This window comes from Primulina eburnea, chromosome 13, assembly GCF_022965805.1.
Source record: "Primulina eburnea isolate SZY01 chromosome 13, ASM2296580v1, whole genome shotgun sequence".
Lineage (NCBI taxonomy): Eukaryota > Viridiplantae > Streptophyta > Magnoliopsida > Lamiales > Gesneriaceae > Primulina > Primulina eburnea.
Window position 1 is genome coordinate 23,557,173 of NC_133113.1, and position 72,089 is coordinate 23,629,261.

General features: G+C 36.1%; 1 protein-coding gene across 3 annotated transcripts; it reads right to left on the reverse strand.

The window, feature by feature from the left end:
* Nucleotides 1–12,548: 12,548 nt before the first annotated feature.
* LOC140808748 (uncharacterized) lies at nucleotides 12,549–29,852 on the reverse strand. Of its 3 annotated transcripts, none has more exons than XM_073165974.1 (6): nucleotides 28,107–29,852; nucleotides 15,420–15,604; nucleotides 15,150–15,320; nucleotides 14,121–14,573; nucleotides 13,540–14,012; nucleotides 12,549–12,809 (listed from the first exon to the last, which is right to left on the reverse strand). In XM_073165974.1, exons 1-5 carry the CDS (start codon nucleotides 29,590–29,592, stop codon nucleotides 13,569–13,571), a joined length of 2,739 nt encoding a protein of 912 aa, XP_073022075.1. In that variant the 5' UTR covers nucleotides 29,593–29,852; the 3' UTR covers nucleotides 12,549–12,809; nucleotides 13,540–13,568. The 3 variants fall into 3 exon arrangements, with proteins under 3 accessions (XP_073022075.1, XP_073022074.1, XP_073022073.1); XM_073165973.1 differs by lacking the exon at nucleotides 12,549–12,809 and adding an exon at nucleotides 12,848–13,122; XM_073165972.1 differs by lacking the exon at nucleotides 12,549–12,809 and having other exon boundaries at nucleotides 13,256–14,012; nucleotides 28,107–29,851.
* Nucleotides 29,853–72,089: the final 42,237 nt, after the last annotated feature.

A 72,089-nucleotide genomic window follows, 5' to 3' on the forward strand; every position in this document is an offset into this window, starting at 1 on the left:
TGTTGATCATATTAATGGTTGATGATAGGATTTTTGTTAATTGACGAGTTAGGAATTTTATGCACTTTAAACTTATAATGTTAAATTAATTTTTGGATTTTGGAAATGTTGAGTATTTTAAATATGAATTTCGAATTTTATGTTCAAAAAAAAAAATTAATAGGATTTTAAAGTTAAAAAGTAGTGGACGTTTCATTGTCGAACGCTAGTGTACGGTCACCATGAGATCCCCAAAAAATATGAACCGAAGTCATGAGAGTTTCACGTAGTTTACATCAAATATGTCAGTAAAAGTCACAACTTTTCGACGTCCAGGACTCCCCAATAATATGAGTTAGACATTGTTTGCAGATAGCATTCATCATGCAATTTGTTTTGATAGAAGGTAAGTAAATATTAAACTTACTTCTAATTTTTCTTTTCGTGAGCTTGATATAAATTTTGGATCTTATCCAAAATGAGAAATATTAATTTCGAATTTATCACCATTAGTTTTAAAATCTTGTGCCATGTTTATTTGTAGGTTTTTCCAGATTCATGCATCTCTTTTTATTATATTAATAATAACAAATATACTGATTATTTATAACATATCACATGAATTATAAACAATAAAAGATGATCGATAACCAATAGCTAATTAATCAGTACGAGACAAATATATATCCAAATCCAAAACCTAGGTAAATGGAGGGTGCAAATGCAACATTGTAAAATGTCCTAACATACATCTAGAAAATTGATAATGACTCTCGATCATCCTATTATCACATAATATCAAATATTATATTAAATACAAAATATCATATATTAGGGCATCCACATCCGTAGTCATTAATCTATGTTATTAACCTTCCATTTCTTCAAAAAGTATGGGGTCCGGGAGTTACATAATCATTATATTAACACTTTCTTATTATTAATACAGACTCACATTCATTTAATATCAACCTTCATTATTTATGGATCTCACTGTCCACTTATTATTTTTTTATTTTATATTAATTAAATATCTTTCTAATTTTGTTTAAAAATTTACAATAAATATTATTGAAAATAAATAGTATTATTATTTTAAATATAACTTAATTTCAATATTGATTAAAATATTATTGAAAAAAAAAGTTGGCTTTTTTAGAAAGATTTATTTTTCAGAACAAAAAAAATAAATCAATAAATATATAAATATATATAGTCAAAAGAGCCGTTTGGCATTTTTGTCCTTTTTTTAAAAAAAAGATATGTGAATTAATGAGATTAATACTAATAGATTTTCATGCTGACATGGCAGCCAAGATTAATAATCTATATATCCACATTGGTGCATAAATATTAATTGGTGTTAATAATTACCCATTAATGCACCAATGTGGGTGCTCTTATGAACAAATCATGTATGTTGTAAATTTATCATTAATCATCATAATAATAAATAAATTAATAAGTTAAATAAACACATTTATATAATTCAATTAATTCAATAATAATTAAATATCTTGTAAAACACCTTTTTAATATTAATAATTAAAAGTATATTTTAATTATTATTTTATTAGAAAAATTCCATAATTTTTTCAAAATTTGTTTTCAATAATTAATGTGATTAATTTTCATAAAATATCAATTTGATCAAAAAATTTTGAAAGTTCAAAAATTGCCCCAAGCCCAAATAATTCGAGCTTGAAGGGGGCAAGGCTGCCTGAGACATTCTTTGCCTCCATGCATGTCTGCCCGAATATTTCGGGCAATTGGCCCTCTCAGCAGGGCAGCGCTAACATGTGCAGATTTTTTAAAAAGAATTTATTTAAAAAGCGTTCGAAGCATTCGCCACTGCCTGATGTGCAGCGGATACCCACAGGCAGCTGCTGTATGCATGCGCTTCCTGGAACTGTTCTGAGAATTAAGCATAATTTTTTGTTTTGTTTCTGAAAACATATTTCATGGCTTCGATTTTTTGAAAAATTCTTAAGCGGTTAGAAATAATTAACTTAACACAATTTAAATAACAATAATATGATATAGAATAAATTGGCTTTGTTAACACTGTTGTAGTATCGTTTTCACGTATCCATGATGCAACAGAAGTTCAAAATTTTTGTTTTTTCTTTAAGAATGTTATTGGGCATCACATGATATAAATAAACACTCATAATGTGTTCAGTTTAATTGACATTTGCATATATCACGTCGGTTCCAATTATTATAGTTTTTAAATGGTAATAGCTTCTTGTAAATCCCAAGAACTGATCTTTCTCTTCTTCAATAATCAAATAAGGTCCATGATCAGACATTGGATTCCTCATATCTAAAGAACTAGAGATCTAAATGAAATTTACATTGAGATTGGATCCTTGGATTTTAGATATCTGATGGTGTTACGACAACTTCGGGGCAGCGGCTCGGTAGAAAAGTGGCTGGGCAAAAATTCTCTAAAAATAATGGGGTGGCCAAAAAAATTAGGGAGAGGGAGAAAAATTTGTGGACAAAAATTTGTGTTTAAAAGTTATATTATTTCATATAACCCTTAATGAAATATTTATAACTTTTAATTTATGATCAAATCATGAATCCTATTTGAATCAAGATACTGTATTTCCATTATTTAAATTCTCACATAATATTCTGTTTTCTTGAAATACTATGCAAAGTCAACTCTTGATATGCAAGACATAATATATATATATATATATATATATATATATATATATATATATATATATATATATATATATATATATATATCCACACACACACACACTTTAACCATAATTTAATTTCTTGATTAAATATTAATTATTTAATGAATTCGAGATTCTTCTAGAATATTTCATGAGAATTTTGTACTTATTAGTCATCACTACTAATATTATTATTTAATTAATAGATTCTAAATTTACTGAATAAATTATTGTGAACTCATTATAACCACGAAATAGAAAATCTCGTTTATATAATGAAAAATGAAAATTTTTAAATATAAAATTTTTCACTAATCCATTTTTTACAGCTGTCAATTTTGTGAACCCGTTCGCTTAAACAAGCAATTCAACTCTCCTCACTTAATTAGTTGTTAAGCTAACTTTCACATCTTCCATTACATGGAATCAACTTAATTATAAACTCCTTTATAAACAATATGTTTGATATCCATAAAACCACAGTCGCCAAATTAAACTCCTTGAATTTGGCAATCTCGACGGGAATACATAATCCAATACTTGTGTGACCCTAAATGATATAGAGATACAACTTGCTATGAGTTCACAACTTTAGTGATTTATGAAAACATTTTTTCCTATTCGGGCTTACCCTAATTTGCCTAATTCTTTTCATCAACCCTTATATCAAGAATGTCAGAAATCAAGTCGCATTGAACCCATCGGATCATGGTAAGAACGTCAAGTAGCATGAACCCATGATTTCCTTGGTATCACTGATAGTATCTGCAAGAACCTTAAGTTATGGTTAGTATACAATATGGTCATTTCAACTCATATATCCCCGTCGAATCTGCAAGCATTGGTATATCGAGATTTGAAAATAAAATCGATAATGATGCAATATATCTTTGAGTAATAATAGTGACATCTTATGTGCAACTAGGAAACCCATTTTCCTAAAGTACAAATCTTGCTCTGGCCAGAGACTCCTTGTACCATTAATCCATCAAATCACATATGATATATTCACCAGTAGGTGAGCGGTGAATCACAACTACAATGCATTGGCTCCTACGTATTTCAAAACTACACCAAACCTCGTCACTTGATGGAGTAGGTAAATAGATCAAAGTGCTCTAAGTTGTCTCCGGTCAAAAGACTAATGTGTACAACCATTACCGTGAACTATTCTACTCGATAAGTGATAACTACTTGGAAAGTCTGAGGGAAGATTGTTCAGTGCATTATCAAATGATCACTCATCTTTATGAATGAATATCTCTATGTCTTTACCAATGAAACATGATGTTTACATCACAGATGTTAGTCTTAAGCTCAAGCGACATTTATCTTTATTATATGCTGCTGAGTTGACCATGAACCTGTTTAGAATATACGGTATGCTTCCTAATGAGTTTCATTTACGTTGAGAGGCAGATTTCATGGTAACCTATAGTATTTTCAAGGACTTTATCTGATTATTGATGTTGTTGCATTGTCCTACACTTGGTTTATCACAGTTTTGCAGTCGGTCATTTTAAAATCCAAAAAATTATTGAAAATATACATTTTTATCCCGAATTCCTTAGTCTTGTACTTCTTTTCCAAAGAGTTCCATAATTCATTGGTAGTCATCATAGTATTGTAGACATTATACAGTTTTTCATCGAGGTATTCAGTACATATATAATTCCTACCCAGTAAATCACAGTGGTTTCAAGCATCAACAATGATCCTTCATTATGTGTCTATGTCGCCATAAGTAATGACAGAAGATTCCTAAATTAGAAATCTGGACATTTGAGTGTGGTTGAATAGAATAACATTGTCTGTTTCCAACATTTGAAGTTAGCACTAGTGAACTTGGACGGTTTTTCACCATGAGCGGGAGCAGTGGCCATTGAAGTGAATGACACTGTCAACATTTCCAGAACATAGAAATATAATAAAATAACTTCACCTTGAAAATGTTATTTCCGTGGTTCTGAATTCTGGAAAAACAACAGTAGTCGAGGCAAGAATCGAATTCTTTCTACACAAGACAAAATTTCTCCGAAGTGCTTATGGTTTAAAGGCAATCATCCCTAAGATAAAATGACTTTGATCAAAAGACTTTGGTACAAAGAATATCTTGCTATACGCGAACATATATGGTAAGAACTTTCAAGACCGAAAGAAACATAGATAGCAAGATGAATGCAGAAGAATCAAAATCAGAGAAGAAAGAATGCAAAAATTTGGGTGTTTATTTAAATTACTACAGGTTGCAATGAAGGTACACAACCTTCTAAGAAACCTATAGCCAAAGGACATGGTTCTTCCTTTGGGTGTCTCTTGGTCCAAAATACGATGATTAATATCAAGAGACACAATTTGGAATCCAATGAACCATTAAAAATCCGCATAGGCCTCCAAACAATGATTTCTTTACGGCCGCCTCAGCGCCTAGCATGTGAAAACTGGAAACTCTGAAGTCGAGAATTTCAAAACTGGAATGGAGACCAGGGCCATGCCAATCCTACAAAATCAAGCACTATCCATAAGAGAAAGCGTCATACAATGAAAAAAAACAAGGCAAAGCCAAGAAGTTCAAAGGAGCTTTCTACAACCGTGTAAAAAAAAACCACATGGCCAAAGATTTTGTCATCTAAAAAAGGAAAATAAGAAGGGGAAACAAAGGAAGCCGATATAGTTGAGGACAAGTCTGTACTGATAGACATTTCGAAGCTCAATCTATCTGTGGTTGTATTTGAAGCCAACATGGCGGATAATTCAAGTGAATGGTAGATATATACAAGACCTACTCGTCACACCTGTGCTGAAAAGTAGATGATTTCATCCTATACTCTCAATAGTGAAATTAAAATGTTCATGGGAAATTCTGCAACTTGCAATATCGTAGGAATTGGAAAAGTGGTTATCAAATGATTTTTGGGAAAGAACTGGTGCTTTCTGCAAGTTCTAGGCATACGTAAGAATTTGGTATCTGGCTCCCTATTAAGGATAGATTTAGACTAGTGTTTGAATCAGACAAGTTTGTAGGCAGAGGGTGGTACTAAGAGAATGAGATCTTTATGCATTCATCTTGTTATCTCTGTTTTTTTGTCTTGAAAGTACTTACGGTATTTTGTCGCCGATATCAAAAGATTAATTGTGTTGCAATCTTTTGATCAGAGCTTTTTTTTATATCTTAGGGATGATTGTCTTTAAATCATAAGCACTTTGATAAGGGACAATTTCGTCTTGTGGAAAACGAATCCAATTCTTGCCTCGAGTGCTACTACTGTTCTGAATTCAGAACCTTAAAACCGTTTAAACAACACAATATACACAAATTAACCGAGTAAATGCATAGTTAAACCGAAAAAGTATTTATATAAATATATATGTACATATACTAACTAAATTCGTTGTCATGATGTGGTTTTTATTTAATATCAAATACACTCTTATTTTGTTATTTATTAGATACTTAAAAGACGATATTATTTCGAATTCATTAACCCAAAATTATAACTTTTATTCAAGTTTAAATTATGTACATATAAATTATGTATATATAAATTTGACAATAATTTCAATACTTTTTTTGAAATATGGGATGATTGAGATTCAACCAACTGGGATATATAATATAATATGATGCAAATAGATTTATCAAATGCAATGGATCTTACGTGGGTAATAATATATGATTTGACCGATGTCTTGTTTGCATTTTTTGGTCTCTCCATAAAATTTATCGATTAGAAAAGATGCTTGGGATCGAGACACTAACACCATGTGTAGGAGGAATTGAAACACAGCTTGCTAGGTCGGATGATCCGACATCCGTTCAGATCTTTTCGACAAACATACCTCACACAATTATTCAGTTGTAGAGCATCATTTATTAGATTAAGTATCAAACGAGCTAACTTGTAGCTTGTGTTTTATTGACATTTATGTAAAAACAATCTTCATTTTAATAATATTTTATGGTTTTATCTAATTATGATATTTGCTTTATCTGTATATCAATGTAAGCTGCATAAATAAAGTCCTTGAATATACTAAAGGTACCATGATGTATGCTTCTCAACGTAAGATAATGAAACTCATTAGCAAACATATTGTATATTCTAAACAAGTCCCTACTAGATTCAGCCACCTAAAATATGAATAAAGGTCGCTTGAGTTTGAGACTAATATATGTGATGTAAACTTCATATTTCATTAGTAAGAGCACGAAGATGTTCATTCATACATATGAGTGATCATTTGATGATGCACTGAACAACTCTTCCTTCAGACTTTCAAGTGGTTATCACTTATCGAGTGGAATAGTCCGCGATTATGGTAATACATCATTAGTGCTTTGACACGGGACAACATGGAGACTCTATGTACTAGCATACACTTTGATCCATTTACTGACTCTGTTGAGGGTCATCAGGTGACAAGGTTGGGTGTAGTTTTGAAATATGTAGGAGTGAATGTATTGTAGTCAGAGATTCACCACTCGCCTACATGTGAAGATATTATATGCGATCTGATTAGTTAATAGTACAAGGAGTCTCTGGCCAGAAGCAAGACATGTTCTTTAGGGAATTGTGTTTTCCTAATTTCATATATGATGTCACAGTTGTACTAATGTGGCTACTTGTGAACTTGTGGAGAAGTTGGGTTTCTCTACATTAAAGCATTCTCGACTATATAGATTGCAACTTTTGAATGATTGTGTGAAAGTGAAAATGAATAAGCAAGTTTTTGTTTCTTTTTGTATTGAAAAGTATGTGGACGAGGTGTTGTGTGATGTGGTACCGATGAATGCTTGTCATATTCTATTGGAAAATCTTTGACAATACGATAGAAAAGTGTTACATGATGGTTTTCAAACTAGGTAATCCTTTACTCTAAAGAAGACACATATAGTACTTCTTCCATTGTCCTCAAAACAAGTGTTGGAGGACTAATTAAAACAAAAAATTAGCCAAAAAAATGAGTGAACAAAAGAGTGATATGATCATAGAGAGAATAAATAGGGGAATTAAAAAGAGATGAAAGAGACCAAAAAAAGTACTTTTATTGCTCAAAAGAGTGAGCTGAAACAAATCTTGCGCACATATGATCTATTCGTGTTAATTATATATAAGGAGGTTCTCCTAAACATAAGTGATATAGTCATATCACTTCCGAACATTGTCGTGTCTCTTTTGCAGGATTTTGATGTATTTCTAGAGGAGCTAGTGCAAGAACTACAACAGTTGAGACGAATTCAACACCAAAATGATTTGGTCATTGGGAGTGCCTTGTAAAACCGACCATCATACAGAAGCAACCCAGAAGAAAATAAAGAACTTCAACAGCAGGTAATTGAACTTTTAAATAGAGGATTTATCCATGAATCCGTATCTCCATGTGTTATACCTTGTTTTATTAGTTCATAAGAAAGATGGTTTCTGGCGTATGTGTTGAATGTAGAGAAATTAATAACATTACCATATAATATAAGCATCACATATCTAGGCTAGATGATATATTAGATGAACTACATGGGTCGTGCATCTTCAACAAGATTGATCTTAAAAGTGGCTTGGCCCTCTGGCGGTAAGATCCTACTGCCCGAGCGCGCTGCCTGCGAGGATATTATCTTGTTGCCTAGTTTAGAGTCCAAATAAGTTGGTAACAATATTTTTCATATCTTTTAGATTCTGTAATAATATTTTGCACGAATTTTTGAAGACAATTTAGATTATTCAATGATAGAATATATTGTTCTTGAGTTTTCTCTCAAACAATTAAAGCTTTTGCTTTGTTCAAAATCAAACTTATCAAAGTTTATACTTTCTGGCGTTTGCTAAGCTTGTCATAGTTTAGAGGTGAATATCACATGATACTTGATTCAAAAGATTGGGACAACACAACATGAATCCTTTTAACGTTATTGAATTGAGGACGCGGTTTGATTAATCGTGTTTTCTTTTCGTTCGTACGAGGATTCATATCATGGCAATTATCATATTAGGATAAGAGAAGACGATGAGTAAAAAACTTATTTTAAATCTAAGTTTAGTTTATATGAGTGGTTTGTCATGTCTTTTGAATTAACTAATGCTCCTAGCATTTTTTATGAGATTAATGAACCATATTTTCATGCAAATGTAGGAAAATTTGTTGTATATTTAGATAGTATCCTAGTGTATAGAAAGAACCTGGAAGAGGTTATTGAGCATTTGAAACTTGTGTTAATCACGTTTAGAGCAGAAAGTTTGTACGATCATCTAAAGAAGTGTGTATTTTGTACAAACAAACATGTTTTCTTTGGTTTTATTGTGAGTTCTCAAGGTATAAAAATAGAATAAGAAAATATGAGTGTTGTTCGATATTGACCACCACCTACTACAATTTGTGAAGTTCGAAGTTTCATGGTCTTGAAAGCTTCTATAGGAGGTTTGGAATGAATTTAGCACGTTGGTAGCGCCCATGACAGTAGTGATCTATAATAACATCTCATTCCGTTGGGGCAAGTAAAAAGAGAAGTCCAAAAATTAATTAATGATCATTTGCTTATTTTTCTTAATTTTACTAGTAACTTTTGAAATTGAATATGATGCATGAGATGTAGGTATTGGAGAAATCTTTATGGAAGGAGGACGATTTTTGGCATACTTTAGCGAGAAACTTAATGGACCAACGATGAACTACCCGACTTGCAACAAGGAGTTATACACATTGGTGAGGTCTCTTGAGAATTGACTAGCTGTTGCGTGATTTTTTGATTGCTCGCAAGCGCACGACGTCAAGTTATAGTAAAATGTATTTTTGAGCACAAGTGTCGATCCCACGAGGAGTGTGTATAAAAATGTATATCAGTTCTTTTAATTAAAATAGTCAAGACTTTATCTATAAAAATCAATAACCGGATTGGTTTGTTTGAACGAACTAATTGATTACATGTAATTAATCTAATCACCGAGTTGAAGAATAACAATGAGAGAAAATATCTAGAGAAATGATTTCACCAAGTTTCCACGACAATTATTCCCAGTTAAAATTATATTCCTGAATTCCTATCATTTAATGGCCAAGAACACTTAATTAATTTATTCCCCCTTTCCCAAGTGACGAATAAATGTATCAATCAAACTTCGATTCAATTATTCCTAATAAAAATCTACGTTTAATTGATAAATGCAAACAATGTTTTTACCTAAGCCTCGCTAAAGTTATACGCCTTCCGAATGATATAAACAATCAACGATGTGTCTCTAATGATCTATAATCCTAGTCCCTCTCCCGAGTTGTAGAATAAATCAGACAACATACAATTTATGGTCAGTAAATTGCAGTGAAATAAACACAGAGAAACACAATTAAATATGAAATGGAATTCAATCATATAAAATAACCACGTCAAATCATCGTGTCCACAAAGCTACATCATTCTCTAGAATGGGAAATTAGTTCATCCCGAAATCCAAGCGAAAACAAAACATGTTCAACGTTTTAGACATAGAAACACAGTAAAATAAATAAGCGGAAGAAAAAGATCACAAATCTGAAGTGTCGTCTTCGTCTCCAGATCCGTTGTTCTTCGTAATTGTGACTGTTCTTCGCACTCTGAATCTTCGTCTCGTGTATGCGCTCCGATCTCTCATCTCTTTCTCCAATGACAGCTAACCTCTCGTATCTTTCTTTCCCAAGACGGCCAACTCCTTTCCTGACCTAGGATGCGGTTTATATAGATTTTCTGGACGCTTCGCGCGCGATTGCGCGTGAACGCGCGCGCGGTTGCGCGCATCATTCTAGTCACTAGTGCTTTTCTTCGCGCGCGCGGCTGCGCGTGATATGGCGTAGTCGCGCGTGCCTCTCGGGTTTTCTGTTGCTTCTGTGTGTCCGCGGTTGCGCGTGAAGTGGCGCGCGCGCAGAGTCAGTGAGCTGCATGTGTGCGCGGCTGCGCGTGATGTGGCGCGGCCGCACGCGCGCCTCTTTCAATCATCTTGCATATCATTGCGCGCGGATGCGCGCGAGGTTCTGTCCGATAGTGTGTTGGTTGTGCACTTGTTTTCTTGGCTCACTTGGCTTCATGTCCGCTTTTTCTCCATTCCTGAAAAGACAATCAAAACAAACCAAAAATGCATAATTCTGTTCGAAACAAGCATAATTTAAAATGGAATTTAATATAAATTAAGTGCAAATCTTGCACTTATCAACAGAACTATCTTAGACCGAAGAAATTTATCCACACAGATCATGAATCTTTGAAGTATCTTAAGGGGCATGAAAAGCTTAATAAAAAGTAAAATATCATAACATACACCTGGAAAATTTATCAGAGCTCTCGATCGTTCTTTTACCATATAATACAAATATATTAAAACCATAATATCAAATATTATCATAAAATCATGTTTCTTTTAAATTATCATCAACCGCCATAATTAAAAATAAATGAATAAATTTAATAAATGTGTTTACTCAATTATCTAATTAATTTATTATAATTAAAATTTCTTGTAAAACATCTTATATCATAAATAATTAAGAATCTAATTTTAATCATTTATTTAATAAAAAACTATAATTTTATCAAAAATTTATTTCAATGATAAATTAAAACATATTTTCATAAAATATCAATTTTTTTATTTTTTTAAAAAAATTAAGAAAACTAAATTGATATTGCATAATATATATTTCATATATATATAATTAAATAATCATCATTTAATTACTTAATTAATTAATTCTAGACTCTTCTAAAATATTTCATAAAAATCTTATATTTCGTAGTCACTACTACTAATTTATTATTTAATTAGTAAATTCTAAATTTACTAAATAAATAATTGTGAACTAATTATAAACATCAATCGACGATCAGACAACATCGATATATCATTGGTACATATCTTTTTCATATAATGAAAAATGAAAATTTCGAAGGAAATTTTTTCACTTATCCATTTTAGGTTGTTTTCGATTTTTTAAAACACTTCACTAAAACTGACAGTTCCACCATCCTCACTTAATTAGCAGTTAAGATAACTTGCACAACTTCTAATATATGAAATCAATTTATAAACTCATTTAGAAGCAATATGTTTTATCTCTATAAAAAATACATTCGTCAATTTCAGCTCTTTGAACTTGAATATCTCAAGAGAAACTCAAAATTTGATGTATGTGTGACTCTCAATAATTCAGAGATACAACTAACCATGAGTGGAGAATTTCTTGTGGTTTAGAACAAGATTTGTTCATATTCGGGCTTACCTTAATTAGCTTCATTCTTTTCATGTGATTCAGATACAACTAGCCGTTAGTTGGTACACTTTCTAATTATTTTCATCATTTTATGTTGAGATAGAGCTCGTGCTATTTTTTATATATTCAAGAACTTTATTTATGCAACGTGCAAGAATATACAAATAAAGTAAATGTCATAATTGGATAAAACAATAAAATATTATTAAAATAAATATTGCTTGTACACAAAAGTCAACAAAATCCAAGCTACAAGCTGACTCGCTGGACATGTACTCTAACAGTCGATTCCAAGAAAACAAAACAGACTGAGACTCTCGTCCTCTTTTTTGGAGACAATGAATAACTTCAGACATGACAATCAACCATGACAGATCTGACACTTCAGTTTGGATACAAATGAGATCTGTTGAAAGAATGGACAACATAAATGAAATACAGGAGCTGTGGATTTTAGAGATGGTAAACTAATGGAAAATGAATGCTACAGGCTCAGTGATTTAGAGAGGGTGACAGAAAGACTGCATATTTTAATGCCAAGGCTACAGAGAGGAGAAAGAGGAACGAAATGAAAGGTCTCATGAATTCTCCCCAGGAACAAGGTCGTCGAACCAGAATTCCCTCCATCTTGGGTTCTGAGAAATTAACTCAGCCCAGGAAATTCCCATTTACAAGTGGAAAGTAACTTCTCTTGGCCGAGACAAGCTACCAATACTTTGAAAAACAGGGGATTCCAACTATTCATTGCTATTTCAAGTGTTTGATCCATGTAAATAGATTGAAGTTACCATGCACTGAACTAGCTAGAGTACACCGATAACTTATTCCATAAATCGAGCTGATGCTTTCCCTCAACACTTATTTTGCATTTTCAGATTGTGACGAAGACTGTTACTTGACCTGAAGAAGCAGCCTCTATCATGACATGTCACATAGTTTGAGCATCGCAGTTTGTTTCAAGATTTAGCAAAATTCCTTTTACTAGGGGCATATCCAGTTTATACCAGGCTCGCATACATATTAAACTTGGTGGAAGGAGTTTTCAATGGAAGAGTGAATCTGACCAAACTGGGACATCAAATAAGGCCTCCAACAAAATTGTTCTTTCTTCAACTATCCGTAATCTCGCTTATGTTCAAACAGATTGGAATATGATGGAAGTTCTGGCTTGTAGTAAAGTTGGAAGTTTAGCAACTTGGCATAAATTATAGAACTACAAAAGTAAAATAACAGATGTCATTATTAAACTCTGCTAACCAAAATTTAGATACATGGAATCTGAAAAGAAAGCCAGATTCATGGAAAAAATGCACATCGGTTTCCTTTAAATTTTATCAACGCCCTGCTTGTTTCGAATCCAGGTATGTTGTATTCTTGGAAAATGAGGTGCACCACCATTAAGTAGATTAATTCAGTCGTACAACGCCTATCTATTACAAAAGATTCACAAAACAATAGGCGAAGAAAAAGATTAAGGAGAATGACAAATGCAGATTATACACTCAGCTCGATAGTGAGAAGTACTATTGAATTAAAGAGCAAACTTCGCTACAAAGCCCAGACTGATTCCCATATGGAAAACTGTTATCTAGCAGATGGTTAACCATATAAAGCAGCAATAATTTCATACCGAAAAGATTGAAGAGGAAGGCTGAACATCTATGCGCCTCGCCTCATCCTTTTTATTCTCTCCAAAGCACCAAGATGGGCATCATTTTCTTTGCTTTCAGTAATAGTTGAATCAGGAGCTTCCACGTCTTCCTCAGATTCTTCCCTTTTCCGCACCAGACCTCCAAATACGGCTGTTGGAACATCTTTTTGGGCTATCTCAACCTTATCATCTTCAGAATCACTTTCTTCTGGAAGCTCTATATCCTCCCTATTTGATAGGGACTCACCTTCATTTTGCATCCCAGCGCTGACAAATCCTAATCGTCTACCACTATCTTTCACTTTGGTATCATTGAGAGTAGGGACTAACTGCCTTTCAAGGGCAGCCATTTCATCATCATCGACACCAGCTTTCTTAAGTACATCCTTTGCCTCATCAAGGGTCTGCATCTGATCCTTTTGCATCAAATACTCTGGAAGGATAAAGTGTGTCTGGAATGGGAACTAGGAGAATTAGGGAAAATGTTTGGAGGCACAGAGAAACCAAAAAAAAAAACTGAACAATAATAGCCATGTGACCAAAACAAGCAAAAATTCTACCTGGCTATAGCTTGCAGAAACACTTCTTTTAACTCGGAGCATCTCTCGGAAAGTATCTTCATTCCCAAGCTGCACTTCAAATTCGTGCCATTTATTCCAGAAGTCGGGGTCAGACCTAGGGTCGGCAAACTGTGAAGCGTGTTTATATAATGCACGACTGCGGTCAATTTCTCCAAGGCTTTTCTCAAGCTCTGCATACTTCAAACACATAACCTTGACATCTTTGTCTGGGAGGCCAGATTCTATTGCTTGCTCATAAATCTCTCTCGTTTTTGGTATGCCAAATATTTCAGCAGCACGGGCAATGTATATTTCATACATGCCCATTTTCTCATTAGCAGGGACAGCTTTTGTTGCCTGACTGTATACTCTCATTGCTCTTTTAGCCAGACCAAAATCTTCTTCTAGCTTTGCATATTGAAGATACAGAGGTTTCACTGCTTCTGCAGGTGCCTGGTTATATCAATATATTTAGCAAGCATGATTTTATAAAGAAATATGCCAAACAATAATCCACAAGCAATGGAACACAAACGGTAAGGTTTCTTTGAAGTTAAAAGTTTTCCTGAAAAGGAGTAAACAGACACAACCATATTTAGACGATTTAATTAGGAATAAGATCTAGCGTGGCTAGATAGACTAATCACCAAAGATAAGGATTTCAACCAAAAAATAGCCGCTGACAAACTCATCAATGAATGTTGTTCCAGCACCCTCAAAATTTTATGATTTTTAACATACTACCTAGTAGAGACACTGCACTCAGCACAAAACCGAATTCCAGATCATTCAAATATATCTTTACATGATACATCAGTTCTTTAATAAAATAAAATGGGTTCTAATGCACATTTCAAAAAAATAAAAGAACACCAAATAACCACGAAACTTCAATTTGAATCCTCTGGCTCACGTTTTCATTAATTATAGAAGTTCAGTCGACAGAAATGCAAAACACACTCACCACCAATGGTCCAATACACATTAATTAAATTATCATAGTCGAAGAATATAATTAAATGGACTTACCATTTCAACAGCATGCTCAAATAACTCTCGAGCTCGTTCTAGTTTTGATTTCCCATATCTCTTGACGAACTTTGAAAGGTAAGTGACCCAGATATCTTTCACATGGGGGTATTTGAATATCTTCACACCTCTCTCATAAACCTTAAAAGCATCTTCAAAGTACTTGTTATCCTGGGAAAATCTCATGTGAAAATAAATTTGTCAGACAACCATAAATTTGAAGGGAAAAGTAGAGAAAAAAGAAAGACCACAAGAGAATTCCCAACTTACTTCTAAGAGCATTGAATAGTTTATAATAATTTGGGGTGTGGCTATTCTCAAATCCAATATTCTTTCGTAAACTGCACGAGTGGACTCCAGGCTGCCCAAGCTTTCCTCTAAATCCACATAGAATGTCCAAAGTTTAAGAGACCTGTGAAGTATAATTTGCACCGGCTTGTTGCCATCAGCAGCCACTGCATAAACGAGAGAACAAATATTCAAGATCGCTATTCGTGGAACAAGTAGGCAACATAGATGGCTCATGGCAGTGCTAATGCGAAAAAGAACATTCTGCATATTTCACTATTCCATTTTTTCGGTAAGAATTGAAATTCGTTAATAAAAATAGAATTTACAACTGAGAGATAGGTCATCCTTCAACCAATCAAAGAAAAAAACAGATTAATAATGAAATTTGGATACCTAGTCTCATTCAAACTATATAAAAACTGAGTGATTTAGGATAGCATAGGCCGCATCTGATAAAAATTACCAAGTAGAGTGTTGGAAACTAAATTCTGGAGTTTGACAAAACATAAAATCAACTAATACATGAAAGCATATTCGGCAGCTGAACATTCAACTAAAATCAGTTGACACAAATTGATCAGTTGAGAACTGATCAGTTAAAACATTCAGCCGAAAACATTAAAGCTTCTCAACTGATGATACCTCGGGAAAGATCATTCAACAGACAAAAAGACATATCAGACAGCAACTGAATATGGAAAGCCGCACTGCATAGAAAAACGTATTTCGGCTATTGAGATTAATACGCCGTCTTACAATAAATGATGAAGCGGCAATCAAGAACTCTGTCCAAGAAATGATAAGGAGGCAATCAACGGATACGAGAATTCAAAATTACCGTTGAAAGATAAGTCTATAAATATGACTAAAGAGCAGTTGACAAAACAGACGATTGACCAATCTCAAACTTGCCATTACTCTGTTAAAAATCTCTGCTCACACCTATCAGATCTATTCGTAGCAATCAAAGGCTACATATTGAGCAATCTAGCACTGTGAAATATTGATAACTCGATAAGTGCTAAGTTCAGTTACTTACAGAGATCATTGTATTATACTAAGAGTTTCAGTTCAGGCAATAGATAAGTCCTAACTGAAGTGGGTCTGTACAAGCGTTGTACTCGATCAAAGTCTTTTAGTGAATATCCTATCCTTGTGATAGAAGGGGTGACGTAGGAGTTATTCAATTCTCCGAACATCCAGAAACATATTGTGTTGTCTTTACTTCAGCTTTTTACTTCCAGTTAGATATTCTATCTTTCAATCAGTTTATTTTCCGCAACTGCTTATTCAGTTTAACTGATTGATAATTGACAGACGGGATACTCAGTTCAGTTTGTAACAAAACTGAACTACCTTTTTCGAAAAACATTTAAATTTCTAGGAGTGTTTATTCAACCCCCCTTCTAAACACTCCTTAGTCAATAACCGATCCTAACAAGTGGTATCAGAGCGAGGCATATCCTGTCAAAGATTATCTATCTTCAATCTAATCACTATGTCTTCATTCAATAAGATTCCAATGTTCTCCAGGGAAGATTTTGATGATTGGAAAATCATAATGCAGGCTCATCTAGCTGCACAAGACGATGACATGTGGTACGTCATAACTGACGGACCCATGAAAATTTTGAAAGCAAACACAGCTGTTGCTATTACTGAAGGGGCACCTCACCGAATTGAAAAGCCTCGAGATGAGTGGACTACAGAGGACAAAAGAAAGGCAAATCTAGACAACGTTGCAAAAGACATATTGTATAAGACACTGGACAAAGTAACGTTCAGTAAGATCAAAATGTGCAAAACCGCCAAAGAAATTTGGGAGAAGTTAATTCAACTTTGCGAAGGAAATGATCAAACAAAAGAAAACAAACTTTCAGTTGCTATGCAGAAGTTCGACAACATCAGAATGAAGATGGGAGAAACAATGGATGAGTATGATGAAAGAACAAGCTGTATCATCAACGAACTAAATACACTTGGAAAAGTGCATACAAATAAAGAAGTAGCGTTGAAAGTAATCAGAGGACTTCCCAAAGAATGGGATGTCAAAACTATGGCAATGAGGGAATCCAAATATCTTAACAAAGTTGAACTTCATGATTTATTTGCAGATCTAAAAGCATATGAGTTTGAACTTCAAACTCGAGAAGGAGAACCATCTACTCCAGCAGCAACTACTGCCTTGACTGCTGTTAGAAATGAATCAACTGGTTCAGTTGAGAAAACTGCTGATCAGCTGAGCAATGATGCCATGTCTCTATTCATTAAGAAATTTGGAAGATTCATGAGGAAAAATCAAGGAAATTTTCAGAAAAACTACCAAAGAAACAACTCCAGAGAAGAGACTAATGTATGTTTCAACTGTGGCAAATCCGATCACTTTATTGCCAACTGTCCAAAGCCTAAAAAGGATAATCAAATCTCAACTGAAAGAAAAAGATGTATGAACACAAAAGAAGGTCTAAAGACGAAAAGAAGCCTTACAAGAAGAGACATGAAGTACTTCTAGCTGAAGACAGCAAAGCCAAATGGGCAGAAACTGACAGCGAAGAGTCAGATCCAGAAAGCTCTTGCAGTTCAAGTGAGGATGAGGAAGAAGTAACATGTCTAATGGCAGATAACCTAGAAGATCAATCAAGCTGCGAGCAGGTATTTGATTTTAGCTCTATTGATTTTACACGAGAAGAACTCATCTCAACTCTTCATGACATGGTCAATGAGTATCAAAAGCTTGCTTTATCATTTGAAAAACTCAGAGCAAAGCAAAATTATCCCAAAGACAATAAAACAAAAACTGATGAATCAGTTGAAATGTTGAGTCTGAAAAGGGAGATTGCTGAACTCACTGATGAAAGAAGCAGGAATCAATCAATGATTCAAAAATTGTCGCTTGAAAATACAAAGCTCAATGAGCTCATTCAAGTTTGGAACAAATCATCTAAAACTTTAACTAATATACAGAACTCTCAGAAATCAGTTGATGATAAAACTGGTTTAGGATTCTGTGGTAAAGATGATTTGTCTTCCCAAGATACTCAACCAAAACTGAATATGAACAAAAGGAAATATATTCACTTTGTAAAATCAGTTATGGTACAAAATCAAGAAGAGTCGAGCAAACCGACAGAACAACCATCTCAGAATATGAATAAAGGCATGAGATGTGGAATTGGATATACTCCAAAGGGTAAGACTGACTCATGGAATCAGCAACCGAAAACTCTCAGCAGGAAATATTCATATGGCTACTCAAACTACTACAATAGTAAGCCAGTTCAGAAAAGATATCGGCTGAACAATCAGTTGAAAAAGAACAAAACACATGTCACATCATCCACACACTATACACCAAGCACACACAGACAGGGAAGGACTATATGGAATACAGCAACAGGACAGTCAGTTAAACTGATTCAAGTCTGGATTCCAAGAGGACTAATCAACTATGGACCCAAATAGAAAAGGGTACCAGAATCTTATTTTGTGTTTAAATGCAGGCAACAGGAACAAGTATTGGATCAATATGGTATCTGGACAGTGGATGTTCACGACACATGACAGGAGATTCAAACTTATTGTCACAACTGGTCAAATACAATGGTCCAAACATCAGTTTTGGGGATAATTCCAAAGGTAAAACTGTGGGTAAGGGTAAGCTTATCCATGGTAACTTCACCATTAATGATATTTTATTAGTCGAGAATCTTAAGTATAATCTGATAAGCATTAGTCAGTTATGCGATAATGGATTCTCAGTTCAGTTTGACAAACACCCTTGTTCAGTCAAAAACACAACTGAAGAGATTATTCTAACTGGCAAAAGGTGTGGAAACACTTACAAAGTTAGTTGGAATGATCAACCTTATACACCAGTATGCTTTATTGCGTCTAAATCATCTCAAAACTGGTTGTGGCATAAACGGTTAAATCATTTAAATTTTAAATCTATTGCTTATCTGAGTAAGCATGAACTTATAACTGGTTTGCCCAAAATAAATTTTTCAAAAGAAAAACTTTGTTCAGCATGTCAGTATGGAAAACAAGTTCGATCCTCTTTCAAAAACAAAGGCTGTAAATCTTCATCCCAATGCTTAGAATTATTGCACATGGATCTCTTTGGTCCAATACCAATCATGAGCTTAGGGGGAATGAAATACACCTTAGTGGTCGTAGATGACTTTTCAAGATTTACTTGGGTTATATTTCTCAAATCCAAAGACCATACTGCTGCACAACTGATTAAACTTTTCAAAAGACTTTTAAATGAAAAATCAGTTGGGATTGATCGAATCACATCTGATCGAGGAACTGAATTCATCAATCAAACACTTTCAAACTTTTTAGAAAATACTGGAATCAAGCATGAGTTCTCAGCAGCAAGGACACCTCAGCAAAACGGTGTAGCTGAGAGAAGGAATCGGACTCTTAAGGAAGCTGCTAGAACGATGCTTGCTGATTCAGGTATTTCTCAAAGATTTTGGGCAGAAGCAGTAAACACTGCATGCTACCCTCAGAACAGATCAATGATTAATAAAAATCACAAGAAAACACCATATGAGATCTGGCATGGAAGAAAAAGCATAATCACTTACTTCAAAATATTTGGTTGTAGATGCTTTATTCATAACAATGGTAAAAATTATCTAAAAGCATTCGATGTCAAATCTCCAGAAGGAATATTCCTTGGATATTCATCAGTTAGCATAGCTTACAGAGTATTTAATAAGAAAACTTTGAATGTTGAAGAATCTGCACACGTTGATTTTGATGAAACTGCACTAATCGATAAGCCAACTGATCAAGTTGAGCTAGCTGATCGTTTTACAGATATCAGTCTGGAAGATGATGACTCAGACGAAGATCGTAATAATCAGAATATCTTTCATACACCTGAACCTGAGATATTGGATCAACCAGCTGAATTGGAAGCAAATCTTGACAATCAGTTGATGGAGCAAACTAATGGAAATCAATTATCAACTGAATCAGTTACAACTGAAACTGAAAACATTCAGTTACCCAACGAAGAATTTGCTGACTGTGAAGCAACAAATGCTGAATTTAGATGGAAGAAATCACACCCTCCAGAACTGGTAATAGGTAACCCATCTGATCCAGTAAGAACCAGAAATCAGGTGCTCAATCTATTTATTCATTCAACTTTTGTATCTCAATTAGAACCAAAGAAAACTGACGAAGCTCTTGCTGACCCTAATTGGATTAATGCAATGCAAAAAGAGCTAAATCAGTTTGTTCATAACAATGTCTGGAACTTAGTTCCAAGACCAGTTTCTAAAACTGTTATAGGTACAAAGTGGGTATACAGGAACAAACTGAACGAAGACGGTTCAGTTGTACGCAACAAAGCAAGGCTCGTAGCACAAGGCTATAGACAAGAAGAAGGGATAGATTATGATGAGACATTTGCACCAGTTGCAAGACTGGAGACAATCAGAATATTTCTTGCTTATGCATCTTTCAAGAACTTTAAAGTCTATCAAATGGATGTGAAAAGTGCATTCCTAAATGGCAAATTGCAGGAAGAAATCTACGTTGAACAACCTCCAGGTTTTATCAATCATAATTTCCCTGATCATGTTTATTATTTGAACAAGGCATTGTATGGTCTCAAACAAGCTCCACGAGCTTGGTATGAAACCCTATCAAAATTCCTAACTAATCATGATTTTACTGTTGGATCAATTGATAAGACTTTGTTTAAATTCTCGAAAAACGATCATATCTTACTTGTTCAAATCTACGTTGATGATATTATATTTGGGTCAACTAAGCCCAAATTATGCAAGAAATTTGCTAAGTTGATGCAGGAAAAGTTCGAGATGAGCATGATGGGTGAGCTGACATTCTTTCTTGGTTTACAAGTGAAGCAACTGGATTCAGGAACATTTATTAGTCAAACAAAATATACCAAGGAATTGCTGAAGAAATTTGGCATGGAATCTTGTTCAACAGCAAGTACTCCAATGAGCTCATCAGTTAAATTAGATACTGATCAAGGGGGAATATCAGTTGAGACGACACTTTACAGAGGTTTAATAGGTTCTTTATTGTACCTAACTGCTAGTCGTCCTGATATTATGTTTGCTGTTTGTATATGTGCAAGATTTCAAGCTAACCCTAAGCAATCACATTTTTCCGCGGCCAAACGTATCTTGAGATATCTTAAGGGCACGGAAAATGTGGGTTCATGGTACTCTAAAGACTCATCTTTCAATTTAGTTGGCTATTCAGATGCAGATTATGCAGGATGCAGGCTTGATCGAAAAAGCACAAGTGGATCATGTCAGTTTCTAGGAGACAGACTGATCTCTTGGTTCAGTAAAAAGCAAACATCCATAGCAACTTCCACAACTGAAGCAGAATATCTTGCTGCTGGAAGCTGCTGTGCACAACTGCTTTGGATTCAGCAACAACTGAAAGATTATGGTGTCAATGCAAAGGAGTCACCGATATTCTGTGACAACACAAGTACAATCGCTATAACATATAACCCAGTTCTTCACTCCAGAACCAAGCACATAGATGTCAGACATCACTTCATCAGGGATCATGCACTGAAGAAGAACATCAGATTGGAGTATGTCTCAACGGAACAACAAGCAGCAGACATCTTCACAAAACCACTACCAGAGGCTAAGTTTTCTTATTTTCGAAACATTCTTGGTTTAATTGATTTATCTTAAATGTTATTAGAAATATAACTTCTTCAATAGAATTAAAAACAGAAAATAAGAACACAATAAATTAAGAATAATATTTCATTAAGAATACCAACGTTCCCAATTTACAGAAGAAATCATAGATCCAACTGTATCTAGCCATGCTCTAACCCAATCATTCAACTCATAGATCCGAACTCTGGCAAATGCTCTAGACTTCGAAATTTTATCAACAACATGCCATTCCTTCCACAGCAGTGCCTCTAAAAGACATTTATCCTCCACCAACTCTCTAACATGGCTAACCTCAAAACGAGCAAGATATTTCAGTGCTCTCCTTTCCTGAGCACGAGTAGGAATGACACCACTGTCACTCATATTCTTCAACTCTTGAATTTTTTCCCAGGTTGTCAGTACCTTTTGAAAGACATATTTCTCCATTTTTCTTTTAATTTCAGCTAAACGAGGGGCTGACTGATCAGTCACATGAACATGAGTGCTACTGCCTGTATCAGAATCAGACATATTGAAAGTTTTACTGATAATATATCCCATTGTGATCACTATTTATAGGAAAATGAAGAAACCGAAGAGTTTTAAGTCATTAAATATGTCTTTCCTATTTACCAAGGATTTTTAATTATGAGTTAATTATTAATAACTCATATTAGTTTGAATATTATAACCAACTTATTAAAATTAATCCTTTATCAGTTTATTTGTTTATCACAACTGATATCAGTTAGCGTTTAAGTGTTTATATCTCATCGCAGATCATTGTGAACAAAAACAAAATAAAATGACACATTAATCAAAATAAATATTTCATTCATCCATAAATATTTGATAGGATTACATGATCATAAGTTTCCTTCACACTAGCTATCCACATGTTCATCCAAGCAGTTAGTGCTGGGGAAGAAGTTTTGCAGAAACTATGTGAAGATGCGATGCTGTTAAGAGTCTCCAACTCCTTACGCAACATCAATTCATAAAGGTGGCCCTCTTGAAGGCATCCACCTCTGCAGAAATTTTTAAGTGCTCACGCACTTCTCTCAACTGGGCCATCCGCCTAAAGGTGGTGACCTTTCCTGAGTTGTACAGGAGCTCCAGCTCCAGTAATTCTTCCCAGTAGGGAAGACTAGCATAGAAGACCTTGTCTTCTATCGCAGCTTTTTGTGCCTCAAGTGAAACTGGAACGACGCTTGAACTACTTGCTCCTGCCATTTCTTCTTAAAACTTTTCTGCTGATACTTGTGACTAACTTTTCAGTCTTATTTATAGGCAAGGACAAGGAAAACGAAAGGACGCTTCTCTCTGTGACGATTGATATGCCAAGCACTATACTCGTCTTTAATCATTACTGTCTATTGCCGTTATTTTTCTTTAATGCATTTATTTAGGGGGAATGATGGTCTAAGAGATTAACTGAGAAGACAGTTGTTAGTGAATTCCTAACTGAAAGGACTCAGTTTTTCCTAACTGATCGTTCAGTTGAAAATTCTACTAATCTTCTCATCAAAGTTAATAAATTAAACCTATTATATTCCAAATCAAATGACGTGACTATCTGCTAAATCATGATGAATTTAAGTTTACAACGTGTACACATTTTAACCGCTCAAAATTGCACACACATGGCATGCGTACATTATTTTTTGAAAAACACAAATTATTTACGGACTGACACGTATCCAAAATTTGAATAGTCACGAACATATGTACAATTGCCCGCTTCATTTCAGTTCTACTTTTTGATTATTCACAAACTGCCGAAAGTAAGAACAAATATCTTCTCTAAATTTCTCTTTCAGCAAATCACCCAGTACGAAATGACGACTCAGATTCCCGCTTACATGCTTAATGCTATGACAATCAATTTTGGATCCGTTTTATCTTTCGGAGATGATGAGGTCAAAAAGGTGTTTCAAAAACTCGAAAATGCTGGTCTGAGAACATTTCTGGGACAATCATCGCAGGATATATATCCAAAAGAACTTCAAGATTTCTATTCCTCTGGCAAAGTTGACTCAGAAGGTATCATAAACTCTACTGTTAATGATCAGTTGCTGACTATATCTGAAGATTCTTTTGGGGAATTATTTTCTTTACCTTGTGACGGATTAGCACAACTTTCGGATGTCAAAGCATCTGATATTGATGAAATGCAAATCCTTTTATCTGCTGATGGACGGAAAATTAAAGTTTCCGATCCTAAGAAGGAACTGAAACATGAAATTCAGTTGCTTGCTGATATAATTGCTAAAGGACTCTTAGCAAAAGCAGGATCATTTGCTGCACTTACATTGGAAAAGTTTCAAGCGATTACTACTATTATGACTGATCAAAAATTCAACTGGAAACGACTCATCTTCAACATACTGAAGAATATGTTTTTGTCGTCAAAACAATCCAAGGGTTTTGCCGTACAAATCAGTTATCTTTTGAAAGTAAAAGGTTTAGTGGATGCTGATTCTGAAAGATTATCGAAATTCAAGGTGTTCAATGCAAAGAACACTATGCCACCAAAAATCAACCTGGACATTTCTTCTGCCAAATTCGTCAAGATTAAGAAGGAGATTGGAATTGATCAGGCGACTACCAAATCAGTCAAGAAAACCAAAACGTTAGCTCAACTGAAGGCTGCCAAAAGGAAGTTGATTTTGAGTCCATCAGAGTCAGAAAAGACATCATCACCTCAAATTGCGAAAAAGCCAAGAACTCAAAGGGTTAAAACTACTTCTGAGGTATCCATTTCTACTGACAAAATGATTTCCTTTACTGATCAGCAGCCTATAGAAGCAGTTCCTCTACAGATTATCCCACAAGCTGATTCAGTAAGTACCATAAAGAAATCAGTTAGGACCCAGGTTTCTGTTACTCAAATACCTCGACCAATTGGTGTAGCACCTGCCAGACCCAAAGGAATAAAATTTGTAGAACAAATTGAATCAACTCAAACTGGACTGGAAATTCCTCATATCATGAGTACTGATAAAGGGAAAGGGAAATTGATTGAAGAACCCAGACCCTCCAACCCGATTCAGACTCATATTGATCTTGTATGGGGAAAGGTGAATAGTTTTGCTGCTGCAAAAACTAAGTCCTATGATGCTTGGGTAGGCTATCGTACTGAGGTTTTTGCCAAGCAACTGAAGGAAAAGTCCGAGCTCCGAAAATTCATCAAGCTGGAGGCCTTTGTTCTTCGAACTGTCAAAGCTGCCTCTATTGCTCAAGCCTTAGAGAGGAAAAGTTATTTCTTTGATCAGATGAGAGCGAAGAAGTTGGCTCAATTTGTCGCTAAGCTTAAAAACAATTACTTGCCAACTGGTCCTACTGCATATGCTGATCAAGCTGTAATTACTCAGCTTGACACTAACCTTATAGGGCTACTTTCTCGGATCAAATTTTGGGAATTGGATCAAGAACTAGTAGTCTACCAAGAAGATTCAGATGATGATGTGGAACTAGTTGAAGAAGCACCCTCTAACACTACAGAACCATCATCAGCTTTAGTTCTTGTTCCAACTGAAGAGCCAATTTCTGATAAGCTTTCTTCACCACCTATTGAACAACAACTATATACTGAAGCTGAGTTGACTTTCGCTCATATTGATGAAATAATTCAAGCCGTGGTAGAAGAATCCAACCTTAGTGAACCAGTTCATGATAAAGTAGATCATTCTGTTGATCAAACCCATCCAGAGGTCACTATTCCTTCAGAGGAAATTATTCCACCAGATCAATCTGTTGATCAGGTTATACCAACAGAAATGCCAGATGACTCAATCGATCATTCCCTAGAGATATCAGTTCAGGTTGTGTCACCATCAACTGAACAAAATCCTTCCTCAAAATCTCAGGATCAAGCAGAAATCCCTGCTGATGATACTTCAGTTCGAAATGTTACTGAAATAGTTTCAACTGATCAAGCCTTGATCGTTTCTGAACTTGATAAGGGTAATGCAAGCACTTCTCGCCAATCCAATCCTCCATCTTCAGCAGATTTTGATCTCATTTTTGAAGAAGTCCAACATATGCAGGACAGCATGAATCAAATCATTACTGCCATTTCCAAAATTCAAAATACACAACTTTCGCACAGTCTGAAATTGGAAGAAAATCAGGAATCCTTGAAAAGACGGAAGGATATTCAATCTACTGTTACTGCTCTCTCTTTTGCAGTTGGTGATATTCAGAAAAATAGAGGTATCATGTCCAGTCTGACTGCCACTCAAGAATTGATTAACCAACGCGTCAACAATGTGGAATCGCTTGTATCTCGGAAAATTGAACTACTGCAAGTCACAATGACTACTGCTATTGAAAATATGTCATCATCTGTCACGGTCCTCTCTTCTCACGTTCGCAAGCTATCTGACAAGATGGATGTATTTGACAAAAAAAGGGAAAGCAGCTGAAGAAACTGATATCATTTGACCAGTTATTTTATGATTCAGTTATGATAAAGAATTAAAAGAAGAATTAATCAAGCTATTATTTTCAACTGATACCAGTTTCTCAGACTTCTACAAGAAATCCAAATATTCTATGATTCAGTTGCGAGCTGAGTTAAATCTCTTGGTTTTGTCAAACACCATAAAGGGGGAAATTGTTGGAAACTAAATTCTGGAGTTTGACAAAACATAAAATCAACTAATACATGAAAGCATATTCGGCAGCTGAACATTCAACTAAAATCAGTTGACACAAACTGATCAGTTGAGAACTGATCAGTTAAAACATTCAGCCGAAAACATTAAAGCTTCTCAACTGATGATACCTCGGGAAAGATCATTCAACAGACAAAAAGACATATCAGACAGCAACTGAATGTGGAAAGCCGCACTGCATAGAAAAACGTATTTCGGCTATTGAGATTAATACGCCGTCTTACAATAAATGATGAAGCGGCAATCAAGAACTCGGTCCAAGAAATGATAAGGAGGCAATCAACGGATACGAGAATTCAAAATTACCGTTGAAAGATAAGTCTATAAATATGACTAAAGAGCAGTTGACAAAACAGACGATTGACCAATCTCAAACTTGCCATTACTCTGTTAAAAATCTCTGCTCACACCTATCAGATCTATTCGTAGCAATCAAAGGCTACATATTGAGCAATCTAGCACTGTGAAATATTGATAACTCGATAAGTGCTAAGTTCAGTTACTTACAGAGATCATTGTATTATACTAAGAGTTTCAGTTCAGGCAATAGATAAGTCCTAACTGAAGTGGGTCTGTACAATCGTTGTACTCGATCAAAGTCTTTTAGTGAATATCCTATCCTTGTGATAGAAGGGGTGACGTAGGAGTTATTCAATTCTCCGAACATCCAGAAACATATTGTGTTGTCTTTACTTCAGCTTTTTACTTCCAGTTAGATATTCTATCTTTCAATCAGTTTATTTTCCGCAACTGCTTATTCAGTTTAACTGATTGATAATTGACAGACGGGATACTCAGTTCAGTTTGTAACAAAACTGAACTACCTTTTTCGAAAAACATTTAATTTTCTAGGAGTGTTTATTCGAACCCCCCTTCTAAACACTCCTTAGTCAATAACCGATCCTAACATAGAGGCTTTTTGAGGTCTTTGTCTAGGTATTACAAATTGCAACCCCATATTTGGTGCTCCCTTACGGTTCAGATACACCGCCTCACGTTCTTAACACAACTGCACATTTTCAGCAGCTTCATAATTTTCTCAATACTTCATCCCTTCTAAATGTAAAATTAAAGTTCACAGGGATGGTACTAGTTCATTGTGATTATTCTCTCAAATTTGGCTACAAGTTGTTGTGGCAAGGTAATTTCCTCGTGCCATTGAAAAAATATCAAATGAGTGCAATTAACTAAAAGAACCTATTGCAACTTCCCTTGGAAGTTTGAAAATATATAACAGCTAGTTCTGTAACTTCACAGCTCCAACAGAGATTAACCATATTAAAAGAGCAAACAAGAAAAAAGAAAATTACCTCTTCTCTTGACCTCAACTGATGGCTCTGCGGTAGCTCGACGCATCAAATCTAGTGCGCCCTTAAAATTTTTGTGCCTAAGCTCCATCTCCGCCCATTCACACCAAACACTGGCCAGATGGTCCACAGCCTTAAAATTGACCTGCACTGCCTTGTCAAAAATAACCCGGGCATTAGTAACATCTCGGTGGCTCTCATATAACTTAGCAAATGCAACCCACAAAGTATGTGGCTTCCCAACAGCCTTCATTGGATCTACTGTCCTAACTGCCTCCGTGTAAGTAAGAATTTGCTTCGTGGGGTTCCCTTCAAAGAGCTTAACTCTCCGGTGCCACTGCTCTACATTATGAGGATTCTGTCTCAAGAGCACACTGTTAGCTAACTCTGGTCTCCTATCCATCAGATACTCCAACCTTGCCAACCTCAAATCCACATCCTTATCATCTTTCAACCAAAATGTGTCAATTCTCTTCTTCAACTTCTCAAAATCCAACCTGTCATCCTCCTCTTCATCTTCCTTCTCTTCATTTTCATTCTCCTTGTCATCCTCATCATCACTAAGATCCATATTTTCCATCTTAATGGACAACATACTCTCTTCAAACTGAGAATATGCATCAAATATAACGCTAAAGTCTCTCACTGTAATCACTGTAGTCATCCCTTCCTCAAAAATATCCCTGGCCTTCTCCAGTAAACCCCTCCTAATATAATAATCCGACAATGATGTCCAAAGTCTTCCAACCTCATCTGTAAACTTCTTAATTCCACCCCTAATTATTGCATCCACATTCAACCCTGATACTTCACTAGCATGTTGTGTCAACAGATCGCACAATTCCAGCCACAACCTGTGCTTTGTCTTCCCCTTTAAAGAGTAAAACCGATCATCATTTAAAACCCCTGCCAACCTCTCTGAGGCTTCCTGCCACAACTCTGAATTAACCAAAAACTCAATAAAATCCTCAATATGACTTGGATCATACTTCAAGTACCTCCTGTACACTCTCAGAGAAGTTTCAACAGGGACACCCTTCTGCGAAACAAAGACTAAATAATATTCCCAAATCCTATCATGTTGCGTAACTGGGAGAGCGCACAAAGCTCTATCAAAGGTGTGCCGTGTCTTGGTAATCAACTTCTGCCGAGTTAATGACTGCAAATACATCATCCAAATGCGGGGCATCTTATGCATTGTAGCCAGAGCTCGCTCGAACGTGTTGTTCAAGGTTTGATACTGTGCGTGATTGATAGGCAGATTCCTAACCAGCTCAAGGCGTTCCCGGAGGTACGCGTGCCAAAGCTTGTAGCTTCCTGGCAATGCCTTGAGAGCACGCTCATAAATAATGGCACGCTTTCGGAAAGGTGCTTCTCCGCGGGCAATTAAATACCGCCACCACAGCTTGACGTTATTAGGGTTGCGGAGCACTTCTTCTTCATACAGGTAGTCCTCTTCACTTGGATACAACTCCTGTGATATCACCATGGCACTTGAGGGGGATCGGAAAGAAGCACGAAATTCCGATTGTTCAGAAAGGTAGCCGAAGGAACAAAACCGGTACCCTATGACTCCGACTTCGAACAATCTTTTGGTTCGACGGGGTAAAGCTCAAGCTAGAACACAGGACTAGCGCTTGACCTGCGGAACTGTCGCATTAGGGTTAGGATTTGGGAATCTGAGACATTGGTGGGTCAGTTGGGGGAGGGATTCTCAATCAGAATTTGGAACAAGTATTTGAAACGTGAAATATTATACCAGGTAGAATTTTAGGGGCGGCATTCGTTCTAGATTTTTAATGATTTTAACAGAGTGATCAGTTATTTAAATTAGATTTTTATATATTCTATAAAAATTTAATGTATTCAACGTAAATTTTCGTAGAATATAAAAAATATGAAGTGATATTCAAACTTGACTTTTAAAAACTCAACAAAATACTATAGGTATTCAAAATGTTAATAGACTTTTAGTGGGGTGTATTCCATTAAGAGTTTTGCTGACTTTTAATGATTTTTTTAAATAATAAACTTTTATGAATTTGATATATTTTTATTAACTTTTACAGAGTCTCACGGATTTATAAACAGATTTATGTGGATTCATGTAGATTTTTTTGCAAAATTTTTATGGACTTTTGTGAAATCTTTTTTATAGAATTTTATAAATTTTCTACTTAATTATAACATATTATTTTTTATTAATTTTTTCGAACCAATAATTAATTGATATATATAACATATTTAGTTTGAAATAGTTTTTCGATATTTATATTAATAAATAAATTTATTTATTTAAAGTTAAATTATTTAATCTTTATATGTGCATATATGTGGGTTTGTATGTATGTTTGTAAATATTTTAAAATACATAATTGATTAATCTGTAACCTTGTTTTTGAATTGATAATATAAATGTGAAAAGAATATTATTTAGCATTTTGTTGATATAATTTTGTATAAAATATCATAGCTTACATATTAATTGAAAATGCAAAAATAATTTAAAAAATCATGGTTGTTGCGAGGTTATTCAATTATTAAGAATTAAACGATATTTTTTTGGACCATCTTTTATTATTATTGAATATTAATACATTAATTTGTATAAATCATAAATTAAAAATCACAAAACCAATTCTAGAATTCAAAATTTCCCATGATATTAAAATTAAAAATTATTAAATTAACAATCAGCCAAAAAATGAATAGTTTAAAAAGAAAAAAATGAAATATATATAGAGATATGCTTCGAAAATTTGAGAGAGTGATAGAGATAGATAAGAGGAGAGAAGATAAGAATAGAGGTGATGTGAAGCGACAGATAAAAAAATAAATAACTTGTGTATGATTTCGATGTTTTAAAAATCCATCAAAATTATAGTTATACCTTAGGCTTTAATATTTCTATGTTGATGAATTCCATGGAGTTATTATAATTCTATTGAAAATTTTAATGCCTATAAATTTTTATAGAGTTTTTAAAAGTCAAGTAATATGAAAGTCGATATCGAATACTACTTGACTTTTTAAAACTCTATGAAAGTATGTTTTGAATAGGTATAGACTTCTATAGAATATGTAAAAATCTTAATTGAATACATCTAAACTTTTAAAATGTACAAAAGTTATTAAAAGTCAATAAATCTCATACATTGAATACACCCCCCTTACTGACTCCATTGAACCAAATACAATTTTTTTTACGTCAATTCTTGGTTCTTTTTCGAGATGTACGTTATCATCTTCAAAAATTCACAGGTCAAGGTCTTCATCCTGAAGATGATAAAGAGTTGTTCAATCTTCGTCGTGTTTTTTTAGGAAGACTATTGAGTGGACATTTAGTATATTTAAATCACGGTTCAAAATATTCAAGGTGGCTCTTCCATTTTCATATATGACCAAAACAGAGCTCGTATTGGCTTGTGCTGGATTACACAATTTTCTTCGAAAGAAGTGTCGATTTGGTGAATTTTAAATTGAACTAGATAATGAAGCTCAATTGTCTTCACCGACACAAGTTTATGTAGGTGACAACTATGATCAGTTATTTGATACTCATGAACAACAACGAGCAAATGCTAATGTATGGAGGGATATCATAATCAATGGAATATGGAGCGATATTGATCAAATTATCAATATTAATTATATTTTTTTTATAAAATACTACTCATTATTTTGATTGTTTCTTCAATAAAAATTTTATTATGAACTTATAAAAAATTGTTCATTAATATGTTGAATTGACATAAAGAATTGAAATTTTGATTTCAATCAATTGGATAATTCATTTGTCATTTTTAACAAATTAAATTGATTTAACTTTTAAGTAAGTAAAATTTGTTTACATTCATAAATAAAAAAATAATTTAAAATTGAAAAGGTCATCTATGTCCAATAATTATATAAAAGAAATTCATAAAAAAATCAATCACAATTATAAATTACAAAATTCACATAATTGTATGAAAAAGTCTACAAAAATCTTCAAAAAAGTTTATAAGAGTCTATGAATTTTGTTTTATAATTTTATGAGATTCTATGAAAGTCAATAAAAATCATCAACTTCACAAAAGTCCATAATTTAAAAAAATCTTTAAAAATATAGAATAAATACACCTCTTTTAAGTTTCTCCAATATATCAATATATATATATATATATATATATATATATATATATATATATATATATATATATATATATATATATAAGATTGTATTTTGATGGATTTAAAATCTATGGATTTCGATTATTATTTAATTATTAAGAATGATACAATAAATTAAATCTTAAATTCGTACTTTAATTATTTTCACATTAGTTACAGAAAGTATAATGAATTTCAAATACCTTGTTATCATGTAAACTTAAAATTCATTATAATTAACATGAAATATTATATAAATATAAAATAGATGAATTTGAAGTTTATAATTTTACTTCTCTAAAACAACAAAAATATATTTAGAACAAATGGATTTGAAATTTATCCATTTGAATACAACCTAAATATTTTTAAATATATGAATCTGAAATACATAGATTCAAATGCAACATTAGTGTTTTTGAAATTATGGATTTACGATGGTTAACTTATCAAAACTGTTGTCAGTTGTCATAGCTAATAAATAATAGATGATAAGAAAAATATTAACCATCATCATAGTAATAATTACAAGTATTAATTATTAATTATAATAATAAAAAATTAATTATTATTATAAATTTAATAATGATAGTAATAGTTGTTGGAATAATTTTGTTACCTTAAATTTTGGTAAATATATGTATTTTAATATTTCTAGCCGCTGGACAAGTAAGACCTCTCAGCATAGTATCACGAGCTCAAGCTATAGACAGGAGATCATCGCTTGTATATTGTAATGCCCAAGAAGTATAGAATTGATAAACCAAGATTATTAATCGTTATTAACATGAGACTCGGAAGATATGGAAATGCATGACATGCAATGAGGAAAGAAAAGACATGAGAAAATAGGGTTTGCAAGACCGCACCCGCGCTCAGAACAGGAGTGCACCCGCGGTCATGCAATGATGGATTTTTGCAAGAAAGGCCGAAGCCACACCGCACCCGCGGTTGAGTGGCAGTAAGTTGGTGTTTTCGGAAATGGCAAGACCGCATCCCGCGGTGCTAGTCAGAGCGCACCCGCGGTGCCGACACCGCACCCGCGGTATTGGAAGGACCGCACCCGCGGTCTGAGCTTTCGAGAAATGCCAGGATAGGCATTGCACGACCGCACCCGCGGTCATGCGTGTTGCTTAACAAATGCTGGCACGTCTCCTGCTGTTGCATGTAGTATATATAGGTGGAGCTTGTTCTTTTCTTCCTCAGAACAACATAAATTCGAGAAAAGTTTAGGGGAAAAGGGTGAAAATCCTTACGCCTTTTGTGGAAGATCCGTGTATCAGAATTTGAATCCGAACGCAGATTCGTGCTCCTCCCTTCGATAGCTACGTAAGGACGTAAGTTTTGTTACGTTCTCAGATGTTTTGATAATATGATGTTGCTAGAATTGCATGTGATTCCGATATGGTGTTTCTACTACCATAGACAATGTAGAATTGAAGACAGATTAAAGAACAGACTGTTTCTGTATTTGTTATATTTTTCAGAGTTGATTTGACTGAGATTTCATATCAGAATTGTATTGTTATTGAGATTATGACTAGTATTGTTATTGATTATGATGTTTAGACTGATGGGGTATCGAGACTGTGTTGTTATGCCGTTTAAACATCAGTTGATTTAGATTGATCAGATTCAGATATGATGTCGATTAGATTGGGATATTATTGATATGACTCAGATTGTATCTTGTTCAGACATTGATCAGATTGTATACTGAATTGAGTATTGATCAGAACAGATTGTATATTGAGTTATTCACTGATACAATGTATTCGATATCGTCATTTCAGATTGATATGGGCAGATTTGAATACAGATCATCGTCTTCGTCAGACCGGGACGACAAATGTATAATTCATGTGATATTCGGAAAGAAACAACTCAATTGAGATCACTACTTGAGTTGCCCAATAAATCACATACTATATTCTTGTTTATGTTTTACATGATTATGCTTTGTTTACTGATTGTATTCATGCATTTAAGATAGGACAGTTTGGAGATCAGCCAGACTGCTAGACGTTCGGTGATATCACAGCTTAGGAGAAGATCACCTCTCCTATTGTAGATGTGGATACAGATCAGACCGAAGTCTAGGAATAAGACGTACAATCATCCCGAGTGGTAGGGTAGGTGATAGATCGTCTTATTCACACCGGGATCCCTAGAGTTACAGATCGAGTCAAGTCTAGATATGATTTGATTAGGACTTCATGCTTATATGGATGTGGCTCCTAGATCATGGGGCCCATCGTTATTGCTTCCAGTTGTGCTAGCATGTTTTTATGATTTAGATCGTTAATATGCATGTTTATCTGGTTTGAGTTACATGCTTATTTGATTTATTTCATAGATCATGAAATATATTGGTTTGTACAGGATAACATGTTTTATGAATTAGTTTGTTTATATACATGCTTACCATGTTTTATACTGGGATTTATTCTCACCGGAGTTATCCGGCTGGTGTCTTGTTTGTATGTGTGCATGACATCAGGGGAGGCAGGATCGGGGTCACGAAGATGATGAGAGAAGACGAGTTTAGCGTGGTGATTCCGGACTTACAGTATATTGGATTTTAATACTAGAATTTTAGTAGTGAACCTTAGATTAGAATGTTGTACATTATTGTATTTTTAATACTGAATTGTATTTTATATACAGTACAGACATGTATAGTATTTAGATTCCATTACCTTGCGCAGTAATATAATTTAAAAAGAAAAATTTTAGACCCTGTTTATCATAACAGATAATTAAATCCCAACGATGATTAAGAACTTGATTAGCGTCCGGGTCCCCACAACAGGTGGTATCAGAGCGATAGATCCTTTAGATTGAGATAGTTAGAATTGATAGATCTTTTAGAATGAGATAGTAAAGAATGAGCGGGGTAGATTGAATTGTCTTCCTTGCATGTGATTGCTAGCATGAGATTTATTATAATGTTGAATTACATTATGGGTGCTAGCATGATTTACTGCTTTCCCTAGTACATGTTGTTTGTTATCTGAGTTGATTGCAGCATGTAATTACTAAGCCTGAATCAGAACCGAGTCTGGATCAGAGGTATATGATCAGCGGAGGGCTGAGACAGATTGTATAGATTATGTACTAATCTGTTTGATTATTAGATATACCGCCTCGAAGAATTTCAGAAAAGGGCAGTACTTCTTCTGAATAGATGGATGCATTCGAAACCCAGCTAGAAGAAAAGATGAAAGAATTTCAGTTATTGCAGCCACCGATTCTGAGTGGTACCGAGACATCCGAAGATTGTCAGAATTGGTTTGATGATATAGAGATTTTGTTTGACTTACTTGATTGTACGGATGAACAGAGAGTTAAAATGGTACCTTATCAGTTACGAGAAGCCGCCAGGAATTGGTGGATTACCAGTAGAAGAATGTGGGAACAGAGAGGTACGGTGATTTCGTGGGAAATATTCAGAACTGAATTTTATCGACGATTTTTCTCAGTCTCGTACCGAGAGGACAAGAAAGCAGAGTTTGAGAATTTAAGCCAAGGTCAATTGAATATTGATGAATATATTGCTAAATTCTCTACTCTACTGCATTTTGCTCCTCAGATAGCTGGAAATGATGAAGCTATAGTGAATCAGTTCATCAGAGGGTTGAATTCGGAGGTAGTTGCATTTATGAATCTGCAGCGACCTTACCATTTTGCGGATATCTTGAGTAGAGCGAAGAGAGATGAGGCAAGTCTGATTAGACAATTGACACGGCTGTGTGTGAAGCAACCCCAGACATAGCAATCCCCTCTTCGATATGAGCGTGGCAGTACGAGTGGGAAACAAGATTTGCTGAGAACTCGTAAGAAGCCATTCAAGAACTTGGGAAGTGGTTCCTCCAGTTCAAGTGGTTCCAGCACAAGACATACTGATGTCTATTGTAGGACTTGCGGAGGGAGACATTCTTCAGAGCTATGCCAAGGAGTGCTTGGTAGATGCAATATTTGTAAATAGCTGGGGCATTTTGCTAAAGTTTGTCCCAGAGATGGTCTCGAAGATCTTAGGGAACATCGTTTATTTGAGAAACAGACCCAGAATCCACAACAGGTACTATTCTTTATAATTCGATTGCATATGTATTGATATATACTACTGCATTCCCTACGATTATCTCAGACTGAATTGCATTGATATATGATGTATCTGTGGGGTTTTTTTGTACTGTAGTATTGATGTCCTTGCTTGTTGAGGAAGTGTTGATATCAGAGATTTCTGTATATAGTGTATACTACAGTAAGATGAGAATGAAATAGAAATAGCTTATGATGTACTTGTGTTCCTGATTTGAACGCATTATTGATATGTATATGCTGAACAAGTATAGACATATTGGAGAATTTTTCCAGAAATGGTAAGAGTCAGATCAGAGATGACTGATCAGTGAGGATACCACGATAAGGATTCTAGATTTAGAATTCCTTTGATATCTGTATTGTATATGACTCGATTAATACAGAAAGGAGCAGATTGCATCCCTATGTATTCAGTAGACCTACTGAAATCGAGCCTAACATTGACAGATATGTCAATGATGTGTGAGTTGGCAGACATTAGCCAGACAAGATTTCAGATTTGTGTATTATATCAGAAAGATAGATTTTAGAATTGAATTCAGGTCAGATACTGATTGTTGTTTTAGAATTCAGTACAGAATGATATTGAGTGTACAAAATGATACAGAATGAATTGAAAGATCAGTAGAAGAATATCGACCAGGAGTTACATATGATTTAGTGTTTCTCTTTGGCATGTGTCAGTATAGGCAGAGATGTTCTGATGATTCTATGCTTGTTATATCTATGAGATTTTAATATGATTGTAGCATCTGATTGACTGAATAGAATATTTGAAGATTGTATTGAATATTCTGAGAACTGTAATGATTGTATACAGAAATTGTTCAGATAAGAATTTTGCTTGAAACAGATTGTATTCAGAATATGCGATATCTGAAGTTAGTATACAGATTGATTTTGATACAGTTGAGATTGTGATCAGTTATTGATAAGACACCGATATCAGAAAGACCAGAAATTCCAGAAATGTCAGAAATTTATTACCTGCAAATTATCTTATTCTGATTATTTTATTCTCTTATTGTTATATATCTGCTGAGTATTGTTATTGTTCTACATCAGTATTTGTGATATCTTATATTGTTGGGAGCATATGTTATTTGCAGATGAGATAGAGCAGTTGATCTGGGCAGTATGAGGATTGGTCATATAGCCAGAATTTACAGTTGCTTGATTTTGTTATTTTATGAGTTTTCTTAGACTCACTAGATCTGTATAGGTTCTTTCTATTCTGAATCTGATGTAATATTACCGTTATTGTGAATCAGTGTTGGTACAGTTTATTGTAACCAGTTGAGTGTACATAGTTCAGGAATCATAGGGTTCAGAATTGTATTTTGCTAATCAGAACAGAACATCAATCAGAATTAACAGATCTGTGATTTCGTGTTGGATGAGACTGATTATTTTATGATATCAACATGTTTCAGAATTGTTTACAGATTTTGATATTGATAGTCAGAGCCGAATACCAGGTAGGTATTTCTTTCTTAATTTATGTTATTAACTGAGTATTTATACAGCATGGTTCGAATCTGAATTCACAGATAACGTCATAACCGAACAGTTATGGATTCAATTTTCATTCAGATAGTTGAGAATGTATGATATTCGAACAGACAGTCGTGATATAAACCGATCAGATCAGTTATAACAGAATTGTGTTGGCAGAAATTGTACTGATATGTTTAAATCGCTAACAGAAAAGACAGAAAGATAGAAATCAGAAGATTTATTACAGGATTGTATAGTTCTAAATAGAAATGGGAGTACATTTCTATAGCCTTGGTAATGAACTTACCGTTATTTGTACAGATTGTGTAATATGATATGATTCAGATTGACAGATTGTTCAATCTATATCTAATAGTTTGTAGCAGATAACGTACAAACATGGCTAAATGACACAGGTCGGTGTCAGAAAAGTGGTCAGAAAGATCAGAATGCCATAGTAGATTGTGTCAGATTATGATTTTGCTTGAGTTTGTAGTCGTGACAGAATATATCATGAACTCTTTCTTAGATTGTTTCACCGATTGACAGACAGTCAGAATGGATTATCCAGATATTAGAAGACTTCGGTACAGCTTTAGTGCTGGATGTTAGCACTATACAGCCTTAGTGCTGGATGTTAGCACTAGTTGTTATGATTTATTGTCACTATATGAATTACTGCGTGACAATAGCTATCAGCTTATCAGATGGGTAATGAGATAGTGATAGACAAGACAGTATACAGCGAATACTACAGATTTCTTTTGAAGAAAATTCGAAAGAAGATGAAGATAATTCAGAATGGACAGACTTAAGAAACCAACGTCGGATGATGACGATTGGTATTTGAAGCTGAAGATAGTATATGTCCTTGATTGGGATAAACAGACTGGGTAACACTACTGGCATTGGGTTGTTATGAGCTGTAGATTGATTTATACGGACGCGTATAACCAGTAATGCGAGACTGATTCTGTCAGAAGAATTGAAGAAGTGTTATGACATGACACTTAACGAATTCTTATTCCAGACTGGAATTAGATATGGGAGTTTTGGTTTAAACTCTGTCATGCATTTCTTCTGATAATTTTGAATTGATTGTTGTGAGTTCGAGGACGAACTCAGATCTAAGAGGGGGAGAAATGTAATGCCCAAGAAGTATAGAATTGATAAACCAAGATTATTAATCGTTATTAACATGAGACTCGGAAGATATGGAAATGCATGACATGCAATGAGGGAAGAAAAGACATGAGAAAATAGGGTTTGCAAGACCGCACCCGCGCTCAGAACAGGAGTGCACCCGCGGTCATGCAATGATGGATTTTTGCAAGAAAGGCCGAAGCCACACCGCACCCGCGGTTGAGTGGCAGTAAGTTGGTGTTTTCGGAAATGGCAAAACCGCACCCGCGGTGCTAGTCAGAGCGCACCCGCGGTGCCGACACCGCACCCGCGGTATTGGAAGGACCGCACCCGCGGTCTGAGCTTTCGAGAAATGCCAGGATAGGCATTGCACGACCGCACCCGCGGTGCATGTCATGACCGCACCCGCGGTCATGCGTGTTGCTTAACAAATGCTGCCACGTCTCCTGCTGTTGCATGTAGTATATATAGGTGGAGCTCGTTCTTTTCTTCCTCAGAACAACATAAATTCGAGAAAAGTTTAGGGAAAAAGGGTGAAAATCCTTACGCTTTTTGTGGAAGATCCGTGTATCAGAATTTGAATCCGAACGCAGATTCGTGCTCCTCCCTTTGATAGCTACGTAAGGACGTAAGTTTTGTTACGTTCTCAGATGTTTTGATAATATGATGTTGCTAGAATTGCATGTGATTCCGATATGGTGTTTCTACTACCATGGACAATGTAGAATTGAAGACAGATTAAAGAACAGACTGTTTCTGTATTTGTTATGTTTTTCAGAGTTGATTTGACTGAGATTTCATATCAGAATTGTATTGTTATTGAGATTATGACTAGTATTGTTATTGATTATGAAGTCTGATATTATATTTATGATGTTTAGACTGATGGGGTATCGAGACTGTGTTGTTATGCCGTTTAAACATCAGTTGATTTAGATTGATCAGATTCAGATATGATGTCGATTAGATTGGGATATTATTGATATGACTCAGATTGTATCTTGTTCAGACATTGATCAGATTGTATACTGAATTGAGTATTGATCAGAACAGATTGTATATTGAGTTATTCACTGATACAATGTATTCGATATCGTCATTTCAGATTGATATGGACAGATTTGAATACAGATCATCGTCTTCGTCAGACCGGGACGACAAAGGTATAATTCATGTGATATTCGGAAAGAAACAACTCAATTGAGATCACTACTTGAGTTGCCCAATAAATCACATACTATATTCTTGTTTATGTTTTACATGATTATGCTTTGTTTACTGATTGTATTCATGCATTTAAGATAGGACAGTTTGGAGATCAGCCAGACTGCTAGACGTTCGGCTATATCACAGCTTAGGAGAAGATCACATCTCCTATTGTAGATGTGGATACAGATCAGACCGAAGTCTAGGAATAAGACGTACAATCACCCCGAGTGGTAGGGTAGGTGATAGATTGTCTTATTCACAACGGGATCCCTAGAGTTCAGATCGAGTCAAGTCTAGACATGATTTGATTAGGACTTCATGCTTATATGGATGTGGCTCCTAGATCATGGGACCCATCGTTATTGCTTCCAGTTGTGCTAGCATGTTTTTATGATTTAGATCGTTAATATGCATGTTTATCTGATTTGAGTTACATGCTTATTTGATTTATTTCATAGATCATGAAATATATTGGTTTGTACAGGATCGCATGTTTTATGAATTAGTTTGTTTATATACATGCTTACCATGTTTTATACTGGGATTTATTCTCACAGGAGTTATCCGGCTGGTGTCTTGTTTGTATGTGTGCATGACATCAGGGGAGGCAGGATCGGGGTCACGAAGATGATGAGAGAAGACGAGTTTAGCGTGGTGATTCCGGACTTACAGTATATTGGATTTTAATACTAGAATTTTAGTAGTGAACCTTAGATTAGAATGTTGTACATTATTGTATTTTTAATACTGAATTGTATTTTATATACAGTACAGACATGTATAGTATTTAGATTCCATTACCTTGCGCAGTTATATAATTTAAAAAGAAAAATTTTAGACCCTGTTTATCAGAACAGATAATTAAATCCCAACGATGATTAAGAACTTAATTAGCGTCCGGGTCCCCACATATATGTTTCCAATCGTACCGCTCTATCTTACATGCACTTAAAGTCTGATCATTCAATTCTAATCGATCAGACGTTAACATATCAAGATGGATATTTCAAGTCAAACTGTTCGATGACTATTAGATAAATGATGAGCACACTATCTTACAAACTCTCGATTGACATGAATAATTCCAAAAATGTCAACATTCAATCAACTTATCATAAATTAAGAGTCGAAGCCGTAAAAAGCAAAGAAACATTAAATGAGCATTTAATGCAGTTTATGGTGCAGAGAAGTTGACAATATCGTTATGTCAAAATTTAGTACAAATGATCGTTGAATTTTTTCTGACCATTGTAGAATTTCAAGTATGAATATGTAGATTTAGAAGATAGAAAAACAACCAAGAGACAATGATTATATTAACAAGATTCAAGTTTTCAGTCTTGAAGACTTAGAGCACACTTATTCTTTCAATACCAAGTTATTCACTTAACACACTCATATCAATTTATATCAGATCGTTTAACTTTGTGCTACTTGCCAACTCAAGATGTCAAAGCTAATTGTTGGCGGTTGTATTAGTTTCTAGTGAACTGAGGGTTATTAAACAACCAGAGTTTGTGTTGAGATGTCACTAAGAGTTTCAATTTAGTCAATGATAAGTCCTAGTCGAAGTAGGTTGTTACAAAACATTGTAAAAACCAAAGTGTTTCAGTGGATTACATCTCAATGGAAAAAAAATGGCATAGAAGTATTTATCTCCGAATATCCATAAATCTTGTCTCATTTGCTTACGCACTTTATCATGTACGCTTGCTTAATTCCAACTTCCTTGTTAATTGTTTCTTGCATTGATTATATACTTTATCGTTAAGTGTAACTGGACCGTTTTCTGTACTCAAAATCATTTGAAGCTGTCCAATTAAACCTAACTGTTCAAGAAAAGATTTTAACAGATAATAATTATTAAAACCAACTCATTTTAAAGAAATTTTTAAAGAGTTCATTCACACCCCTCTTAAACTCTTTTCCGATCTTAACAAGTAGTATCAGAGCGATTTTTCTTAAACTCTAATGATCATATATTGTAAATGACATCTTTTAACAAGATTCTTATGTTCTCAAAAGAAGACTATGATGATAGAAAGATACGTGTGCAGTAAAACTTAGAACAACAAGAAGATGACATGGGGTATGTCATCACAGAGGGTCCAATGAAGATTCTCAAATCTAACACAAAAATATCCATATCAGAGAACGCACCACATATATGGATCCAAATTTTGGAGGAAAATGATCAAACTAAAGAAAACAAGATGATAGTGGATATCAAAAAGTTCGAGAATGCAAATATGAAGCCCGACAAGAATTTGAACGGGTTTGATTAATGATTTACCATTATTATTATTGAAATTGCATCACTCGGTAAAGAATACACTAACCATGAACTTGTTTTGAAGATGATGAGAGCACTGCCCAGATAATGGAATGTACAGACGGTGGCTATGAGGAAGTTCAAGGACTCAACAAACTCGAGCTTCATGACCAATTTGCGGAACTAAAAGCATATGAGTAAGAACTAGAGATCCAAACATAAGAGGAGTCTTCCACTCCATAACCCACCAAAGCTCTAGCAGCCACAACCCCAACTCCTACTGCCCACGAAGAATCTTCTAGTAGGAAATCTATTGATCAAATAAGCAATGAAGAAATGTCTTTATTTGTTAAAAATTTGGCAAATTAATGAGGAAAGATAAACCTAAATTCAATTATTATCGTAAAAAATACCAATTAGATAATAATCAGGTTTGTTTTACCTTTGAAAAGAATGACCGTTTTATTGAAAATTGTAATAGGGCAAAGAATGACGATAAGAAGCCATATGAGAATAATAGACCTAAAGATGAGAATAGATCTTTCAAGAAGAAAATAGATCATAAAGTGCTTGCTGGTAAGGATAGCAAAAGAAAATGGGTGGACTCAGAATCAGACCTTTCAAGCTCAGATACTTCATCCAGCAAGAACGATGACAAGAAGGTCCAGTGTCTTATGGCAGATGTCAACCCGAAGATCACATACGATGAATTAGAGTTTGTCAATGATGATATGATGTTTGACTTCGATTTTCCGATGAATTTACATGAGTGAATCTTGTCACGACACTTCATAACATGGCAGACGAGTACAAAAGACTTTCGCAATCATTCAAAGAAGTCGACAGAAAACAAAAGCCTAATAGATAAGCCAAGCAACTCTAACTACTTACAGCGGAAGATACATGACGGTATGAAGGTGAAACTTAATATGCTAGCAGCTGATAATGATGACATGCGAAAACTGTTCCAACCAACTATCAATGAGAATAAACGATTGATGTTACTAGTCAATTATAGGAACATGTCTTCTGCTTCCATTGAGAAGATGTGTGAGTTGCAGAAACCAATCAGAGACACAACTGACTTAGGATTTGGAGACAATGAATGTAGTTTTTCTGAGGCGGGAACTCATTCGTGTATAGAAAAAGGTAAATCTAATACGATAAACTTTGTTTTGTCTAGCACGATATATAAAAATATAAAATTGATCATCTAGAAGTCAAACCTATCCAGATTGTGTCTTATGAGAAAAAAATGATAATCATATAGGTTTAGGCTATATTGAATCATAGAATTCAAAGTTCAGCTGAACATGGTTAAAATTCAAACAAAGTCAAGTTGGTCATAGAAGCTCGAATTGACAAGAAGCCTATTTTCTCTATAAAAGGAAAACCTATTTGTTACCAAAATTTCAGGCCGGTTCAAAATAGATACAAATTGAATGGGAAAGATGAACGACTTAAACAACGTACGGTGAGAGTGAGAAAACATCATACAACATCACATGATTTTGCATAGGCGCACACTCCTTTGGATACACACATTAGTAAGGATGTTAGGCTAATTCAAGTTTGGATCTCGAAAAGGTTACTCTCATATGAATATTCTTAGGCATGAAAAATAAACACGAACTCTAGATGGAATTGTGCCCTCAATTCAATAACAAAGGATGATTCTTATAAAAATATCTTAATCTTTGAAACAAACAATTTTGTGGTATTCACCCCTAAATTTTATTTCTTAGTAATAAATAATACGAGTAACAATCTCTCTCAAGAGAAACTTCAAATAACTCGTTTTTGACAATTCACGTGAAGAAAATTTGACAAATACTACAACTTATTAAACTTAGATAAGTTTATTTTGAGAAACACACAAGGTGTAGAAAAACCAAAGCACTTGGAAGAGAGAAAATATCTTATATATATTCAATAATATCATAATGCATCCATATATGTAAAAAAAAGTCCCAAAAATAAAATAAACTCGAAAACTAGGTTTCTAAAATATTTATGCATTGTGGCGCACTGAGGCGGGTGATTACTAGGAGCTGAGGCGTCGATGCTACGAAACTGGAGTTAATTCATACTGAAATCGAGCATGAGGCGATACCCTGCTTCTTCACAAGTGCTTAGGCATTGTCATCTCGGCGCTAAGGCGCCACCCTTATGGTGATTCCTCTTGTTTTTGGTCAATACATGGCGCCTAGGCTCCACTTTCTATGTGTTGGTTTGCTGTTATGCGATCATCTTGCATTTGGATCATGTTGAAGTTTTCTCCAACTTGATTTCCATGTGCTCCGAACCCTTCGAGCCTTGGCGTTATGCTTGTAGGCATTTCTTGGTGGCTCACCATGATTCCATGAAAATCTTATCTTAACTTCTTGCTTCGTCTTCTCGTAATTGGTCTTTCCGGCAACACCAACGGATCTCACGCCTTCTTAGGAGCTTAATTACTGAAACTCGTACAATGATGCACACTACTTTCAAGGAGCTCATGATTACATGCATGCAATATAAGGCCTCAGCCCATGAGAGTAAAAGGCCCACAAAGCCCCATAATTCAAAACATGTTTCTTTCACTACGACAAGTTTGGGTAAGAAAGTATATAGGCCAAAAATGGTTTGGCAATGATAAGTGATTGTCCAAACTTTTTCCACAACAAACAGAAGAAAACAAGATATTCTAAATCATGCACACTTATGGCATGCTAGGCTAAGACATATTTCCCAAAGAAGGATGTACAAGCTAGTGAGAGAAGTCACGTTTGACTTGTGAGACATACACTCTCTTAATACAGATGAGTCTTGTATGAAAGGAAAGATGACGAAATCCTTTTTCTTAAGGAAAGTGGAACGTGTACTTGATCTATTGGATTTGATTCATACATATGTGTGTGGCCCACCGAGTGTTAGCACGAGACATGAGCATTCTCACTACATTATCTTTACTGATAACTTCTTGATGTATGGGTTTTGGTATTTGATGAAATACAAGTTTAAAGCATTTGAAATGTTCAACGAATTCAGAGTTGAATTAGAGAAACAATAAGGAAAGAGTATTAAAATGATTCGATTTGGTCGAGATGGAGAATATTTAAGTACTGAATTTCAAGACTACCTTAAGGAGATTAGATTCTTTCACGGTGGACCACACTTGTCACACCTAGTTGAATGATGTGTCAAAACGTCACAATCAGACATTGATGTAAATGGTTCGATCTATGATGAGATTCACTGAATTACCGCCATCTTTTTGGAGATTTGCACTTGAGACCGTGGAAAGTTGTTGAACCAAGTCTATACTAATGAAATGGATAAAACACCGTATGAATTATGGATGAGAAAATCTCACAAATATTATTTCTTAAGAATATGAGGATGTCCTGCTTATGTGAAGCAGACCGTGAGAAACAAATTGGATAGTAGAGTCAATTTGTACTAGTTTGTATGATATCCAAATAATTTTGTTGGACATTATTTATATGATCCCAATGAAACAAAGTTGTTTCGTTCATGGAATTTCACCTTCTTGGAAAAGAAATTTCTATTTAATAGAATAATTAGGATGATAGAACTCGAGAAGATATGAGAAAAACCCAGTCCTAAATTAGTAGAACTCACACCCAAACAGGCAGCAGGAGAGACAAGCTCATAGGAGATCCGAAAGGGTATTGACTATGAGGAAATCATTTCTCCAGTCGCGATGTTCATGTCCATTAGTGTACTGCATTGCAGCATGGTAGGATTATGAAATATGGCAGATAGATGTAAAGAAATCATTCATTAATAGTGTCATTAAGGAAGAGATGTATATATCTCAACCGAAAAGATTCACATCGGTAGGAAGTGAACTTGCAATGTACAAACTTCAGAGATCCATTTATGAACTCAAACAAGCATCAAGGAGTTGTAACCTCATATTTGGAAACACTATCAAAGAGTTTAACTTTGTTAACAAACCTATTGAATCTTTTGTATACAAGAAGATTAGCATTGACATTCCTAGTATTTTATGTTGATGACATACTACTAATTGGGAATGATGTAGGGATGTTGCAATCAAATAAAATATGGTTATCTAGTAAATTTTCCATGAAAGATATGGGTGGAGAATCGTATGTATTAGGAATACATGTCTATAGAGATACATGAAAGAGGATGTTAGGGCTCAAACAATCCAATTATATTGATACCATACAGAGGAGATTCTATATGGATGAGTTCAGAGGATTTCTACAAATGTGTCATGGTGTGATTCAATCCAAGTCTAACTACCATAAGACTGACGAAGAGATATAAACTATTAGTCGCATCCCATATGCATATGCTATTGGCAGTATTAGGGATAACATGATATTTGGTCGACACAATATTGGCTTTGTACTGAGTGTTTTAAGAAGATATCAGTCAAATCACGGTCCATTTCATTAAAAAATCATGAAGGATATTCTTAAGTACTTAAAAAGAACTAAAAAATTGTTAATGGTTAAATTGGAAGGCTATACTGATTCTAGCTTCAAATCAGATGTTGATAATTTGAAATCGACCTCTGATTTTGTATGCAAGTTCAACGATGATATTGTCTCTTGGAAAAGTTCCAAATAAGACAAGCAAAGGGATTCAACTACTGAGACTGAATACATAGTTGCATCAGCTACAGCAAATGAAGCTGTTAGAATGAGGAATTTCGTCGAAGAGTTAGGCGTCATTCCCAATGGAGTTGATTAGGCCCCAGTGTAGCGAAAAAACCGGAGCTGCTGCACAAGCAAATGAGCCGAAGTTTTGGAAACTTTATTTCGGTGGTTTGACAAACTAAGAGACTAATTTATTAAACTAACTGATCAAGAACTGACAGTTGCCAAACTGAAGATTAAATGCGCAATTTACTAAAGGCAACTGAAATCAGTCGAACTGAATTCACAGAGTCAAGTGACTGATCAGTTGGAAACTGATCAGTTGATATATTCAGTTGAGAGCTTACCGACGTCTTCATATCAACTGATCACTCAGCTGTACACGTCATCAGTTAGTCTTTATATCAACTGATCACTCAGCTGTACACGTCATCAGTTGAAAAGGACATTCAACCGACAACAGTACAAAGCAGACTGAAACTCGTAGTGGAACGCCGCATTTCAGAGTCTACAGTGTATGACTGTCAGAAAAATATTGACGTGGCAATCAACAGATATAAAGATTCAAATATTATTTAATGTTACCATTGAAGAGAAGCCTATAAATAGGTGAGGAGAGCAGTTGAGAAACAACTTTTGAACAACCATGTTATCATTCTATTCTCAAGCTTGCCATTACCCTGCTAAATTTATAGCTCTCACTCAAGAATCAAAAGCTCACTCTTATTCGATTTATTTGTAGCATTTGAGGCTACCTTTTGAGCTTACCAACACAACTCGTTGTATTATTTATTTGATCTTAACTAGATCAGTTGCGCTAAGTCCAGTTGAGAACTGTGAGAAAATTAGTAAACTAAGAGTTTCAGTTTTGGCAGTGTTAAGTCCAAACTGAAGTGGGTCTTTACAAGTTTTTGTATTGATCAAATTCTTTTAGTGCATATCATATCTTGTGATAGAAGGAGTGACGTAGGAGTTATTCAATCTCTGAACATCCATAAATCCTCGTGTTATTCTTTCAGTTATTTATTCTATCTTTTAGTCAGGTTATTTCCGCAACTATATTCAGTTAAACTGATTGTTATCGACTGACAAGATTCCTAGTATCAGTTTGTCACAGAACTGACACTTCATTCGAAAAGATTATAAAAATCGTGTGTGTTTATTCAACATCCCTTCTAAAAACTTTTCTACATTTCAACTAATCCTATCAAGTGGTATCAGAGCAGTTGAATCTTGTATCAGAATATTCATATTTACAAACTGATCAACATGTCCTCATTCAACAAAATACCGATGTTTTCTAGAGAAGATTTTGATGACTGGAAAATCAGAATGCAGGCTCATTTAGCTGCAAAAGATGACGACATGTGGTATGTCACCACTGATGGTCCTATGAAAATTTTAAAAGCAAACACTGCAGTTGTCATTACTGATGGGGTGCCTCATCGCATAGAAATGCCCAGAGAGGAATGGACAACTGAGGACAAAAGGAAAGCCAACCTAGACAATGTGGCTAAGGATATCTTATACAAAACGCTGGATAAATTCACTTTCAGCAAAATCAAAATGTGCAAAACTGACAAAGAAATATGAGAAAAACTGATCTAGCTATGTGAAGGAAACGAGAAAACAAAAAAGAACAAGCTATCAGTTGCTGTTCAAAAGTTTGACAACATCAAGATGAAAGCTGGTGAATCCATGCATGATTATGAAGAAAGGATCAGTGGTGTTGTCAATGAACTGAATGCACTTGGAAAGGTGTATTCAAACAAAGAAGTGACACTGAAAGTGATCAGAGGTCTTCCCAAAGAGTGGGATGTCAAGACCATGGCAATGAGAGAGTCAAAGGATCTTCATAAGATCGAACTTCATGACTTGTTTGCTGATCTAAAGGCTTACGAGTTTGAACTACATACCAGAGAAGGAGAGTCTTCTGTACCAACTTCCACAACTGCTTTAACTGCTGTCAGACTGGAACCAACTGGTTCAGCCGACAAATCTGCTGAGCAATGATGCTATGTCATTGTTTGTCAAGAAATTTGGGAGGTTCATAAGGAGAAATCATGGTAAAGCAGTTGTTCAATTGATTGAAAGTAAGAACAAAGGCAAACAACATGGTATTGGATATAGCTCTGAGAGTCCAACTGATACAAGAAACTGGTCACCTAAATGGCCCAGTCACAAAAATCAGTACTCAAGGAATGACTATTACAATTACTACAACTGTAAGCCAATTCAGAAACGATATCAAAAGAATAGCCAGTTGAAAAATGATACTAATCATACTGTCTCATCCTCACATTACACACATATTGCCAAAAATTCGAGAAAAACCATTTGGAACACAGTAACTCGGAAATCAGTTAGACTAATTCAAATCTGGGTTCCTAAAGGACTAATCAGTTTAGGACCCAAATGAATATAGGTACCAAAATTATATACTATGTGTGATTGCAGGTAACATGTACAAGCAAAGAATCAACTTGGTATCTAGACAGTGGTGTTCATGACATATGACAGGAGATGCAAGTTTGCTATCTCAACTGATCAAATATACTGGACCAAACATCAGTTTTGGAGACAATTCCAAAGGTAAAACAATGGGTAAGGGTAAGCTTATCCATTGTAACTTTACAATTAAAGATGTTTTGCTAGTGGAGAATTTGAAGTATAACTTGATAAGCATCAGTCAGTTATGCGGCAATAATTTCTCAGTTTAGTTTGACAGAAACACGTGTTGAGTTAGAGAGTCAACTGATGAGGTCATCCTAACTGGAAATCGTTGTGGTAATACTTACAAAGTCAGTTGGACTGAATAACCTTATGCACCAGTTTGTTTTATTACTTCCAAATCTTCCAAACAATGGTTATGGCATAAGAGATTGAACCACTTAAACTTTATATCTATTGCACATCTGAGTAACCACGATCTTGTAACTGGTTTGCCCAAAATAGCTTTTTCAAAAGACAAAATTTGTTCAGAATGTCAGTTTGGAAAACAAGTAAGATCTTCATTCAAAAACCGAGGTTGTAAATCATCTTCCCGATGCTTAGAACTGTTGCACATAGATCTTTTTGGTCCAATACCAGTCATGAGTTTAGGGAGAATGAAATACATCCTAGTAGTTGTGGATGACTTTTCAAGATTTATAGTTGTGGATGACTTTTCAAGATTTACTTGGGTAATTTTTCTCAAATCAAAAGACCAAACTGCTGCACAACTGATTAAGCTCTTCAAAAGACTTTTAAATGAAAAAACAGTTGGGATTGATCGAATAAGGTCTGACAGATGGACTGAATTCATCAATCAAAATCTTTCAAATTTTTTAGAAAAGACTGGAATCAAGAATGTGCTCTCAGCAGCTAGAACATCTCAGCAAAATGGTGTAATTGAGAGAAAAAATCGGACCCTTAAATAAGCTGCTAGAACAATGCTTCTTGATTCTGGTATTTCTCAAAGGTTTTGGGCTGAAGCAGTAAACACTGCGTGTTATACTCAGAACAGATCAATGATTAATAAGAATCATGTGAAAACACCATATGAGATCTGACATGGAAGAAAAAGTGTGGTTTCTTATTTCAAAATATTTGGCTGCGGATGTTTTATTCTTGATAATTGTAAAAATAATTTAAAATCCTTTGATGCTAAATCTGCAGAGGGAATATTCTTTGATATTTTTCAATTAGCAAAGCATATAGAGTTTTCAATAAAAATTCTTTAAATGTTGAAGAATCTATCCATGTTGTTCTTGATGAAACTGTACCAACTAATAAGCCAACTGATCTAGTTGAGCTAGTTGATCGATCTACAGAGATCAGTTTTGAGAATGAAAATGAAAATGAAGAAGAAAATCATATCAATAAAAATATCCTTCAAACACCTGAACCAGAGATACTAGATCAAACAGTTGAACATGAACCTGCTTCTGATAATCAGTTGGTGGAGCAAACAGATGATATTCAATTACCAACTGATACAGCTCCAACTGAAACTAAAAACATTCAGTTGCCAACTGAAGCAGTTGCTGACATAGAAGCAGCAAACACTGAACTCAGATGGAAGAAATCACATCCACCAGAATTGGTGATAGGTAATTCATCTGACCCGGTAAGAACAAGAAATTGAATGCTTAATTTGTTCATTCATTCTGCTTTTGTCCCACAACTGGAACCAAACAAAACTGATGAGGCCCTTGCTGATCCTAACTGGATAAATGCAATGCCTTTGGAGCTAAATCAGTTTACCCACAACATGTCTGGGACTTGTTCCAAAATCAGTTTAAGAAACAATTATAGGTACAAATGGGTATTCAGAAATAAACTGAACGAAGATGGTTCAGTTACACGCAACAAAGCAAGATTGGTAGCACAAGGATATAGGCATGAAGAAAGAATTGATTACGATGAAACATATGCACCAGTTGTAAGACTGGAAGCAAATAGAATGTTCTTTGCCTATGCATCATTCAAAAATTTCAAGGTCTATCAAATGGATGTAAAAAGTGCATTTCTGAATGGTTAGTTGCAAGAAGAAGTGTATGTTGAACAACATCCAAGTTTTATCAATCACTCTTTTCCTGATCATGTCTATCATTTGAACAAAGCTTTATATGGTCTTAAACAAGCTCCAAGAGCTTGGTATGAGACACTTTCAAAATTCTTAACTGATCATGATTTTACTGTTGGATCAGTTGACAAGACCTTGTTCAAATTTTCTAAGAATGGTCACATTTTACTTGTGCAAATTTATGTTGATAATATTATATTTGGGTCAACTACCCCAAATTGTGTGAGAAGTTGCCAAGTTAATGCAAGACAAATTCGAGATGAGCATGATGGGTGAACTGACATTTTTCCTCGGTTTGCAAGTGAAACAACTGGAAACTGATATCTTTATCAGTCAGACCAAATACACGAAGGAATTGCTCAAGAAATTTGGCATAGAAACATGTTCAGCTGCAAGCACTCTCATGAGTTCATCAGTTAAACTGGACAATGATCAAGGAGGAATATCAGTTGAGACGTCATTCTACAGAGGTTTAATAGGTTCATTATTGTACCTCACTTCTAGTCGTCCTGATATTGTGTTTGCTGTTTGCATGTGTGCTAGATTTCAAGCAAATCCTAAGCAATCGCATTTTACTGTTGCCAAAAGAATTTTAAAATATTTAAAAGGCACTCAAAATGTGGGATTATGGTCGTTAAAGACTCTCCTTTCAATTTGATTGGATATTCAGATGCAGATTATGCAGGATGTAAGCTATATCGTAAAAGCACCAGTGGATCATGTCAGTTTCTAGGAGACGGATTGATCTCTTGGTTCAGCAAGAAGCAAACATCCATAGCCACTTCTACAAGTGAAGCAGAATACCTTGCCGATGGAAGTTGCTGTGCCCAACTGCTCTGGATTCAGCAATAACTGAAAGATTATAGAGTTGCTAAGGAATCTCCCATATTTTGTGACAATACGAGCACAGTTGCAATAAATTATAATCCACTTCTTCACTCAAGGACCAAGCACATTGATTTCATATATCACTTCATCAGAGATCATGCATGATCTCTGATGAAAGCTATCAGACTGGAATATGTGTCAACTAAACAACAAGCTGCTGACATCTTCACAAAGCCATTGGCAGAGACTAAGTTTTCTCACTTTCGCAATATACTTGGTTTAATTGATTTATCCTAATCAGTTTTATTGTTGCTTTGTCAGTTGCTGTTCATTCAGTTTGTTATTTATTATTTAAAATGTTTATCAACTGATATCATTTACTCATTCTTCAGTTCACTTGTTCAGTTCTTTAACTGTGTGTCAACTGATGTCAGTTATTAATTTATCAGTTATTGTATTCAGTTAGTTAATTGTTTATCAATTGATAAAAGTGAAATTTTTGCAGAAAGTAAAGAGATAACAATAATGCAAAACAGGATTTCATTAAGCTTCAAAATGAATCCATATAACATTTTTTAGTGCTCTTCCTATAGCTTCTTGCCAATCATTTAATCAATCTACGAGTTCTTGGCTATGCATTTCTCTGACAAATTCAAAATTAGAGACCTTTTCTAGTCGATGCCATTTTTTCCACAGCATCACCTGCCACAAAACTATATGAGTGACAAGCTGAAAAACATGACGGATGTTAAAACACCTGAAGTAATTTCTTGCTAAAGCTTTTTGTTGAGCAGTGGGAACTGAACCGTGTCTTCGTATAGACTGAAGATCGTGGACTTTATTCCAAGAAGACATCACCTTCAACTAGACAAATTCTTTGATGTCTTTCTTCACATCTTCTAGTTCTCGTGCTCTTTGTGCCAATATGTGATGATTGCTGTTGCGGGCATCTGAGATGATTGAATCAGACTCACTAGACAAACCAGATACACTCGACATATTGAACTATTATTATCTAACATTGTTTTCATTGTACTTATAAACAGGCCTCATTTAATATTGAAGAAGATGGAGAGACTCAAGTCAACCGAACCGTCTTTTGACTCCCACAGACTAAGTTTTTCTTACCCTGTCTCTAAATTATATGCATTTATTAAGGGGGAATGTCAATTCGAAAAGTTAACTGAGAAGACAATAGTCAGTTGGTCTTCAACTGAACTGATTGAGTTCTCAACTGGTCATTCAGCTGCTGATCTAACCGATCTTTTCAAATATGTTAACTGATAATTCGATTAATATTCTATATTAAATGATGTGATTGTTTGTCTAAGCATTAAAAGATGTCTTTCATTAAATAGTATTTTGGAACGTGGACTCATGTAATCCATTAATATTTTACACACGCTTTTATCACACGTACACACGTTTTCTATTAAAATTTTCCTGGACTGACACGTGTCAAATAATTTGAACAGTCATCTACATTAGTACTATACCAGCTTCAATCCAGTTTTTCTTCTTACGCGCACATTCAAGCATTCAGAGCAAATTCTATCCACATCATACTATTTTTCGTAGATTTTCCTCGATCAAATGGCAAAACAGATTCCAGCTCACGTCATGAATGCCATGGCAATAGACTTCAACTCAGTTTTCACTGTAAAGGACGATGGAGTCAAGAACGTCTTTCTGAAACTGGAAGCAGCCGGTTTGAAGAAATTTCTGGGATTATCTTCCCAAGAAATTTATGTTAAAGAGTGTTGGGATCGACTAGGGGGGTAAACGTTGAGCTACAATAGCTCGGTTATTGAAATATTGAACACAAATGAATTAAATCGAGTTTGGTTAGAAACCAATCGGAAGATACCCGAAATAATCCTTCGTAGAAACCGATTAAATATTTTGTAAACCATTTAAAATATATGCAAGTTGAATGAGTAAAAAAATATTTCAGTTGAAGCATTTTATCAAACACTTGTATACAATATTTTGGTATTTGAAGAACACATAAAATGCTTCAACAATGCATCTTTTAAACTATGGAAATGATAAGCAAATGCAATAAACAAATAGACACGAATTTGTTTATGGATTTTCGGAGATTTAAAAACTTCTACGTCAACCTTCTTCCCCTTGGGAAGGATTCACTAGAAGACTTTGGTTTATACCACTCTTTGTACAAACCCATTCAGCTAGGACTTATCCACTGCCTAAACTGAACTCCTAGCACTCAAGATTATAGGCAGCACATCACAATCAGCATATTGTTTAATGTCTCATATGCAAAGACTACATACACAAGTTTTACGTCTTTGTGCAAGACTCACTCAACTAATCTTTGAACTTCAACTCTCTTATATATGTGTGAGTGATCGTGTGTGAGGAATTTATCAGTTACAGTGTACATCTCAAATGTATCCTCACACAAGGGCTTGTGCTCTCAACTAGCTGATTTCTTCATGCTAACTGCCCATGCTTTGAATCCACTTCAAAACTCTTGTTTGATCTTTAATATATTGTATTTATAAGCCCCAACAATGATATATACGTTAGACACAAGAATATGACCGTTTGGAAAGTTTCTGTACTGTTTCTGAAATTGCAACGGTCAAATTCAGCTTGCTGGGCATTTTTCCCGACTGGTCAACTCTGGTCAACTCAACTAGTTGTTCAGTTCAACTGGTCAGCAGCTGGTTCAGTTTAGTTCAGTTGGTCAACTGCTGGTTCAGTTCAGTTGGTTGGTCAGTTGGTCAGTAGCTGGTTCAGTTGGTTCTGTTTCAGCTGGTGTGCTGAAATCAGCCTAGCTGATTTCAGTTTGTGCAGAACCAGTAGCTTCATCGTCATTTATCAGCATCGTAAGCTTCGATTCAGACTTTGACTTCTAAAGATGATTTGTAGATCTTTGTCTTATCTTTCTAACGCATACTGAATCGGTTCATTTCGATAACCTAGCTGAGATATATGACCAAAATACCGCAGCTGCTCAAACCCAACTGATTGCTATTTCGTGTGATCAGTTCGGTAATTGATCGATCAGTTAGACCATGATAACATCCGATTTTGTCCAACTGATGTGAGATACGAATTGTTCCAAATTGAATTTTCTGATCAGTCCAATTGGCGGATTCTCTTTTGAATCATCCAAATGGGAGATATCATCAAAACACTGAAGCTCGCCAGAAATTCAGTTTGTGCAGAATTTGGTTTCAGTTTGCTTCTTGTGTTAACAACTTCACACTTGAGTAAATATGTTAGAAACACAATAACAAGTTTTGTTAACATCAAAATCAAGATTGCGAACTTGAAAAGTTCCAACAAAGAAGTTCAAGAACTCTATGCCACCGGCAATGTCACTCAAGTAGGCAGTATTGCGTCGACTGTAAATGGTCGTTTGCTGATCATTGAGGAGGAGTTCTTCTGCAATCTCTTCCAACTACATGCTGATGGGTTAGCTAATCTTTATGAGGTGAAGGCATCAGATATTGAGGAGATGCAAACTACCCTTTCTGCTGCTGGTCAGTAGATCAAAGTTTCTGATCCAAAGAAGGAACTGAAGCCAGAGGTACAACTGTTGCCTGATATTGTAGCCAAGGGCCTCTTGGCAAAGGCAGGATATTTGTTGCCCTCACTCTAGAGAAGTTTCAAGCTATGACTGCAATCATGGCTGAGAAGAAGATGAACTGGAGGAACATAATCTTCAACATTCTGAATAATATGTTTCAGTCATCAAAGCAGTCGAAGGAATTTGCAGTACAGCTCAGCCACGTGTTGAAGGTTAAAGGAATGGTGACTGATGACTCGGAAAAGTCATCAAAGATGAAGATTTTCAATGCCAAAACTGTACAGCTACCAAAGCCAAAATTGGAATTATCTCCTGAGCAGTTTTTAAAAGTTAAAAAAGAGATTGCGACAGAGGAGGCTCCCAAATTAGTTCAAAAAAAAAAGAAGACTATTCAGAAGAAGAAAATCAGGCGCAAGCTGATTGTCAGCGAAACTGATTTTGAAAGGACTCCTTCTCCCAAAGTTGTGAAGAAGCCACACACTTTGAAGACCAAGCCTGATGTTGCAGTTGGAACCATCCCAATTGATCGATTGATGCATTCAGGAGCTGAACAGCCTATCAAGTCGATCAGTTGCCACTGAAGGCTATTCCAACTGAACCCTCAACTGAGGATCAGTTCTGCCATCATACCAAAGAAGAAAGTCACTGAATCTAGTGACAAAAAGCAGGTTGTTGGAGTTAAAGCTCCACTGATCACCATTGCTGGATACACTTCCCTTCCTACTGCAAGACCTAAGGGAATAGTGATCAGAGAGAATATTGATGCGACTACCTCATGGCTAAGCATTCATCATGCCCTAACTGATTCTAAGGGCAAAGGAAAGATGCAAGAAGAGCCCAGGCCAACTAATGCGATCCAAACGCACATTGATCTCATCTGGCAAGAGATCAATTAATTTGCAGCAAATAAGCTCAAGGCCTACACTGAATGAATGAAGTTTAGAACAGAAGTCTTCGCCAAACAGCTTCAGAAGAAATCTAAACTGTAGAAATTTATTAAAATGGAGTCTGTTGTTATGAGAGTAGTCAAGGCATCAACAGTTGTTCAGGCTATAGAGCGCAAGAATTATTTCTTCAATTAGCTGAGAGCCAAGAAACTTCAGAAGATAGTTTCTGAATTGCGACAAAATTTTGATCCTACTAGTCCAACTGCTTTTAATGATACAACTGAGCATGACCAGTTGGACTCGGATATTCTCTCTTTACAGATGGAAATCAAGAACTGGGAAATGGATCAAGAACTGATCATTCCAGCGGCTCCCCGAGACTCATCACATGAAGAAAAGCTAGCTGAACGGTCAGTTCAAGAGCCACCCAAAGACTCAGTTGTTGAAGCTACTCAAAAGGCAACTGAACTTCCCACATCAGTTGCTCAACCATCTCTATCTTCAGCACCTCAATCTTCAACTGCTAATCCAACGCCCTATACTAAAGCTGAATTATCACTGGAAAATCTAGATGAGGTCATCAAATCAGTAACCTCTGATATTCAGCTGGAAATTTCTAGATCAGTTGAAGATGTGATTATGACTGAAGAACCAACTGTTCAAGCTGTCATTTTTGAAGAACCAGCCGAGGAGCTCATTTTTTATCAACTTGAAGAGCCAGTTCAGTCAGAAGTTGTGACTGAACAGGCAGTTTTGGACCAAACTTTCAATTGAACTTATTCTTTCAATTGTTATTTTTCTATATTTTCCTATTTTACAAAAATAGGAAACTTAGGTAAATGCTTTAGAAACATATGTATAAAAATACCATATTTCATTTAGCTCCTTGATGCTTAATATAACTAGTTATTTCGGTTTTCTACTAGTGGCTTTAACTATAACTTCAGCTCTATTTATTGGTGTACAAGCAGTCTCTCAATCAACTGAAGAACCAGTTGTAGAACCAGCTGAAGAAACAGTTGTTGAACCAACTGAAGAAGTTGTTGTCGAACAAACCGAAGAACCTTCCTCTACTTCTGCTCTTCCATCTGTCTCGTCTCCTCCCGAGGAACCTACAACTGAAGCTATTTCAGAAATAGTAGTGCATGAAACAGAACCAACTGACGGTACGATGGTTTTATTCACTCAAGAAGAAAGGGAACAGATTTCAGAAACTTCCGGGGGCCATGTCTCCTGGAATTTCAGACTCTGATGCATTATTTGAAGAACTTCAAACCCTTCAGACGAGCTTTGCCAATATGATGACTGCTATTTCTGCAATACAATCTACTCAGCTAGCACATACCTTGAAGCTCAACTTGAACTATGAGTTTACAATGGACATACTGAATCAACTTAACAAGAGTGTGACTGCTCTATATCTCCAAACTGAAGATATCAAGAAAGATAGGCTGTCGACTGAATCCCACTTCCAAACTCAAGCATTAGTTGGCAGGAAATTTGAATTTCTAGAAGAAAAAGTCACTAAAAGGATTGACTTGCTGCAGAACATTATAATGAATGCAGTATCAGATATTGCAGCAGATGTCCGCATGTGTAGCACCCTTACCCGAGCCACTATTAAACAGACTAATAAACATGCAACATTAAACTTAATAACCACAATTAAACAGCGGAAACCAAATACTTAATCATCTTACAACCCAAATGGAAACAAAACAATAACAGCAGTCTTAAAACATTAATACAACCATAACAAATACATGATTCTGAACGAGAAAACTATAAACCACAGAAAACCTCCACTGGATCACCACCGAAAACCCAACTGCTCTAGCCACTGCCCTGATCGTCCGAACCGTCCAACCTAAGACCTGTCCCGTGGAATGGGGTGCCCAAGATGAAAACAAGGACGTGAGCGACAATCGCCCAATACGAGAATGTACGAGTATACAAACTGATATGATGCATGCAAAATGCAATATGCTCGGATATCAGGGATCAAATCAAGAATCTCATGCTCAGTCTAGAAGCGCCTGAGTGTGTAGTCTCTGATCTGCCCTAGGCATGTTTTGGCTCCCACACTCATCATCAAGACGTGGACCTGCAATGTCCAGGTCATCAGAGCCCGTGGGTCCCGTCGGACACTGTAGCTCTCGATGCCCCATCGTCCACAATACAGAATAGGGCTGAGCGGCCCCAACAAACGAGGTATATCTCAAAAGATATCAGGCTCAACATGATATGTCATGCATAATATGCCAAAGCAGTAAAACATGTATTATGCAACAGATAAATATGCAGCATATAAGTGTGTATACTACGCTTGGATATCTCAGTCAGTACATCACGTACCTCACTAAAACAATCTGACAGAAAGCTCTGAACCTAAACAATACCAACATAAAGAAATCACTGACAAACCAGAACAAACATGCTACAAGTTCTCCCTAATGATCCTTAAATCACTATATAAGGATTTAGGATTATACCTGCGTCCGTCGTCAGCCCGCTATGATGTCTCGATCTCAGTACACCGACCCTCCTCGAGTCGACACTAGCTCCGAAACTTCCCGACACCAAAGTGCCCTAGAAACTGGCTAGAAAACCTAAGGTACAACTAGAACTCTCTCTGAAGAATGCGGTGAAGGAAACAAAAGAATCGGCTTCCATTTATAGGCTGCATCCGCACTATTCCAGAAAATCCGAACCAATCTTATCTGCCACGTGTCAGAATCTCATTGGTCTAGTTGGATTTCTCGAGATAATGTAATCCGAAATAGGTCGGGTTATCCATTTAAAATTCGGTGGATACCAACACCTTAAACCCGAATTATAAATTCCTTAATAATACTAAATTAACAACTCATTAATTATGTCTTAATTAATACTTCATTCAAAATAGGAATTCGGGTCATTACAGCATGTTAACAAGGAAAGTGGATGTGCTTGAAAAAAAGGGGGAAATTATTACAGAGACAGAAGAAGACAAAGGAAAGAAGAAGAATGTATGAAGATCAACTGACTTCAGTTTATGGTTGAAGACTTGAAGATTTGAAGATTCTTTATTCTTTATTCTTTGAAGAATGTATGAAGATCAACTGACTTCAGTTTATGGTTGAAGACTTGAAGATTTGAAGATTCTTTATTCTTTATTCTTTGTATGAATATGTACATAGGATTAGATACTTATTTCATTCTTTGTATGAATCTGTACATTAAAAGAGTTATTTTATCCACAATGAAATTGAAAATTATTTTAAGTTCAGTTGATCAGTTCATATTTTACAAGTTTTTTCAAACACCAAAAAGGCGGAAATTGTTGGGAACTTTATTTCGGTGGTTTTACAAACTAAGAGACTAATTTATTGAACTAACTGATCACGAACTGACGATTGCCTAATTGAAAATTAAATGCGCAGTTTATTAAAGGCAACTGAAATCATCCGAACTGATTTCACAGAGTCAATTGACTGATCAGTTGGAAACTGATCAGTTGATATATTCTGTTGAGAGCTTACCGGCGTCTTCATATCAATTGATCACTCAGCTGTACACATCATCAGTTGAAAAAGACATTCAACCGACAACAGTAAAAAGCAGACTGCAAATCTTAGTGGAACGCCGCATTTCAGAGTCTACAGTGTACGACTGTCAGACGAATATTGACGCGACAATCAACGGATATAAAAATTCAAATATTATTTAATGTTACCATTGAAGAGAAGCCTATAAATAGGTGATGAGATCAGTTGAGAAACAAATCTTGAACAACCAAGTGATCATTGTATTCTCAAGCTTGCCGTTACCCTGCTAAATTTATAGCTCTCACTCAAGAATCAAAAGCTCACTCTTATACGATTTATCTGTAGCATTTGAGGCTACCTTTTGAGCTTACTAGCACAAATCATTTTATTATTTATTTGATCTTAACTAGATCAGTTGTGCTAAGTCCAGTTGAGAACTGTGAGAAAATTAGTAAACTAAAAGTTTCAGTTTTGGCAGTGTTAAGTTCAAACTGAAGTAGGTATGTACAATTTTTTGTATTGATCAAAGTCTTTTAGTGCATATCTTATCCTTGTGATAGAAGGGCTGACATAGAAGTTATTCAATCTCCAAACATACATACATAAATCCTCGTGTTATTCTTTCAGTTATTTATTCTATCTTTTAGTCAGTTTATTTTCGCAACTATATTCAGTTAAACTGATTGTTATCCACCGACAAGATTCCTAGTATCAGTTTGTCACAGAACTGACACTTCATTCGAAAAGATTATAAAAATCGTGCGTGTTTATTCAACCCCCCCTTTCTAAACATTTTTCTACCTTTCAACCGATCCTATCACGAGGCCTCATCAGCGTTCCAAAAATATACCGAGGAAATTCCACATAATCCAGGAGATTGTGGGAGAATGGGATATATCAGTAGAGATTGTTAGAACATTTCAAGTTCACAATCTTGATTTTGATGTTAACAAAACTTGTTATTTTGTTTTTAACAAATCTACCTATAGCGCACAAAAAGCTGAAACTGATCGGGTCTCCAACCGATCAAATCCCGAAGCCTAAACTGAAGCTGTCGAGACGCCAACTAAAAGTACCAACTGATTGCCAAAACTGAACCAGTTCAACCAATTGTTCAACTCATAGGTAATTCAGCAAAAGACCTTCAGAATCCCGGCCAGCTGATGAAGTACTCAACTGATGAAGAACTCAGCTGGATAAAGAAACTGATATAGTGAAATCAGTAGGAACTGATTTCAACAGACCAGATCAGAGAAACAGATGTAATTAATCCGTTCGCACATCATGATAGAACTATCAATTGAATACAGCTAAGTGCGAATATACAAGGTTCAGGCTATATGCTACCTCACAGGCAAATGTACCATAACAGACGTTACAACAAAGCTAAAAAGAGAAAAGCTTTCAGAACAGGTGTCTGAGTGACAAGACATGTCCTAAGGAAGCACATGAGAATGCAACAGACATTATTATTGAGTCTTCATATACGTTCAACGAAGCGCTATAAATACCAGACCAAGATCGTTAAAGAAAAATACACCAACATTGACAACAACAATAATACAAGTGTGAGAAGAAAACTAAGGGCACACTTATTTCATATTATCTTATCAGAAGCAACTAGCCTAGCTGTGTGAGAACACCTTCGTGTTGTACTGATTAGATCAGTTCTCACACATTCACACACAATCACTCATATATAGAGAGAATTTAGTTCATTTTCTAGCTGATTGAGTCTTGCACAAAGACGTTAAACTTGTGTCTGTAGTCTTTAACACATAGACGTTGAACAAGTGTTGGATGGAAGGTGCTGCCTTCAGTCTAGACTAGGAGTTCAGTTAGGCAGTAGCGTAAGTCCTAAGCTGAGTGTGTTTGTACAAGGTGTTGTGTAATTAAAGTCTTCTAGTGGATCCTACCCGAGATGGTAGAAGGGATGACGTAGAAGTAGTTGAAGTCTGCGAACATCTATAAACATATCTTATGTCCCAAACTGTTTAACTATTGTTTTAAAACTGATTGATCAATTCAGTTCTTCCCATAACTGAACTGATTCAAGTCTGAACTGATCCCCCTTACCTCAGTTATTCAATTTGAACACAAGCTAAAAGCTTTAAACTGTTCAGTTTTCTTAGCGAATGATTATTTCGAGTATCTTCCGCTTGATTTAAAAACCAAACTTGATTTAATTCATCGGTGTTTTCATTCTTAGAACAAAAACTATTGCAACTTATGGAGAATTTTTTGTTTGAACCACCTTCAAGGATGTCAAAACCGATCCTACAGAGATACTCGTCTCTGCAGATAACGTCGTTGATCCACTGAGGAAGCCTCTGTGAGGACCATTGTTAGAGGAGCATCGTGAAGCAATAGGTTTCAGATCTATGGGTAATTGGTTATAAGGCAACTGGAATGCTGTTAGAGTAAGTGTCCAAGGAACCAACTTGTGGCTTGTGCTTTATTGACTGTATATAAAAACAATATTTATTTTAATGATATTTTTTGATATTATCCAACTTTATATTTATTTTATCTGTATACATATGCAAGCTGCATAGATAAAGTCTTGAATATACAAAAAATACCACGAGGTATGCTTGTCAACGTAAAATCATGAAACTCATTAGGAGGTCTACAATATATTTTAACTGGATCTTAGTCGATTCAGCCATATAAAATATGGATAAGGTCACTCAAGCTCGAGATCAGCATATATGATGTAAACATCATGTTTCATTAGTAAGGGCATAGAGATGTTCATTTATACAGCTTGGTGATCATTTGATGAGGCACTCAAAAACCTTCCCTCTGACTATCCAAATGGCTATCACTTATTGAATGTAATAGTCTGCGGTTATGATTTTACATCATTAGTCCTTTGATGTAGACAATATAAAGGCTCTACGTATTAGCATGCACTTTGATCCGTTACCGAATCCATTGAGGGCTATCAGGTGACAAGGTTTAGTGTAGTTTCGAAATACGTATGAGCCAATACATTGAAGTTGAGGATTCATTGCTCGCATACAGGTGAAGATATCCTATGTGGTCTGATTAGTTAATAGTGCAAAGAGTCTCTAGGCAGAGCAAAAAAATGTGCTATGAGGAAAGATGTTTCCTCAGTTGCACATACGATATCACTATTGTTAATCAAAGATACATCACATCATTAACGAATTCATTTCAAACTCTTGATATAAAAATGATTGCATATTTGATCGGAGTATTTGAGTTGAAGGGACTATATTGTACGTTAACAATAACTTAAGGTTCTTGCAGGCACTATCACTGATACTGGTCGAGCAAAACTTGCACAGTAAAATCTCCAATAAAATATGATTTTGTATGCTCAAAATTAATCACAAGTGCACGATGCCAAGTAATAATATAGTGTACAAGAGTACGAATATCGTTCCACTGAAGACTGTGTTTAACAATTATTATTTTCAGTTATTTAACATTTAGCAACGAAAATTGAGTTGTGTGATTATTCCTACTATACTCAAATAAATATGCAATTAAAATGATTCAACAAGTAATGAATGAGAATTTAATCTAAAATGTTGAGTTAAAGTTCAATGAGAAATGGATTTGTTGGGAATCTCGGTTCACCTACCCCTCGTTTATTAATTAATTCGTTCGATCGTGATCTACGCTTCCGACAAGATTTCCTAATCTATTGAACATACTCTCTCGAGCTATGCCAAACTAATTCTACTCAATGAAGTAATTAAATATCTTTAATTATTTATCAAGAGTGAATCGCATTTCGATCTCTAAAATCCCCTAGTTTTCGACCCTTAGGACTATGACTATCGGCACGTATCCAATTTCATATATCTATGTAAATTGTAGATCCGCGGATTATACTACTTGTTCCTATCACAAGTTATTCTCTCGAACTCACTCGCAATATGAAGACGTTGTTAAAGTTAGCTACGCTCTAACAACACGATAAAACAGTAGTAAAATCAAGAATAATGCACAATCGAAATATAAATTAATTCAAATAAAGGTTCGGGGTAGGATCCCCTTAAATCCCAACAAATAATAAAGTTTAGCTACTAGAATTCATAGTAAAAATAAACGCAACAACGTTTAAAATGAAAGAAACTAGATTAGAAATAATAGGCGAGAGGAAATCTGCGAAGAACGATGCCCGGAAAATCACGAATATTCAATCCAAGCACAAATTGCCCTCCAAAACTCTTGACGGCTGAAGAATAATGTCTGAATCTCTCTGAATGCCCCCAAAAAGTCGTCCAAAAACCTTCCATATCAGCCACCCTCTCCAAATAAGGTAAAGAATCGGCTGCAAGAATCTTGCCAAAAATAGGTGGCGCTCGGGCGGTAGAAAACTACCGCTCGAGCGCCACACCTTCTGTAAATTTCCTTGGGAAGTGCGGCATTCGCGCTCGGGCGGTAGAAAACTACCACTCGAGCGCCGACTCTTCTGTACTTTGGGCATTGTAAAACATCTCTCGCGCTCGGGCGGTAGAAAATTACCTCCCGAGCGCCGACCTTTCTGTCGAGTTGTGGACTTGATCATCTTTCGCGCCCGGGCGGTAGAAAATTACCGCTCGGGCGCCGCTCAATCTGTCCGTTGCTTTCTTTTTTGTACACTTTGCTCCATTTTTTGGTTTTCTGGCCACTTTTCCTGCAAATTCGTCATGCTCGAGTGAGATATGATAAAATGCAAATGTTTACTCTAAAATGAACAGAATGTGATTGAAATAGACGTATGCACAATGCAAAACACACACAGACTAATGCAATAAAACACGTAAAAACGACACGTATTAACCCCCTCATACTAACCTTTTGCTTGCCCTCAAGTAAAATAGGTTATAGACCGCAATCAAACACGAAACAAACACAAAGGGGAGGGTACCGAAACAACTAAAATGATGGTGAAGTAGCGAACCGGTACCTCCTGCCTCAGCGGGTGTTTGAACCACATCCCCTTAGCCAAATCCCAACATTCATCAATACCCCTTTTAAAACACCTTATAACATTTTGATTTGACCAGAAAGTGTGGTCGTGTGTGTGCTGTGGGTCTCACTAGCTCGTGATTCAGACAGTTTTATTCGCAAATCATGCGAGTCACCAAATCAACAGTTCAATGCAAGTTTCCCTATCCTGAGTTCTGTTTCTAGTCGTGACCAACAAGTAAACACAAAGTGGCAAAATTTCAAGGTTGTACAACAGGAATTTAGGGAGTCAATATCATGAGGTTTCAAATGGCTCAAAAAGATGGGACGTACATTGATCATTTTCATTATGCACTTTTCAGAATTTTCACCTGACATTCCTCAACGCCTTACATCTCCATCTATTTAGCCTTGGGATAGGATTTCATCCTTTTTTGGCTCCCCCACACCTTACATCCTCTTTTTTCATTCACAACACTATTATTTTTTTTTTAGTGCATAATTTTCTCAAGTGTACTCCCTAGGTTTTGAGTATATGGAACGTTTGTTTATTTGGCTTAGGGATAACTCTTGAGGTATTGTGCACAATTGGGACGAAAGTTATTCCGGTGGATGCAAGTGATCTACTCTATTTCATGTCACTGGTCGGTCACGACTGTCAACAAAAATTCACTCAAGTTCGACTTGCATCTCATGTTTTTCCAGTTTCTCCCACATATTCTTAACTCGACTGTCGTTAGCACTACTCATAACACCCACAATGTGTGCATAATGTGTGCATATGGAAATTTTCAATTCACTGGGGTATTTATAACGAGTGATAAGACTAAGTAGAATGCAGTTCATTCATCCCACAATCATCATCGGCTACCAATTTACTAATGTCACCATCACTGATACTCATGCAAGACAAAGACGAACGCAAACAAATAAGAAGATATACGACGACCCCCTCATACTAGACGTGTGCAATGTCCCCATTGAACAAAAGAGTCAAACACAAAAATGCAAACACAAATGCAGACTAATAAACATGAAAGTTAGAACATGCTAGATATAAACAACGGTGAGAAAGAAAAACAGAAAAGCGACGAAGAAATAAAAGTGCGAAGTAGGGGAAATAGTAAACTCCCCTGATCACTGCTCCTCCTCATCCTGCTCCGGTGGTTGCACTCCTGCGGCCTCCCCATGCTGAGAATAATCATACTGGAACTGGAATGGGGGAGGAGGTAGCGGAGTCGGTGGGATGGTTGACGGGTCAACGCTCCCGTGCACAAGCAAAGAGCGCATCATGGAGTCAATGTGAGATAAATGGTCCGCGACGTAAGAGTTGAACTGACTCTGATGCGCTTTGAAGGCGAGATTTTCATCCATCTTATAATTCTGAGTTCGCCTGCGGGGTTGTGGTGGGCGACGTTGTGGGACAGCAGTGCTTGATCTACCGGCATCCTCCGCCCGAGGGGGACAGTCCGCCCGTCGTTTTGCCCTTTTTCGCTGTTCATCCTCCTGACAAATTGGCTTCATCGGTTGAAGCCACTCCTCGTCGTCCCTGAAGTGCACCCCGGCCCGTGCACACAATTCGGAAATGATGGTCGGGAAGAAAAGACCTATGTGGCTGTTGTGGGTTCTCAGTGTGATTTGCGAGTTGATAAGTTTTCCCACATCGATGTCGTCTCCTCGGTGCAACGCAAAAAGTAACACCGCACGCTCCTTTTGCACCTCGCTTTTGTGCGAGACTGGCATCATCCGTCGGGCCACAAACAAATACCACAAAGCAATATCAGCTTTCAAGTATTTCTCATCAAAACAGCTCGGTGATCCACCCAATGGTTTCCACATCGCACCCGGGTGGCATAGAGTTTCGATAATCAGGTTGTAGTCGGGATTAACCACCAATGCCTAGAAATTAGAGTCATCGACCTCGGCCGTTTCCAAGAGGGCGTTAATCGTGGCCTGAATCAAACGGCACAAGTTTTCCTCTAACAAATGCCCTACTATCAGTTCGTTCAACGGCATTGGCGTAGAATTCCCTAACCACCGACACCACAGCCGCCTTAGGTTGCTCGCTAAATTTGTCCCATCCCCTTCTTTCTAATTCCACAATAGGTGGCATGTATCTATCTTCAAAAGTGCGACGAAATCCCCTCTCGGCTATGGGATTTCTATGTATTTTAGCATGATCATATTTCTCCCTAGCCGCCGCATTTACAAAACGTGTTCTATCAAATGAGGAAGAGGAAGAGGAGGAGCCGGGGTTACCTTTTTGTTTCTCGGGGGCCATAGAGTTTGAAGATGGAGTTGGTGGGTGACCGGAGAGGGTTATTCTTGCTTCTTACGGAGGATTTCGCCTTGTTGCCGGAGAATAGAATGGATATTGAAAGCCTGCACCACAAAATTGAAAGAACAAAATGAGAGTAGTTAGGGATTTAGAGAGGGAATTTGGGGAAATTTCGTGCAGAATGAAGAAAGGGGAAAGGGATTTCGCGACTTAAAAGTAGTCGCGCTCGAGCGGTAGAAAGTTACCGCTCGAGCGCGAACCTCTCTGGAATATGTGTCCAGAGGTAGGCGCTCGCGCTCGGGCGGTAGAATACTACCGCTTGAGCGCCAACCTCTCGGGAATTATTAACCCGAGGTAAGCGTTCGCGCTCAGGCGGTAGAAAACTACCGCTCGAGCGCGAACCTTTCAGCCTAAAATCGCTTTAAAAATATGTTTTTTTTTGTATTTAAAAAAATGAAAACAAAAACAAAAGCAAGAGGACATAAATAAGTTGACACGAAAGAAAATTTAAATCAAATACAAGAGAAGGGGAAGAAAAGTAGTTCTCAATTTATAGTCGAGAGCTTGACTGTCGGTCCGTCTCAGTTCGGCATATCTTGGAAACTGGGTGATTCCAAGTTGTGGCTCAATTGTGCCACCCATGTAGTGCTTCAGGCGCTGGGCATTGACCGTAAATGTCCCATCCTTCCCATCTTTCAATTCTACAGCTCCCGATGGATAAACTTTGGAAATCACGAATGGACCAGACCATCGTGACTTCAATTTTCCGGGAAACAGTCGCAACCGAGAGTTGTAGAGTAGGACACTTTCACCCTCTTTAAATTCTCTTTCGATGATCCGCCTATCATGAGCCTTCTTTGTCTTTTCTTTGTATGACAGTGCTAGATCATAGGCCAGATTCCGGAATTCCTCCAACTGATCTAGTTGAAGCAAACGTTGTTCACCTGCATCAGTAAAATTAAAGTTCAGTGCTTTTGTGGCCCAGTATGCGCGATGCTCTAACTCTACAGGTAGATGACATGCTTTACCAAACAAAAGCCTATACGGTGTAGTGCCTATAGGTGTTTTAAAAGCAGTCCTATATTGTAGTGACCCGTTCCAGAATCACCTACTAATCAAAAACTAAGCATGCAATTAACCTAATTAATTATAATCAGAGATAACAGCGGAAATATGGCCAACAACAATAGTTATACAACCCAATCGAAATCGAAGTCTAGACTAACTCAAAATGAAATATACAGTACAACCATATCGAATCAAATGGAAAACACTGAAAACTAAACCAACCAGCTACTCAACGTCCTCCTCCTGCTCCTCCTGAGCCATCCAACCTGAGGCCTGCCCCGGGGGAATGGGGTGTCCAAGAATAAACAAAACCGAGGACGTGAGCGATAAGAACGCCCAGTACTAAAGTATGAGTATACAAACCTATATGAAATGCACATGCTATGATATGATACCAGGGTAGTCAAGAAACAGGAATCACAAAGGATCTCAAAATGCTCAGTCTAGAGGCGCCAAGTGGATAGTGCCGCGCGGTCCAACCTCTGGGTCACTGCATCCACTACAAGACAGACGTGGACCTAAAATGTCCCGGACCACCGAAGCCCTCCCGACCCGTCGGCCACTGTGTACTCTCGGTGTCCATGCGTCCACAAGACAGGGCTGAGCGGCCCCAAGATATAGCTTATCTCGAAAGAGATACAGCTCAACAGTAAAGGCTATCTCAAAGGAGATACGGCTCAACATGATATGCAATATGCATCATAACTCGTGACATAATAGCATGCATCATATGACATATAACAATGCAGCAAATACTCATGCAACACATATATGAATGTATACTCAACCAGGATATCTCGGATAGTACTTTCGTACCTCTATCACAGCAAGCCTAGCCTTACGCAACACCGCTAATCAGGTCTAGAACAAGCCTACGCATCAAAAGCATACCCAATAAATACTACCATGCTCGACTAGCAAAAATATGCCCAAAGAGCATCATCTAATCTCACCGACTAATTCTTCCTACTGACACCTACCACTTTCTCCAAAATTCGCTTTATCTCTCGGTTAGACACCTCCACTTGCCCACTCGTCTGGGGGTGATAGGGGGTAGAGATTTTATGTGTGACACCATAATTGTTCAAAAGTTTTTCAAATAGTTTGTTGCAAAAATACGTGCCACCGTCACTAATGATTGCTCGTAGTGTTCCAAATCGGTTAAAAAAGTTTTTCTTTAAAAATTTTAGGACCACTTGAGCATCATTAGTGGCATACGCTTCCGCCTCTACCCACTTAGACACATAATCCACCGCTACCAAGATGTATTTTTTCGTGAAAGAACTAGGGGAACGGTCCCATGAAGTCTATTCCCCACACATCAAAAACCTCACATTCAATGATATTATTTAAAGGCATCTCATGACGGTTAGAGATGTTACCTGACCGCTGGCATTTATCACAATGTAGCACATAAGAACGAGCATCTTTAAAGAGAGTTGGCCAATAAAAGCCACATTCAAGTACCTTGGATGCCGTCCTTGTTGGTCCGAAATGACCACCTACCTCACGGTCATGGCAATGGTTGAGAATTTGATCAAACTCTTCCTCCGCAACACACCGTCTTATCATGGAATCTGCACAAATTTTAAACAAAAACGGTTCCTCCCAAAAATAGTATTTCATGTCAGAAAAGAATTTCTTTCGTTGGTGAAACGATAGGTTTGGTGGAGGTGTGCCTGTGACAAGAAAGTTAGCGAAATTTGCATACCATGGACAATGTTTCATCTCAAACAGTTGCTCGTCAGGAAACCAATCATTAATAGCTTGATCTACACAGTCATTACTAACAAGCTCTAGTCTAGATAAATGATCCGCCGCCACATTCTCAACACCTTTCTTATCTTTTATTTCCAAATCAAACTATTGTAACAGTAAGATCCACCGAAGTAAGCGTGACTTTGCATCTTTTTTAGCAGGCAAATATTTCAGTGCAGAGTGGTCTGTGTAAATAATGACTTTTGACAAAACAAGATATGCATGAAATTTATCAAGTGCAAACACTACTGCAAGTAACTCTTTTTCAGTGGTGGCATAATTTAATTGTGATTCATCTAGAGTCTTACTTGCATAGTATATAGTGTAGAATACCTTGTTCCGTCTTTGGCCGAGGACAGCACCAACCGCAGCATCACTGACATCGCACATGATCTCGAAGGGCAGATCCCAATCTGGTGCCACCAAGACAGGAGCCGTCACCAAGCGCTCCTTTAAATCCTCGTATGCCTGCAAACAGTTAGAATTAAAATCAAAGGGCATATCTTTCATAAGTAGAGAAGATAGAGGTTTGGCAACTTTAGAAAAATCTTTGATGAACCGCCGATAGAAACCAGCGCGGCCTAAAAAACTTCTAACTCTCTTTACTGAGGCTGGTGGTGGTAGGTTCTTTATGACTTCAATTTTTGCCTTGTCCACCTCAATTCCTTGCTCCGAAACCTTGTGTCCTAAAACAATTCCCTCTTGTACCTTGAAATGGCACTTTTCCCAATTGAGCACCAAGTTCGTCTCCTCGCATCTTCTCAACACGGATCTCAAATTCTGCAAGCACTCATCAAACGTTGCACCAAAGATAGAAAAATCATCCATAAATATTTCAAGAAAGGTTTCAATCATATCATGGAATATAGCAGTCATACAGCGCTGAAATGTAGCAGGTGCATTACAAAGACCAAAAGGCATTCGGCGAAAAGCAAACGTGCCATAAGGACAAGTGAAAGTGGTTTTCTCTTGGTCCTCAGGTGCAATTGTGATTTGATTATACCCCGAATATCCATCTAGAAAACAATAAAATTCATGCCCCGCTAATCTCTCCAACATTTGATCAATAAAGGTAAGGGAAAATGGTCCTTACGGGTGGCATCATTCAACTTCCTATAGTCAATACACACTCTCCACCCCGTAACAGTTCTCGTGGGAATAAGTTCATTCTTTTCATTGGTGATCACCGTAATCCCACCTTTCTTAGGCACACATTGAACCGGACTTACCCAAGCACTATCGGAAATAGGGTAGATAATACCTGAATCGAGAAGTTTAATAGTTTCAGCTTTCACTACCTCTTGCATCTTTGGATTTAGTCGTCTTTGAGGTTGCACGAGAGGTGAGTACTTTTCTTCCATCAAGATTTTATGCATGCATATCGATGGACTGATTCCCTTGATGTCTGCCACCTTCCAAGCGAATGCCCTTTTGTGCTCTTTGAGAACTTGCAACAATTTGTCCTCCATAGCATTTGTCAAAGCAGCAGAAATAATGACAGGAAACGTGTTATTCTCACCTAGGAATACATACTTTAAGTGCGGAGGTAAGGGTTTGAGTTCAAG

Coding starts and splice junctions, on each gene's coding strand:
- LOC140808748 (XM_073165974.1), bottom strand. CDS start 29,592: ATGGTGATATCACAGGAGTTGTATCCAAGTGAAGAGGACTACCTGTAT. Junction 15,605..28,106: donor AGTTGAGGTCAAGAGAAGAG/GTAATTTTCTTT, acceptor TCGTTTATGCAG/TGGCTGCTGATGGCAACAAG. Junction 14,013..14,120: donor TTTCTGCAAGCTATAGCCAG/GTAGAATTTTTG, acceptor TTCCCATTCCAG/ACACACTTTATCCTTCCAGA.